This window comes from Passer domesticus, chromosome 33 (assembly GCF_036417665.1).
Source record: "Passer domesticus isolate bPasDom1 chromosome 33, bPasDom1.hap1, whole genome shotgun sequence".
Classification (NCBI taxonomy): domain Eukaryota; kingdom Metazoa; phylum Chordata; class Aves; order Passeriformes; family Passeridae; genus Passer; species Passer domesticus.
In genome coordinates, this window is record NC_087506.1 from 2,600,039 (window position 1) to 2,670,755 (window position 70,717).

The 70,717-nt window shown below is 49.3% G+C and overlaps 1 protein-coding gene and 2 long non-coding RNA genes across 3 annotated transcripts; all 3 read right to left on the reverse strand.

Moving 5' to 3' along the window:
• Positions 1 to 36,580: 36,580 nt before the first annotated feature.
• LOC135288586 (uncharacterized) lies at positions 36,581 to 40,857 on the reverse strand. Its single transcript, XR_010351642.1, has 4 exons — positions 40,738 to 40,857; positions 39,655 to 39,758; positions 38,085 to 38,289; positions 36,581 to 36,912 (listed from the first exon to the last, which is right to left on the reverse strand). It is a non-coding gene; the product is annotated as an uncharacterized LOC135288586 (long non-coding RNA).
• A 688-nt stretch (positions 40,858 to 41,545) lies between these two features.
• On the reverse strand, positions 41,546 to 46,523 carry LOC135288474 (TOG array regulator of axonemal microtubules protein 2-like). The gene is made up of 4 exons (XM_064401863.1): positions 46,336 to 46,523; positions 44,659 to 44,764; positions 43,685 to 43,920; positions 41,546 to 42,167 (listed from the first exon to the last, which is right to left on the reverse strand). Exons 1-4 carry the CDS (start codon positions 46,521 to 46,523, stop codon positions 42,011 to 42,013), a joined length of 687 nt encoding a protein of 228 aa, XP_064257933.1. The 3' UTR covers positions 41,546 to 42,010.
• Positions 46,524 to 53,076: 6,553 nt separating this feature from the next.
• On the reverse strand, positions 53,077 to 55,177 carry LOC135288587 (uncharacterized). Its single transcript, XR_010351643.1, has 3 exons — positions 55,129 to 55,177; positions 54,715 to 54,926; positions 53,077 to 53,167 (listed from the first exon to the last, which is right to left on the reverse strand). It is a non-coding gene; the product is annotated as an uncharacterized LOC135288587 (long non-coding RNA).
• Positions 55,178 to 70,717: the final 15,540 nt, after the last annotated feature.

Below are 70,717 nucleotides of genomic sequence, written 5' to 3' on the forward strand. Positions count from 1 at the left end.
GTAAAACTTATTATTTAGTATAAACAGAACAAGACAACTGGGGATAAAAGCATCATATAGTCAACCCAGGACAGCCATACAACGCTGTTTCCCTCTGAGACTGTGTCTCCACTTCTTGCATTCTTAGAGATGAACCTTGGAACACACACTCAATTTTCTGACTACTTCTACTCCAATTAATAGCATTCCATCCCCAAAGGAAAAAGGTAACAGTGTTGAGCACATTCCCTTCCTTATCTTCACATAAGGAAAGAATAAACGATGTTGCATTGACAGATTTAACACATGGACACACACACGATATTATACCAGACTTAATAAACTCTCTAAACCAGCTCCCAATCCAAATTCCAGCCACATTTAATCAATGCCAGTTAGCACACCACTCCCGAACTCTGGGACTCTAACCCACCAAGGGGACGCTCGCCCCTGACCCGGGACCGTGTAGGTGGGACTCCCTGTGCCACCTGTGCAAGGCACCCATCAGACTTGAACCCACATGGTGTGAATGAGCTGTGTAGGCGGGGGCCTCTGTGTATGACAAACGAGTGAGTATTGCTTTATACCACGGGTAACAAAGGAACAGACAGAACAAATGCGAGCGGTTAGTGATAAAGAGTTTTTCCATATGACATACTTCACATCCTTGTCTGTCCCAGCATGGATCCAGGGTCTGTGGAGGCACCAGTTTCTTGCCTGTGGAATGTTCTACCTCCCCCAAGAGGAAAGAGGCAGTTGGAGGAAGAGCTTGCCAGGCTGCTCTCCATCCTTTAGCAGCAGCCCTGGGTGAGTGGAGAAGTCCCAGCCAAGCGCAAATGTGCCAAGGGAACAGCCGTGCACAGGAAGGCTCGGTGGGAAGGATGATCCAGGAACCATGGGCCTGGCAGCCTGAGCTTGCTCCCGGGAAAGGCCTTGGAGCAGATCCTCCTGAGGGCCATCCCACGGCACGTGCAGGGAACCAGGGGGTCTGCTGGAGGCTGGGAAAGCTCTGCGGAGGGACAGGGACAGCTGGGGGTCCTGGCGGGGTGTTGAGGGCTCCTGTGCGGGTGTTTGGGGGGATTGGTGTTGGGGGCCAGGTTGGGGAGGAGTTGTCTGGAAGGGGAGAGGTCTAGGCTGGAATTGGAGTCAGTTTGAAGACAGCATCTGTGGTTTGGTGGAGCATTGGTTATGGAGGGCAGAAAGAATACCTGTGACTATTTCTGTTCATGGTCCTGATTATCCTGCAGGGAAGAAGAGGACTTGCATTCTTTTAGAGCTTCTATTCCTTAAGGGAATGAGGATGTTACCATCCGTTCATTGAAAACCATTTGAAAGCAAAGAATGGCCTTCTGTTCACCTCTGGGTAGAGTGATGTTTGTGAAGTGACTCCCAATGCATGACATCAAGGCACATGAGTTGCTGCTTTGAGAGGGGAAGGCAATTTCCAACTCTCATGTTCTCAGGCCATCACAATTGATTGGGGGAGTTTGCAACTTTTTTGGAACTACTTGAGTTGAGAAATGGAAAGTAAAGCTTTCCTGAAGTGAGGAGTCTTTAATGCCAGATTCTTCTGTGTCATCACGGTAAAGAGGCTTTTGTGCTGCAGGAAATTACTTTAATGAGAAAACACTTCCAGCATGTAGTACGAGCTTCTGACAGACACCAAGTGTTGCAGCAGTGCTCCAGGCGCTGCTGACAACAGCCCCTGCAGGGAGGAGCACAGCCCCCAGTGCACGTGGGCTTTGGCTCCCTGTGGCACACAAGCCCCCCGGGGCACAGGTCTCTGGGGCAGGAGAGGGGCAGCAGCGCTGCCAGGGCTCGGGGGGTGGCAGCTCTGCTTGGGCGGGGACTCTGCCACACCTGCTGATGGCAGCGCTGCCCGGGCCCCAGGGCTCAGAGCAGCATTGGTGCCCTGGCCCACACGTTCCCTGTGCCTGTCACAGCCGCGGGTTTAGGATGGCCAGCAGCCAGGACGTGTCCCAAGGAGGCCGTGCCAGCTTCCGTGGAAGGCCCCGTGCCCTTGCCAGCGTGGCTGCCTCGGCAGCCCTGGGGGCTCCTTCTGCTGCCCTGAGCCCGCAGAGCAGGGCAGCGTTTGCTGATGGGCTGAGCCCTTCCTAAAGATCCTGTCGGGCTGCCTTAGACACTTGGGGCCAGGGATTCCTTCCAACCGGGGCCACTTTGGGTGGGCTGGGGGCGGCCCCAGGGCAGGTGGCAGTGTGTGCAAGGTTCCTTTGTGACACGTTGCAGCACGGTCACGGTGGCATGGAATGGAGGAGTGTGTCCTTTGTGACACGTGGTGACATAGGAGCTGGGGGTGACAAGAACACTCCACAGCGCTCGGAGCAGGCGACGGGACAGGACGGGACAGAGCGGTGCTGTGAGGAGCCCCCGCACAGCACACTCGTTCCTGTCTGACCTGGAGCTTTTCTGAGGCGTTGTTCCTGCAGCTGACCTCAAGGCCAGACTCAGGACCTGGTGACCTGTGGCCTTCCGAGGCTTCTGTTTGGCAGTGCCCTCGAGGGCAGAGCGTGGGACTTGGTGCTCCGGAGCTTTTCCAAGGCATCTGTCCTGCTACTAGCTCCAGTCACTGACATGGAGCAGAGACCCCCAAGAGACCCTAGGATGGCCTGGGTGGAGGAGGAGGAAGAAGGCTCTGGAGCTGACCCAGGAGAGGAGACAGAAGAGGTGGTGCCATTCCATCCACCACAGGAGGGTGAGTGGCAGAGTTGGGCCATAGGACTGGAGCCTGCAGCCAGCTTGGCCCCATCCTGTGGCATATCCCATCCCATCCCATCCCATCCCATCCCATCCCATCCCATCCCATCCCATCCCATCCCATCCCATCCCATCCCATCCCCTGGGGAAATGCCCATGGACAGGACAGAAGAGGGCCCAGGCAGACACCCCGCAGTGGCCGTGCTCCATCCCCCTGGGGCACCCCGGGGCTGTCCCTGCCTGGGGAGCGCAGGGCTGGGCTGTGTTCTCCGGCCTCTCCCGCAGCCCCTCAGCTCTGGCTGTGCTCGCTCTTTGCCAGATGCAGCCGTGGAGCGCACACAAGAGCAGCAATCCAGCCGTGGCCGCTTCCGCAGAACAGCGCAGGTACCTGCAGCCATGCCCACCTGGGCTGGGCCTGCTGTCCCTGCTCAGCCGAGCACCGTGTGTGGAGCACTCCATGGAACATCCCTGGCTTCTTGCCCTTCTCCTGCAGCTCGTTTGCAAATTCATCAAGAGGATTCGGCAGGAAGAGACCATCACCAGGGGCGCTGCGTACAGACCATACTCGCCCATCTTCCAAAGCAAGACCAGTGCTGCCCTGCTGTATATGCTTGTAGAGGAAGATTGTTACCATCCAAAGCAAGTAAGCAGCCTGTGGCCAGCGTTTCATCCTCCCAGGAACTCCTTGGCCTCCCCAGCCACACCTGCTGGTCCTTGTGAGCCTTTGAGGCCATCACAGTGTGGTGGGATGGGAAGAACATCTCTGGGGAAGCTGGGGACATTGCTCCCTCTGGCAGCTTTCCAAGTCTCCCTGTGCCTTCTCCAGGTGCCCGCCATGGTGAGGTACATCCACCAGTGGCTCCTGGCCAATGATTCCGCTGAGCACAGGCTGGACATGGCCCTGCTGGATCTCACTGAAGCACTGACAAATGACGCAGTCATGACGCTCCTGCGTGTGGCCCCGTCCTGTGACAGGTAAGGGCCCAGCTGCCCAGAGGGCTCAGGGCTCCCCAGCCCATCATCCTGCACAGCCTGGCCCAGGTGTCTGAGCAGCAGAGACTTCCAGGGCCCTCTGGCTGCTCCCTTTCCCAGCCCTGGCATGTCAGCCCCCGAGCCTGCTGCCGTGCTCCCTCCCTGCCCCTCAGGTCTCTGTCCCCACAGGGCTGGGCTGCCTGGCTGCTGCTGGCCAGGGGCAGAGGGCAGAGGCAGAACTGGCAGCCAGCTCAGCTCCCAGTAGTACTGTGTCTGACACCCCCCTGAGACAAAGCTCTAACCCTGCAGAGCTGCCGCGGCCATGTGGAAAACCATCATGGGCTCAAGCAGGACTGCGGAGCTGGCACAGCTGGTGCTCCTGGATGTGCTGGGGAGCTGGCCGGAGCACAGCACGTGCACCTCCGATGGGGACAAAACGGGTGTCTTTGCCCTGGCTGTGAGTTTCTGCAAGTGGCCTTTGCTGGCCCCAAGGCTGCCTCTCCAGCAGCTCTCCATCCTCCTTCCCCCACTGCATCTCCCTGCCTCAGGCACTGGCCTGAAACCTGGCCCAGGGGCAGCTTCAGGGCCACCAGGCCCCGTGCTCCCCCTGCGTCTCTCCGGGCCTCTCCCTGCCACGCTCGGGCCCTGCCGCACGGACACCTCGGCACTGAGCGCTCTCTCTGGGCCTTTGTCCTTTGCAGGCAACTCTGGTGATGTGGAAGGTCCTCCACGTGCCCTGTATCCCACGTATAATGAAGGTGTATTTCCCACACCTGTTTGTGCACCTGCTCTTCCAAGTGTTCTTCAGCACTCTGGATATGCCAGAAGAGGTGGATACCTTCTGGAAGGGATGCCAGGAAGAACACGGCCTTGCCACCAGCCCCAACAGGTGCTCCCATCCTAGAGCTCCTGTCCCTGCCACGTGGCCTGGGAAGGAGCCAGTGCTCCCAGTGTGACCTGGGCTTTGCTCTGCACACAGGTTTGCAGTGCGGACCCTCAAGTCCCTGCTCTGCCTTCTCCGCTGTGAGGATGTGGTGGTGGCAATGGAACGCAAGGGTGCCTGGGACACGCTGCTCTGTGCTGACACCCACCACTATGCCGTGGGTCTGCTGGCCAGGTGAGACCCCCTTCTCCCCATTGCTCCAGCCACTTGTGCTCTGTGCCCAAGGTGCCCCACACAGTCCCTGTGGCTGTGGGCCAGAGGCCCTTGTCACTGAGGGATGGCCAAGCAGACTGGAAAAGGCTGGGAGAGGAGGCTGCTCTGGAGCAACCAACTCCCAAATGGCCCAGGGCCCCTTGCTGGGAGGGTGGTGAGGAAAGATGTGAACTGTGTGTGTCACTCCTGGCAGAGGTTTGCCCCACTGGCTCAGGGTCTTGTTTCCTTTTTCCTCTTGTCAGAGAAATTCGCCTGTCATCCATACACTTTTGTTGTGGGATTGCATTCTACCTGCTAGGCCTGCTCAGCAAAGAGATGCCATACTGGGATTTCCCTGCCCTGGTGTTCATTGTGGAGGTGAGCCTGAAGGCCAGCACTGCCTGGCTGAGCTGCCTCCCAGCTCTCGGCCCTCTCGTAGCCGCAGCTGCCTGGGACGGTGCCCGTGCCCTGTGGTGCTGCCTGGGCCCAGCCCTGTGCGGTTCTGGGCTGCTGCTGGCCAGGTGCCCTGTCACTGCCCTGTGCCTTTCAGGTCCTCGAGTGCCTGGACTTGAGGGAATGCAGCGACAGTGTTCTGGAGATCATGACAAAGAACCTGCGGAGCGAGGACGGGGAGAGGCGTCACTTGGCACTCCGAGGCCTCGTGGTGCTGGGCAAGAATCCCTTGATGGTGAGAAGGGGGCAGTGGCTGAAGCCCTGCCAGCAGTGTGGGGCTGGAAAACGCTGTCACTTGGGCTTGGCTGGGCTTTGGGCCCGGGGCAGCTGCTCCCAGCTCTCCTGCCTCCCGCTTCAGCTGCCCGAGTGCTTCGGGACGGACTTTGGCCTCTAGGCCCTGCTGCAGCCGGGTGGCCTTTCACAAACTTGTGTTCCACACAGGCCGAAAAAATGTGGAGCCTGACTGAAAGTCTTGTGGAGCTCCTGGAGGAAAATGATAGTGACGTGATCAGGATGACCATTCTCCTACTCAGATATTTATTCCTGGATAATGGTACCCCAATACCCAGCTCCCTTGCCCTGCAGCTGGCTGAGGCGCTCCTGCCACTCTTTGACCGCGTAAGGCTCTGTGCCCACAGCCATGGCCACTGGCTGCTGCCCGGGCACTTGGTGCCCTGTGGAGATGCAGGCCTGTGCCCTGCTGGACCCGAAGCAGCTGATGCTGAGCTCTTTTGTTCTTGCTTTCATACAGGATGATAGCCAGGTGCAGCTGAGCTCCATGATGGTCTTTCAAGAGATGCTGGAGTTATTAACGGAAGATGGAAAACATGCCCTGAAGTCACCCGTGCACCACAGCCTGCTGCCACTCTACTTCCACTGCCATGATGAGAATCAGATTGTTGCTGAGGTGAGGACTTGTGGCCGGCTGCTGTCTCCCTGGCAGGGGGCTGGGCTGCCTCCTGTCCTGGCGCCTTGCAGGCTGCAGCCTCCCCCAGGCTGTGGCACTGGGATGCTCCTGTGGCCTGGGCTGTGGGGCCATCTCCACGTTTCTGCTGCTCTCCAGTGTTCTCGGGAAACGCTGCTTTGTGCAGCCAAGTTCCTGAAGAGGAGGGATATAAAAAAGCTGGTGAAGGAGGAAAAACTGTGGAAGTTCAGCAAGTGCCTGGTAAGGACGACCGAGAATCCCCAACCTCAGCCTGGAGAAGGCCCCTGAGCGCGGTGCTCAGTGTGTGGGGCTGGCAGCTGTGCCCCTGCCCGCTGCTGCACCCAGAGGCCGCGCGGGCTCTTCTCCAGGCTGCTGTGGGCCCGAGCCGGGTGCCCATGGAGCCCCGGCGCGGCGGGGCTGCGGGGCGGCCCCGCGGCTCCCCGGGCAGCAGCCGGCCCTCTGCCCCCTGCGGAGCCCGGCGCCGGCGGCTGCTGGCCGCGCCTCAGGGCTGTGCGGGCAGGGGAGGCCGGGGCTGGGCGCAGGGAGCGCCCGCCACAGGGGCTGAGCCCGCGCCGAGCCTTCCCTGCTGCCGCTCTCTGCAGCTGGCAGAGGACACGAGCCGAGCGGCCGAGCAGCTGCGCCGGGCCCTGCGCTACCTGGAGAGCCCCCAGGAGCCCCTGCGAGAGGCGGCCATCAGGTTCATGGGTGAGCCACGAGGCCGGGCTCCCTCCCCGGCCCGCCGCAGCTCGGCCCCAGCCCCGCCCGCTGCCCCGGCAGCGCCATCCGGGCCCGGCGCCGTGGAGCCCCGCCTGGCCCGGGCGCTGCTGCCGCCCTCTGGCAGCCGTGCCCTTGGGCGGCAGCGTGCGGCAAGGGCCCGGGCTGAGCCCTGCCGGGCCAGCAGGGCGTGTGGCCGCAGCGCTGGCAGCGCCGCTGGCAGGGAGCTGTGCCGCTGCCGCCCTGACAGGCTCTGTGTTCACAGGGGTGGCCGGGCGGCTCCTGAGGGGGCAGCCAGGAGAGCTCCTGATGATCTACACTGGTGAGTGAGGGCAGCGGGCTGACACCAGTGGTTGGCGGGTGAAGACCTGCAAGCCCTGCCCCAGCTGTGGAGGGCTCTGCTCCCGGTGCAGAGGGAAGCTGGTCTGGGCAGAGCACACACAGATTTCAGGGCCACGTGGAGGATCCATAGCCAGCAGCTTCAGGCTGATCCCCTTGGTCCCTGCTCCCTCCTGGCCATGGCAAGAGCCGGCTGGGATGGCCCTGACAGGGGACTCTGCTCGCATCCCCACAGGTCCAGGTTCTGACCGTGACTCTGTTCCTTTCTCTTGCAGCCCTTGAAGAAACGGCCAGTGACATCAGCCTTGGTGTTGGAAGCCTGGCCATTGAAACCTTGTGCATCCTGAGGTCAGCAGAGCGGGCTCCAATCTCCAGGTTCCAGAGGCTGCAAGATCAGCTGCGCAGGGTGTGGAAGGCTCGGCCGCGTCTCTCGCGTCTCCGCAGGCTGAGCTGCTGGAGCTCAGTGGAGAGCTAATCCCAGAGGCTCTTTTTGCTGGGACCCCCTGAGTAATGGGGAATTTTTTTTTTCTTCTAAAATGTTCTCCTTTTTGTTTGCTTTTACTTTATAAATATAGAATGCGTTATAATACACAGGCTCCAGGATGTTTCTTTTGCTGCCCTGCATCCACAGGGCATAGATGAGGAGGGGGAAAATGGTGCTTGCACTCAGCCAGCTGCCCAGGCGTGCAGTGCTGCAGGGACAATGGCCAGAAGCCCCTTGGCCTGTGGTGGTTCTGCTGAAGCCTTTTTGCTGCCGGCAGAGCGGGTGGGCAGGGCCGGCGCTGCAGGGATCCCTGCTGGAGCGGTGCCTGGAGATGGCCACAAGGCCTGTGGCAGGCAGGAAGCGCCATCCGTGTCCTCCTGGCCGTGTGCTGCTGGCTGCATTGCTGAGGGCTCCCAGGTGCCTCTGGCTGGGGCTCCTCTGGAGCTCCTGTGGGGCTGCGGCGCTGCTGCCGGGCAGCTTGGCCGGGCTGGGGGAGAGCCTGAGGGGCTGGAGCACTGGGAAGCCCTGAGCAATTGGGTGTCAGAGGCCATGAGCAGCCCCCTGGCAGCCGCCTTGTTCCTGACAGCCGGCTGCTCTGGCGCTTCCTCAGTGGGCGTTTGGAGGGAACCCCTGGCATCAGGTGTGGAACCCTGGTCCCGGCCTTTCAGGGCTGTGAGGCCAGGAGTTGTGGGGCTGGGCGTGTGCCCTCCCTGTGCTCGAGACTGGAGCCCGCGGCCCCTCAGCCTTAGGCACTGAGCTCCAGTGCCTGCTTGCCGAGTCTTGTTCCTGTTGCCGTGGGGGAGGCCGAGCTCTCTGGCTTTAGGCAGGATTGAGCCAGAAGAGCAGCAACTGTGAGCCCAGAGGGGCTGAAGAAAGGCAAATAGAACAATTTTGGTGCTGACACCTGGGAAGGCTCTCCAAGTCCCGGGGAGGTGGATAGCCCTCGGGAAAGGAGCTCCCCACCACCAGACTTTTAAGTGGTCCTGAGACTAGACCAGTCTCCCTTGGAAAAGAGAGCCTTAATTCCAATAACGCATAAGCAAATTAGTTATTATGAGCGCGCAAATGAGGCTCCTATCAGAGTGGCGGCTTAGAGGAGAAAGGGAGTAGCCATATAAAACTTCTTTGTGCATCAAGACCCTCGTGAGGAAAGGAGGCTGTGAGTATCACGAGGTTTTGAGTCTGGGGGGCTGCTGTGTGCATGTGTGAGTGTGTGTGGAGTATCTGAGACGGGGGCTGGGCAGCCTTGGACCCCCAAAGTGAGTGGGAGCTGCCGGTACCGCGTTTGCGAGATCTCCGCCAGGAGACCGGCCGAGAAAGGAAGACAGCAAGAAGTGAACAAGGGAGGCCCCTGGGAGGGATTGACCAAGGAAGGAAGGGAGTCCCTGGTCCAAGAACCTGTGGGAAGGTCCGTGAGCAGGAGAGAGTGACTCAGTAAGGAGACTAAGAAGAAGAGTGATTGAATTAATTCAATTTGCTTTGAAGAGTTGATAGCTAGAGGTTTAGTATGTGATGAAATTGTGAGAAGAGGTAACCAGAAAAGTGTAAAATAAATGAAGAAAGGAAGGTAGAAATAGATTGAGAAAGAAGGAGAAAATTAAAAAAGAGAAGTGGAAATAGATTGAGAAAGAGAGAAAAATAAATAGGTGTAGAACAAGTAGTTTGAGAAGGTAGTGTGACAGAGGAGTAAGTGAGGCAGTTGAACCACGGGGTGAGTGTGAGAAACCAAGATTCTCCTGCTACTGGAGTTTGGTGCCGCAAGGGATAAGTCAGGGAAAAAGTAAGTGCCTAAACCCAGGGGCTGCGGATTGTGTGAAAAATTCGCAGGAATTTGGAGGATCTGAGGACAGTGAAGGAAATTCTCAAGAAGAGAGCATTCCTCAAGACAGCCCGCTGGGGATGATGATACAGTTTTAAGATGAATGAGAATCCCAAAGGGGAAAAAGTCAGCAGAAAATGATTAAGTATTGTATGTTTGAATAGACAAAGGAAATGATCCAGAAAAATAATTTCTATTGGCCTAAGTTTAGATTATTTGAGGATTGGATTTGCCAGGCTCTAAATATATATGTGAATTCCAAAGAGCCTGTTAATCAGGAAGAGAGTGAGTATGCTGCCTTACAGATCCCTGAGGGGAGAAGTGGGTTTGTTGTTCAGAAGCAAGAAGGTAAGGGTTACCCATTGTATCCTTTATTAAGCAAAGAGCAAGCGGTCAAAAGGAACAGGCAGGAGCCGTGAGACCCATTGAATCATCTCCCACCCCCCTATGGACAACCTAAGCAGCTAGCTCAGCATCAAGTCCCTGAGGGTCCCCCTGTGAATCCAAAGGCACCTCTTATTCAAGAGGAACCAGTGGCACACAGCACCAGAGGCAGGGGGAGGCAAGGGGTGGAGAATGATGGAGATGAGGGGGAAGAAAGGGAAAATCGATTATTACCCACTTAGAGGGGTTCCAATGGCAAATGCAGGACAGGGACCACCTATTAGTTATGTGAGTGCTCCCATGAATACAGGGGATGTCAGGGAGTCTAAGAAGGAGATGGGCAAGATGCAGAGGACCCCGTTGGTATGGCAAAATAGTTGGATGAGGTTTTGGCACCAAACTCATATACCCGGGTGGAGTTGCAGTCTATCCTAGGAATTTTGTTTACCAGAGAAGAAAGAGAGATGATCTGACAGGCAGGGATGCGGATTTGGGACAGAGAACATCAGGGACCAGAGCGGGGTGATCAGAAATGGCCTGTGCAGGATCCAAATTGGAATAATCAGGATGTGGGGCATAAGCAGAATATGAGTGATCTTCGGTGGACAATTATTCGAGGAATTTGGGAGGCAGTGCCCAGGGGGCAAAATATGGGAAAAGCTTTGAGTGAGCATCAAAGAAAGGATGAGTTCCCGGCAGCATGGTTAGAGAGATGAAAGGAGGACTTGCAATTATATTCAGGTATAGATGCTGATTCTGCAGCTGGGCAGGTTCTTTTCAAACCTCGGTTTGTGGCGAAATCTTGGGGAGACATCAGAAAGAAGCTGGAGAAACGAGAAGATTGGCGGGACAGGGGGCTTAGGAGTTCCTGAGAGAAGCACAAAAGGTGTATGTAAAGAGGGATGAAGAGAAGCAGAGGGCAGATGCAAGAGCCTTGGTGGCAGCAGTTAAAGAAATGCAGGCAGCTTTGAATAGAGAAAAACCCTCAGGAAAGAACAAACAGCAGACGTCAGGTCCTCTTTTTAGAAACCCAGGACCCACGTGCTTTTTCTGCCACAAGAAGGGACACTTCCAAAATTCTTGCCCTGCCTTTATGGGTACAGGACCCACCTGTTTTTATTGTCATAACAAGGGACACCTACAAAAAAGTTGTAGGAAAAAGCAGCAAGATGAGGAAAATTTTCAGGAAGATTAGGGTGGTCAGGGGCTCTATTTAATGAAGGGGACTGAAACACAACCAGAAGAGCCCTTGATAAAGTTAAAAATAGGTCCCCATAGTGAAGAAATTATATTTTTAGTGGACACGGGAGATTCTAGGTCAACAGTAAGGAAATTACCACAGGGATGTAAGATAAGTCAGGAGAAAATTCCAGTAATTGGAGTTAAGGGAGAGGCTTTTGCAGTTCCTGTATTTAAAGGGGTGCAAACAAGAGACAGATGAGAGATTTGGAGTGAGTGACTTATTGTTGCTCCCGGAGGCTGAGAATAATTTGTTGGGCAGAGATTTAACAATAGCCTTGGGAATACAGATAAACCCCTGTGAAGGAAAACTCAAAATCTATTCTTTAAATGAAGAGGATAATCTGGAAATTAATAATACCTTTTGGCATTCAGGTGAAGTAGGGAGGTTGAACATTCCGCCCATTCAAGTTGAAATACAAAATCCAGAAATACCAATCTGAGTGAAGCAATAAACAATATCACTGGAGGGCCGGAGGGGATTAAAACAAGTAACTGAAAATTTAATACGGCAAGGAATATTAGAACCTTGCATGCCACCCCATAATACTCCCATTTTACCGGTAAATAAATCTGACAGGAGCTACAGACTGGTTCAAGATTTAAGGGCAATAAATCAAAGAACTATTCCTCCTTTTCCCATAGTAGCTAACCCATATCCTTTGTTGAGTCAATTGCCCCCTAATTACACCTGGTACAGTGTAGTGGATTTGAAAGATGCCTTTTGGACTTGCCCTTTGGATGAGGGCAGTAGAGATTATTTTGCCTTTGAGTGGGAAGATCCGGATACAGGTAGAAGGGAACAGCTTGGGTGGATGGTGCTACCGCAAGGTTTCACGGAGTCACCCAATCTTTTTGGGAGAGCATTAGAAACTCTCTTGAAATCTTTTGAGTTGCCCAAAGGTATCTTCTTAGTCAGTCTTGGGCTGGTCCTGGCAGGACGGTCTCCTAGGAGTCCCACAGATCCAGGCTCTGACCATGGCTCTGTTCCTCTCCCTTCCAGACCTTCAAGCCCTGAGGAGAGATGACAGCCCTTCCCAGGCATACATGTTAGTTCAACAGATAGTCAGTGGGAGAGCTGCAGAACGGGCACAGAAGAACCAGAGTTTGTAGAAGACCTGCAAATGCCATGGAAGATGAGACTGCCTTGAGACCAGAAGAGACCAGCTGGAGCTCCAGGCACAGCTGATGATTGGCACAGCTGAGCCTGTGGGAAACTTGCATGGCTTCAGCCCTCTCCTTGCTTATAGATAGCTCCCTCCCTCCAGCCCTCAGACTCTGCCCATCCCTTCTTTTTCCCTCCATTCTCCTTCCCTGTTCACGGCTCTTTCCCTCTAGTCCTCAGATCCCGCCCTTCCCCTTTTCCCCACTCAGCTCACTCCTTTGCTTCGCCTTCCATGAATAAACAGTTTGGCTCCTTCACTTTGCCTGCATCCCTGTGGAGCTGCAGCAGAACAAATCCGGGGCCCTGGGACACACAGGCCCCTGCTGCCGTTCTCTGCCACGCCGTGTTTTGTGCACAGACCCAGAGGAACGAGGGCAGCTCAGGCTGGCACGGTCCCTGTGCTGAAGGTGCAGTTCCACAACCCTGTGCAGGTACAGATCCTGCTGAGCACACGGAAGGCCAGCAGTGGCACAAGGAGCCTGTGTGTCAGGAGCCACATCGTGTCTAAGGCCCTGCCACATTTGATCTGCTGCTGTGCACGTCAGCAAGATAATGAAGAACAGACAGTGAAGGAAACCTTATGGTTGAACTGGTGGGAATGTGACCCTTGAGAGAAACAATGGATTGGTCAATTGATGGGAAGTTAACCTGTGAAAGAGGAACAGCACACAGTGGAGCTGTGGTTGGCATGGAGGTGCTATCAGAAGCCATTGTGGCCTCATCTGATGCACTGGCCAAGCGTGAGATGACGTCCTAAGTGTAAAAACTGCAGAGGAGGAGATGTCAGGCCTGGTTCTGGTGTGGAGGGATGAAAAGGCCAAAATGCACGCCCTGTTGATGCAGGGGATGCCCTGAAGGTGGGTGGCCTGCCTGCCCCTCCCACTGGAGCACCATGCTGAGATACCCTGAGAGGAGCCCAGTGCTCCTTGCTCCTCTCTGCTGACACGTGAGCCTTTGTCTGGTTTCGGGGTGGCCCTGGCTGTGTGAGGGGGGCTACGTGGGCACGAGACAGCCGGTGCTGTCCCGCTGGGTCCCAGCAGTGCCTGGCAGCTGTCCTGCATCCACGTCAGGATGCTGGCCAAGAGCGGCCCTGGAAGCTGAGGCACAGGTCAGGGCCCATGGTGTTCCCTCAGGATACAGCAGACCCGAGGGGTCTCCCTAATTCAAAGAGATCTGCAGACAAATGCACTGTCCACCAAAAGCCCTTTTCTTGAGCTGACGGGAGGGCAGGGGTCTGCACCCCACCAAAATGCTTCTCTGCCATGTATAAATTTCAGTGGGTTAATGTAGGAATTGCATCAAAAATACCATCCATCTTTACCCTGCTGAGGTGATTGCATAGGCAGGGGGTTAGAAATACATTCTGTCAGATTCCTGTCCTTGAAGCTGATGTCCAGGCGCTGGCCAGAGCGGTCTCCATGCCCTAAAGCAGCACTTCTTCCTCATGGCTTCCCTGCACAGGGCTCATTGCCTACTTGCCCTTCCTTCTTCTGCTAGAATGTGTCTAAAGCTTTTTTCAAGTCCCTCTCCTGTCAAGTTAGGCCCGCCAGGTTTTTCTTATGCTAACTGGTGCTAAGTACTTCCCTGGGTCTGTGCTAAGTACTTGTTTGCTTATGTGAATTGCTTGTGCTTGTGTCAAACAAAGGCCTTGTTTCATCCTCCCCTTCTCTTTATCCTGATGCAAATTCTTTTGCAAGATTCCCTCCACAGTCCACAGGACATATGTACTGTTATGCTGCTCTTTTAATTTTCTACCACATCCATAGGTTCATGATGGTTTAGAGGAGGGTTAATTTTTTTAAAAATTAGAACGGGTTTGCTGAGGAAGCTAAAAATCTGAGGAGCTGTTGGTGATTCCAGATTTGACCATCACAAGAAGACATCTGACTCATGATGTTCTCTATCTTTCCCTATTTTGGTGATGATTTTGGTAACTTCTTTGATACCAATTTCAGTGTCCATAAGGCTCTGTGAGATGCATTTTTGACTTCTGCCATTAGCAATTTTATATTAGGCTGGTACAGCATTTGTTTTAGTACATCAATGTTCCTTCCAGTTTGGAATTTGGGTGCTTCATGATACACATCGTACACATTCTGCATAATCTCAAGAGAAGTTATTGTGTGGTGCAGCTCAAGTCATATCCACTTTTAGTTGTGAATTACAAATAGAGAAGGTAGTACCATTAGCAGTTTCATTTAATGAATCTGTTGTCATAGTTGTGCAAGCAGATCTCACACAGGCCAAAACTGGAATTACACAGTATTTTGTTGCATTCTTAATGGTTAATGTAAAAGACTGCAGGGTTCTGTTCATTCTATGTGAAACTGACCAATTGCCACCAAGTGTGGAAGTCTTTTTCAAACTCCTTTGTGGTTTCATTTTTAGGCATGATTTAGTTAATTCTCTTGGTAATTTCCCCCAGCTCTCCTTTTTTAAGTTTTCCTGAGATTACAGACTGTAGCCACAGCTGAGCTGGTCTACATTGAAATGCTAAAGAAATGTTACCCTGTAGTTTTCCCATAAAGCCAACAACTGCTGGAAACAATCCTGCTGTGCATTGTTGGCCAGGGTGGTTAATAGGTTAGGTGCCAGGCTGTGGGTTTGGGCAAGTGTTAGCAGGGCTGATCTGAGAGGAGTTTGTGTCTGTCCAATATAAGAACTCACAGTGCTTCATTTATTAAGACTTCTTGATCAATAGAATTTCATATTCCCAGTTCAGACCCAAACCATCCCCTTAAGCCTTTTTTAGACCTATGATTTGGTATCTGGGATTGCATCCATGACTCCCAGCCTTTTAGGCTTTGCTGTATGAATGGGTAGTATTGCTGTTTAATTTTGGTTCTATTAGCCTCTATCTTTACATCCAGCATTTTCAGAGAGTACCTTGGATTTAGAAGCAACAATTGTTCATTTATTTTTCTTACCACAGAGTGAGAGACTATATTATTTCACACATGGGTCCTGTGCTATGCCATTGTTTGCTCATGTAAAGTTGTTTGTTTTAATTTTAAATGTCTGTTGTGTGACCCTTTCTGTTTCGCTCCTTGTCGAGTACCCAAGGCATGGTAACAGGTTTCTTCAGATACATTGCCTGCCTTTAGGCAAGCATTTCAGAAACCTTCAGAAACCTTACACTGGCCCCTGGTAGTATTACAAATTACACTTACTTTACTAAATTTCCCAGTACAAATGGCTGAGTATTCTGAGTACCTCAGCCCACAAGAGGATGTAGTTGTGCTGTCAGGAGTCCATTCATATCTGGGTTGCCATCACGCGGTCATGACATTGGGCATGATATACCCCAACAGGATGATTGTGCTCCCGGCTTCCCCTCCAACTGGACTGGTGACTATTTCAGATGGCCTGGAATATGCCAAGAATGAAATTCAGTTCTCAAAAGCAGATCCTCTATGAGACCTGTTCCATGTACTAAGCATACCAACAGGACGATTTATTATTCTAGTGGCACAAGAGCTGCCTGCTGGAAACAATATGTGTTGGGTTGCATTCCTGGCAGGCTCAATTCCTGTATCTCTGTGTGATGATGGTCCTCCCACCCCACCTGTGCACTGCAGAAGAAGGGAACTATCTTGTGCTAGGTTATAGTCTCCCATTTTAATTTGCATAGCACAAAAATCCTGATAGGAATCACATTAAAATGGATTCACACGCTGCTTGTTAGAAAGGTCACGGATGCGCATGGTCACTATAGTAATCTCGTCTAAAAGAGGTTTGTGAGTTTCAAATTTACATGCCATAGAGGTCCTGCTTTCAGGTGGGACAAGAAAGGCTGGCATGGAGTCAGGTTTTCCTCAATCTTCAACTGCTCAGTCATTAATCCTTAAAATAGCATAAAGTGTTTTTACCTTATTATTCCCTTTTAGCCAATTAGGTCCCAAATATTTTTGAATGTTCCATCTAGCAGGATCTCGCAGGCCAAGGAGATCATGATGGTAGTGACAGTCACCTACTGTGGCCTGGATTCCGATCAGAAATATCGGGAAGATGATGATGGTGTGAAGCGCATCTTGGTTTCTTCTGTTCTTTCTGAGGTCCACTTGTGTACTCCTCTTGCCTTTTGCAGAAGTCTTTTAATTCTGGAACAGTGTAGCCAAGAGGTGAACGCTTCAAGCTTTAAAGGCTGTATAAGTGATTAAAAGTACCAAATAGAGTCCTTTCCATTTTGGGATAAGAGGCTTTCCCCCAGGGGATTTGATGTATACCTGGTCCCCAGGCTGGATTTGTGGAGAGGAGCATCCTCTTGCTCCTCTGCTCAAAATGTGTTGATTTATTTGATGCAGTGTCCTGGTTTAGGGCAAGTTTGGGAGATAACCCCCAAAGGGGCTTCTCTGCAAAAGCAGATTCAATTGCCCCTCCCCCCTCCAACCGGTTCGGGAGAAAATATCTCCTTGCAGAAAAGTGGAAAGAAACCTGTTTATTAAACAATAGAAACCAAACAATATTAAACAATAAAACTTCTCACTGATCCAAGGAAAGCAAACTCAGAACAGTCCCCTCCCTGGGTTGCAGCTCGGCTCACTCAGTCTTTGATCAGTCTCTCTGGTGCTGGAAATGCTGCTGCCCAGGCCCGGCCAGGGGCCACAGGTGGAGCTGCCGGTGCTCTTCTGGGTGTTCAGTGCAGAGCAGGCTTGAACAGGTCCAAGAAAAAAGGAAAAAATCACAATCCGGAGAACTTCTTTGCCTCAGCTAGCTAAAACTAACTAAAAGCAAGAAAAAGGGAAAAAGGAGCTCTGTCCGGCTGTCTGTCCATCCGCAGACAACACAGTCCAGGAGCAGGAATGTGGAGGAGTGAGAGCAGTCTGAAAACAAACTGCGCGCTTCTTCCCTCCCCTCCTCACTGTCTGGAAGAGAGTCTTAAAGGTGTAAAACTTATTATTCAGTATAAACAGAACAAGACGATTGGGGATAAAAGCATCATATAGTCAACCCAGGACATTCCACCCCTTATCCCCATATCGTCACCTTACTACTAAATCTAATATATATATTCTAACTCTACACACACACACATTATACATCTAATATACAGCTATACACAGACAATGGTGGCAACATTCAGCAAACAGTGATATTTATACATGGTTCTCACCCAACAATCAGATCTCCCTGAGGTACACATCGTGTTCTTCCATCTTTTTGCATTATCCACCATGTGCAACCTGGTCCCTGAGCAAAAACAACCCCGCGAATGGGTTTGTCTGTACTCGAGGCAGGATTGATCCAAACTGTCTTCCCTAACAAACCCCTGACATGTACCACTGGGACTTTGTCTCCATCTACTCTGTGCAAAGGCTCAGATTGGGCAGGGCCCACTCAGTTAGTAGAGCCTCGGGTATTAACTAATCAGGTGGCCTTTGCCAGATGCTGCTCCCAATTTTTGAAAGATCCCCTACCTAAGGCTTTTAAGGTGCTTTTTAGCAGCCCATTGTACCTTTCCACTTTGCCCGAAGCTGGTGCATGGTAGGGGATATGGTATACCCACTCAATGCCATATTCTCTGGTCCAAGTGCTGAAAAGGCTGTTCTTGAAATGAGTCCCGCTGTCTGACTCAATCCTCTCAGGGGTACCATGTCTCCACAGGACTTGCTTTTCCAGGCACAGGATGGTGTTACGGGCAGTAGCATGAGGCACAGGGTAGGCCTCCAACCACCCTGTGGTGGCTTCTACCATTGTGAGCACGTAGCGCTTGCCTTGGCGTGTCTGGGGCAGTGTGATGCAGTCAATCTGCCAGGCCTCGCCATACTTGTACTTGGACCACCGCCCACCATACCATAGGGGCTTCACCCTCTTGGCCTGTTTGATGGCAGCACACATCTCACAGTCGTGGATAACCTGAGAAATACTGTCCATGGTTAAATCCACCCCTCGGTCTCGTGCCCACTTATAGGTGGCATCTCTACCCTGATGACCTGAGGCATCATGGGCCCATCGAGCTAGGAATAACTCTCCCTTGTGCTCCCAGTCTAGGTCTATCTTGGACACCCCTATCTTTGCAGCCTGGTCTACCTGCTCATTGTTTTGGTGCTCCTCATTGGCTCTACTCTTGGGGACATGGGCATCTACATGGCGGACCTTCACAGGTAGCCTCCCTACCCTGGTAGCGATGTCTTTCCACTCTTCAACAGCCCAAATTGGTTTTCCTCTACGCTGCCAATTAGCCTCTTTCCACCTCTCCAGCCATCCCCACAGAGCACTGGCTACTATCTATGAATTAGTGTAGAGGTAGAGCTTTGGCCACCTCTCTCTTTCAGCAATGTCTAAGGCCAGTTGAACAGCTTTGAGTTCAGCAAGTTGGCCTGATCTACTTTTTCTTTCAGTTGTCTCTGCAACTTGTTGTGTGGGGCTCCATACGGCTGCTTTCTACTTCTGATTCATTCTTACCATGAGACAGGAACTATCAGTAAAAAGAGCATATTGTGTTTCTTCCACTGGCAATTGGTTATATGGAGGAGCTTTTTCAGTACGTGTCACTTCTTGTTCTTCTTCATCAGTGAGACTGAAGTTTTTACCTTCTGGCTAGTTTGTAATTATGTCCAGAATCCCAGGGTTGTCCAGCTTTTTAATACAGGCACGCTGTGTTATGAGAGCAATCTACTTATTCCATGTAGCACTGGTGGTATGGTGGGTAGAGGGAACTTTTGCTTTGAACATCCACCCCAGTACTGGTAGTCGGGGTGCCAGGAGGAATTGTGCTTCAGTGCTTATTACTTTTGAGGCAGCTTGGACTCCTTCATAGGCTGCTAAAAATTCTTTTTTTGTTGGAGTATAGTTGGCTTCAGACCCTCTGTAGCTTCGACTCCAAAATCTTAGTGGTTGTCCTCGAGTCTCCCTAGGCACCTTCTGCCACAGGCTCCAGGACAAACCATGGTTCCCGGCTGCAGAGTAGAGCACATTCTTCACATCTGGTTTTGTCTTGACTGGGCTAAGGGCTACCACATGAGCGATCTCCTGCTTAATCTGGACGAAGGTTTGCTGCTGTTCAGGGCCCCAGTGGAAAGTGTTCATCTTACAGGTGACTAGATAGAGAGGGCTCACAATCTGACTGTACTCAGGAATGTGCATTCTCCGAAAACCAATGGCGCCTAGGAAAGCTTGTGTTTCCTTCTTGTTGGATGGTGGAGACATTGCTGTGATCTTGTTGATGACATCAGTGGGAATCTGACGCCGTCCGTCTTGCCACTTCACTCCCAGAAACTGGATTTCTTGAGCAGGTCCCTTGACTTTGCTCTTCTTGATGGCAAAGCCAGCTTTTAAGAGAATCTGGATGATTTTCTCTCCTTTCTCAAACACTTCTGCTGCTGTCTTCCCCCATACAATGATGTCATCAATATATTGCCGATGTTCTGGAGCTTCACCCTTTTCTAGTGTACTCTGGATCAGTCCATGGCAGATGGTAGGACGGTGCTTCCACCCCTGGGGCAGCCGGTTCTAAATGTACTGCACACTTCTCTAGGTGAAGGCAAACTGAGGCCTGCATTCTGCTGCCAGCGGAATGGAGAAAAACGCATTGGCAATATCAATAGTGGCATACCACTTTGCTGCCTTAGACTCAAGCTCGTACTGGAGCTCTAATATGTCTGGCACAGCAGCGCTCAGTGGTGGAGTCACTTCATTCAATGCACGGTAGTCCACTGTCAGTCTCCATTCTCCTTCAGATTTACACACAGGCCAGATGGGGCTGTTGAAGGGTGAGTGGGTTTTGCTGACTACCCCTTGGCTCTCCAGCTTTCAGATCATCTTATGGATAGGAATCATAGCATCTTGAGTGGTTTTATACTGTCGACGATGCACTGTGGAAGTGGCAATCGGTACCTGTTGCTCTTTTCTCTTCAGAGGCTCTATTGTAGATGGATTCTCAGATAGTCTAGGCAAGGTATTCAATTGCTGGACGCCCTCTGTCACTACAGCTACTATCTTAAATGCCTACTTCAGTCTTTTTGGGTCTTTGAAATACCTACTTCGGAGATAATTTATGCCCAAAATACATGGGGCTTCTGGGCCAGTCACAATAGGATGTTTCTTCTACTCATTTCTAGTCAAGCTCACATCAGCTTCTACTAAAGTGAAGTCTTGTGATCTCCCTGTTACACCAGCGATAGAAACGGATTCTGTCCTTACATGTCTTGATGGAATTAAGGTACACTGTGCACTAGTGTGGACTAAAGCTTTATACTCTTGTGGTTCTGATGTGCTAGGCTAACGAATCTACACTGTCCAGAAAACACGATTATCCTCAGCCTCTACCTGGTTAGAGGCAGGGCTATTCTAAGCTTGGTTATCTTTCTTTTCTTGGGCATATATCTTAGAGGTTCCTTCAAAGGGATCGGACATGTCATCATCATTATTATACCTGGCAGTTCGATATAAGAACTGGAGTTGCTTTTCTTGTGGTGGAACATCTTCTCTGAGCTCTGTCTTCTTTCAATTCATGCACCTTTCGGGCCAGAGCAGCGGTGGATTTTCCATCCCACAGACTCGAGTTTTTTTTATAATCGCGCAGGAAAAACCACAGCTCAGCTGGTGGGGTGTACTTTCTCTCTCTGTCTGGGGAACGTCTGCGTTGGGTACCAGAACTTTTGATCTGTACTGCTGAGATTTGGAGAAGGTCTTCTTTAATCTCCTCACTGAGCTTCTTATGATTCTCCTCTATCTTATCCTCTAATCTCTGCAGACGTGTTTCCACTGCTGCGATTCTGGCATGTGTTGGGCCATGTACAGCATCTGCATAAGCTCGGAGCTTCTTTGCCATGTTAAGCACAGTCTCATCCCTGTCATCCCACTTCATGATAGCTAGAGCAGAAGCATATTCATGTGGCCCAAGTCGTACCAGTTTTCGCCACATCACAGATGTGCATGGTACCAAGTCTGGATTCCTAGTTGTTATGTCATCTGAGAAGATAATCTCAGCCACTGCCATTTCTTTCAGGCGTTGAATCCCTTGTTCTATGGTCTTCCACTGTGTTTGCTGCATGTAGAGATCATTGGCACACAGGTATCTTTGCGCTACACTGTCCAAGACCCGTGCCCAGAGGCTGTGAGGGTTAGCTCCCCTCATCATGCCTTGGTCGATGACAGGATCATGTGACAGAGATCCCAAATGCCTCGCTTCCGTGCCGTCCAGAATTGTAGCCTCGCCTGCAGCATCCCAAAGACGGACTAACCAGCTAATTATGGATTCATCAGATGGTCGGGTGTAATCCTTCCTTAGGCCACGCAGGTCCTTCAGGGAGAAGGACTCAATATTGGCTTCTGATCTTGTGCCAGTTGCTCTGACTCCTGATTTTATGTCAGGAAATGTTGAGGGTCCTTCTCCTGCATCATCATCATCATCATCCACTGGTCGATCGGTCTTGTCTGTGCACTTCCCTCTTCTAGTGCTAGTAGCAACAGCCATTGCTTGAGGCTTATTGTCTGGTTTAACTGCTGGCTTAGGCTCACTATGTGGTTTAGCTGCTGGCTTTGAGCCTGGGGTGTTGGCTGCAGCCTGAGTGACTGCGATAGCTCTTGATGTATCTCCCTGCCCTCTTTCTTCTGTCTGCTGCCCTAGAGTATCTAGCAGTGTGTGATAAGCATATGCTCGGGCTTAGCTCACTGCAATGATCTTTTTCTCCTTAGGGTCATTATGATATTTCTCTTTCAGATATTTCTTCACCGTAGCTGGGTTCTGAATTTGTTCATGGGGAAAGTCCCAGACTATAGGGTCAGAGAATTCTTTCAGGATTTGGCCCATATTTTCCCATTCTCCACCCCACTCAGGATTCTCCACATGTGGGTCTACTTCTGGGTCAGGGGTCTCATCAGCCCTTCTAGACATCTCAGCCCTCATTCTAGAGAAGCTGCAGACCATATAGAGGAAGCCTACTAGATTAAATACCAGAAAGATGGTGTCTTTAACATTCAGGGGAAACTGAACATTCTCCAAAAGTGACGTAACAGATTCAAAGGAGAAGAAGGAAAGGAAAAGCTGGAAAGCCTCATTCCCCGCTCCTCCTCTAACTAGCTGGGTGTAATTACTAATAAATTCTCAAAACATACTGTTAGAACTGGGATGCAGGGTAGGACAAAGAAACCATAAACCGCACATATCATAAACAGACGCCAGTATCTTTGTAAACGCCCTATAAATCATTATCACCAAGGCCAGCACAATAGCTAATCTAATCCGTGTCTTTTTACTGCAAAAACTACATGATAGGGACAATAATTTTAGTGACCAGAAAGGTATTGAAACCTCAAAAAGGTCTAGAGACCAGAGCCACATAAAGGCCTCCCCAAGAGACATTACAAATTCAAACAACATGGCTACTGGGTACTTTAACTTACTACACAGCAAGCATAACCAACCCGCGATCAATAAAGGGGTTTTTCTACTTTCTCAAGCCCTACATTGGGCGCCACTACCTGTATTTGTCCTGGTTTAGGGCAAGTTTGGGAGATAACTCTTAAAGGGGCTTCTCTACAAAAGCAGATTCAATTGCCTTTCTTTTTTCTAACTGGTTCGGGAGAAAATATTTCTTTGGAGAAAAAGTGGAAAGAAACCTGTTTATTAAACAATGGAACCCAAACAATATTAAACAATAAAACTTCTCACTGCTCCAAAAAAAAAAAAGCAAACTCAGAACAGTCCCCTCCCCGAGTTGCAGCTCGGCTCACTCAGTCTTTGATCAGTCTCTCTGGTGCTGGAAACGCCGCGGCCCAGGCCCGGCCAGGGGGGCCACAGGTGGAGCGGTTGGTGTTCTTTTGGGTGTTCAGTCTAGAGCAGGCTTGAACCGGTCTAAGAGAAAAGGAAAAAAAAATACAGTCTAGGGAACTTCTTTGCCTCAGCTAGCTAAAACTAACTAAAAGTAAAAAAAAAAAAAAAAGGAAAAAGGAGTTCTGTCTGGTTGTTTGTACATCTGCAGAAAACACAGTTCAGGAGCAGGAATGTGGAGGAGTGAGAGCAGTCTGAAAACAAACTGTGCGCTTCTTCCCTCCCCTCTTCACTGTCTGGGAGAGTCTTAAAGGTGTAAAACTTATTATTTGGTATAAACAGAACAAGATGATTGGGGATAAAAGCATTATATAGTCAACTCAGGACATGTAGTTAAAAACATTTTGTGGATTTTAATTGTAATTTTTTTTTGTTTTGCTTACATTTTCATGGTTTTTACGCTTTTGTAAAAAAGCCATGGGAGAAGCCTTTTTAATGAATAAAGGTAGTGGAGTTGTGAAGGCCAGTGGGCCAACAGGGAAAAGTCTACAACTGTCCCCTGGATGGAAAACCCCTCAAGCAATAACCACTCTTGTCAAGGTGAGAAGAAAGGCTTCTTCCAGCATGCCTTGCTGTGATATGCAGATTCAATGTATCCCATTGGCCCTTCCCACTCTCTCCACCCCTGTGCCCTCATCCCATTGGCCCTGGTGTACTGTCCCGCCCCTCAAGAACCCTATATAAAGCTGTGCTTTCCCTGCCTGCGTGGCTCCTAGTCCCCAGACTTTCCTGAAGAAGAAGCTCAATGAAGGCTCTCCTTGGAACCCCACACAAAGACCCCATCTCTCTTTCTGCGTCGCCTGGATCTCAGAAGAGCAGAAATCACCCTGCATGAGCGCAGTCGTGCCTTGTGCTCCTGAGGAGTCTTTTCCAAGACACTTCTTTGGGAAGGTACTCTAGACAGCCACCTGCCACGACAAGTGGTGCCCAACGTGAGGCAGCAATGCTAAGGGCCCTGAGGCCCTGATGATCATTGATTGCCAGGGTACCAGACACGCTCCCCTTGGTAAGAAAGGAGAAGAGCTGAGCATCAGAGGCAGCAGAGAGCGGGTCAAGACCAACAGCCCCGTAAGTCTTTTTTTTTAAAGTGCTGTCAAGCTAGGACAATTTTATAACAAAGACCCGGGTCTCATCCCCAAGAGCTTTCAGGCCAAGATTGCAGGAACCCCCAGTTCTAGTGTTGCGTGGGGGAAAGTTTACAGGGACAAAGATAAAGATGGGAACAATAATTACAAAGGAAGAACAGGACATTTATAAACATTTTAATTTATTTTTAGATTCTTATGGGACAGAGTTTTCTAAATGGGATCTGAAAAGAATTGTTTGGTGACTTTACAACACTTTTCCTGGTGCATCTGCAAGACTCCATATTTACCATCAACTTTTGGGACCTAGTCTGTGTGAAGAACACTCACTATGGCACCTGAATTGCTGCCCATATCCTCTGCCATCCAAGAGACCTTACACCATCATGCAGCACATGGAGGCCTCCTGCCTTTGGTCATGTCTCCCATAAAACCCCTTCTAGCTTCTGTGAAGCTCCCCTTATTCTGCCCCTCTGATTTTCCCATACCCTCCCCAGTCCCTGATCTGGAGTAGTGTTGGCCATGCCATCCCAGACCCTCCTTTTCAAGATGGTAATGGTCACACCACCTTGAAACTGTTTTCCAGCTCTTCACCTTCTCTTCCTGGCTCTGATCTCGCCTCTGGCTCTGCCTCTTCTCCTGAATGCACCACCTCTGGAGGCTCTGACCGTTCCATCATAGGGCACGCCTCTTCTAGGGAAGATGGAACCAGAGACCCCGCTCCGGAAACCATTCTTTTTTTTACTCTGCCAAAATGGTGGCGCCCATAACCCCCCTACTGGACCCCCAGACAACTTGCTACAGTTACCCAACATACAACATCAGGGCTTCTACTCCCTCTCCTGAGAGGGTCTCCCCCTTAGTTGCCTCCACCAGCACCATACAGCCCCTCTGAAGCCAGGCTGATCCATCAGACAGTTTGGGACGTGTTCCAGTGTCGAGAGCCTCCTTGGAATGCGGCCATTGCCATCCGGACTCCCCAAAGAAACTTCATATTCAATGAATTTGTGCCTGCGCCAGTGACCACCGCCATGGATTGCAGTGGCAGGCATCTCCAGCATGCTGTGGCAAACTGCATTCAACAAAGTTTGACACCTAGAGCTCCCAAGTGCCGCCAGCAGAGGAGAAATCATCACCAAGCCTGCTCCAGACAGCAAATTAATGTAAATGTACAAGTTTTCTATAGAAATCATAACACTTCCCCTTTTATTCCTCCTTCCTGGTAAATATATTTTCAGTTGTATTTAGATAATTTTAAGTTTAACCAAGTTCTAGATCACCTTGAAGATATGTTTGTTTGATTAACCTTTTACAGCTCCCGAGTCTTCATTAAAAAGGAGTAACTTGATTTAATAGTATTAATTGAAGTGATGTAAGCTATTCAATACCAGTATTATTATTTTGTTGCTTAATGTTGATTTAGTTTTTACAGACTGTTATTATCTCTTTTAATTTTAATATATGCAAAAATGTAAATAGTTCTCAACTAAAGTTACAAGAAGTTAATATGACAGAAACAATCCTAACTCCCATTATTCATGTTAAATCTTTAAATGCCTCTATTTTAATTAATTGGAAAAATCGAGTTTCCAGAATGCACTCTTTATACCCTGTCTATTGTCCTTTCTGCAAGGAACCCCGCAGAAAGACAATATCATATTGTAAAAGTATGTGTCAGTCATAGGTTAAGAAGGAAGTGAGTTTTTTTGGGAAGCTGTGATTAAAGCAATCAGTGCTTAGATTTGAATATTGGCACTTAGCTTGGCCACTGAAGGTATGGAGTGCCTTTGAGAACACCAGGGGTGAAAAGAGCAGAGAACTCCTAAGAGAACTTTCTTGGTCCCAGTCCGTGGAGCAAGTCAGACCTTCCCTACCCAGCCAGGGCTGGGTGGGGGAGGCGAAGCCTTGCGGCTGGGTGAAGTAGGCCGGAGCTTCAGGCAAAGGAGGGGAGGTGAAGGCCTTGTGAGATGGAAAAGTGGAACAGCCCTGAAAAGCATTGAGCCACCCCCTACTCCCCAGGAGAGAGAGAGAGCCAGTGCCTGTGCTGCCTTAAAATTCAATATCACAGCCTGACAGCACAGCTGGCCAGAAGGAGAAGTAAGGGATGTGGCACAAAAAAAGTGCCCAGCAGCCGTGGGAGTTCTGGGCAGACAGAGGGGAAAATTTTAATCCCTTTGTAGAATAAGAACCTTACAAACACTGATCCTCCTGCATCTGAATGAAGAGGGAGAGATGAAGCAGTGGGCAAGTGTGATGAAAGTGAGTACAAGTGAGAAATATTACAAGAGGTGAGAAGAATCCTCAGTGTGAAGAAATAATAGAGTTGCCTTGAGCTGGACTCTTTCTTATATGGCCATGGAGAGACCTATATTTTCCCTGTGACACAGAAAAATGCACTTAGGGGGAGGCAATGACTTGAAGCCAAAGAGAGTACAGTGAAGCAGTGGCAAGAACAGAGACAGCTGAGGAGGGTGTGAGATGCTCTCTGTCTTCAGAGAAGAAGATCTCTGTTTACGAGGCCCCTCGGCCCCAGGGGGTGAAATTTGGGAAGGACTGGTGTCCCGAAGTTAAGAGACTGCTGCTTTTGTTAGAACTAGGTGGGGCATCCTTAAAAGAAGAACCCTGAAGGCAGTTCTGGTCCATGTGCAGTAGTGAGAGCACTGGACATGGAGGGAAGAAGTCATGAGAGCAGATGTTCTCCGAGCAGTGCCACGAGTGACACGGAAACACAAGAAGTTTCAATTGTGTTTCCGGGGGAAGCCTATGATGCAAGGGGAGACTCCTCTCTCCCTGATAGACTTGAGAGTTGATTATTTGAAAGGTGATGATAGACTCAAAAAGTTGATTATCTGAGAGATGATGATAATGTAAAAATCTGTGGTGTCATTTCATGCCATGAATGAAAGGAGAGGGAAGGAGGAGGAATGTATTGGGAAAGTTTTCATTCTTAGTTTTGTATATCTGTTCCTTTTTAAATGCTGTAAGTTAATAAAGTTTGTCTTCTTTATTCCTAAATTGAAACCTGATTTGCTCTGTTCCTGATCACATTGCACAGAAGCCACTCAAGAAAGTGTATTTTCATGGAAGTACTGGCACTGTGCCAGCCTCAAACCATAACAGTGTCTAATTTGATGTTTGATTTTTTACTGGTTGAAAAAGTTTTTTACAAATGATGTGATTTATTTTGTGTTTTTATAAATGGTGTGTTTTATTTTGCACCTGATGTGTTAAATTACAGTTCTCGTTAGTAGAAAAGTAAGAGAAGTTTTAATGAGAGTGAAAAGCAAGTGAAAATAAGGTGTGTGTAAGCTGTCTGATTGTAAGACAAGGAGTGATAGTATAGAATACTTGAAAGACTGTTAAAGGGAAGAGAAAGAGGAAAAAAAGGAAAAAGAAAAGAGAGACAGTGAGAGTGAGAAAAAAGGACTAGTTTACTAAGATTAACGGCATTAAGTTGAGAACCAAGAAATGAAAGAAAAGACTTTCCTTAAGTGTTACTTTGATTATTACGTTAAACTTATTTTCTTACCTATACCTTTCGATCTTTACATATCTCAAAATTAATTTCTTGTGTGTACCCCTTTCATGTTTAATCTTTCCATTAAGATTCTTTATTGTCTGAAGTTTAGCTAAAATTATCAGTTCTATAATTGTCATTGTCTTGTTAATAGTGTTTTACTGTTCATTATTATGCCCCCGGGAATCCCTTTATGAGTTGTCCTAATGCCTCTAGAAGTTACCCCATAAGTATGAAGGAATTTAAGTTGAAGAGTATTCTGGGGCCATAACTTAAAGATTGTTCTCCTGTTTCTAAAAGAAATAAAAGAGGGGGAGTTGTTTTGTGCCCCCGCCCCAGGTGGCAGGGATTCTACCCAGACAGACAGCATCGGTTGAGGGGTGTGATTTAAAGAAGATTCCACCCCTCCACCCTGTGGGGCATGTCCCTGGAAGTCCGGAAAAAGGCATTCCACTCCATCTTGTCAAAGAAGGAATGGCTCCAGAATGTTCTTCCTTTCCTGTACCCCCATTGGTTTCAATTCTACTGCAATGTCCTCACCTTAGTTTTTTCCATTGGTTGTCCTCCTCGATTCACCCATTTGCAGTCCCCTGCTCCTTCTGCTATTGGACCCTGACCCTAAATGCCACCCCTAGCCTGTCATATAAAACCCATGACTACCCCCTTGTTTCTTGTCTTGGTCGCTGGCACAATAAAGGATTGAGGCTTTTGCTAAAGCAAGAAGCATCCTGTTGCCTGCCTTTCCCTGTTGGTCATTGGTGCCTGCCTGAGGTCTGAGACTCCAGGGCCCAGGGCAGTTGTTGCAGCACAGGCCCCATGCCACTCAATTTGGAATTTTAGGAGGTGGCAGGCCATGGGGGGCCACAGGACCCTGGGCTGAATGCAGGTCCCTGGACACGAACGCCAGCTGTTTTTCATGGGAAACAAAACTGACCAGGCCAGTTTGCTGATGTCCTTTCCAGGAGGTGCTTCCCACTGCCAGGGCAGCATGAGCTTTAGGTGGTACCAGGTTGCCTCTGGGAGACATCCTGCGCCGTCTGGGATTTCAGGAGGCAGCAGACTAGTTGGGGCCACAGGCCCCTTGGCTGAATGCAGGCCATTTTCCATTGGAAACAAAACTCACCACCCCAGTTTCATGGTGTCACTTTGCAAGAGGCACTTGGCACTGCCAGGGGAGCCCGAGTTGGAGGTGCTGGCAGCTTGGGTCTGGGAGACATCCTGTGGCATTTGGGATTTTAGGAGGCAGCAGCCCACTTGGGGTCACAGGCCTCTGGACATGAATGCCAGTGGAGGAAAGATCTAATTTTAAAAGCATGGCCCAGGCAATGCTCCTTTGACAAGTTCTGCCCTGAGCTTTCCTTAGGAAGATCTGAAATGTTCAATGTCACCAGCAAAAGCTCCTGCAATGGCTGCTCGCCATCAGAGCAGGGCTGTCAGCTGTGAAACAAGTGCTGCCACAAGCATCAGCTTACCCAGAGCAGCAAATCAAGAGCTAGGAAGGAGCTGATCTGAAGGCCAAACCTCCTTAGCTCCTTCTAAAAGAGCTGGAACAGTTCCTCATTCCAGTGCGGTGGAATGCTGGGCACCACAGCTCTAGGTGAGAACTGGGCACAAGTTTTCTCTCACTGAGTGCTGTGATGGTTTCTGGAGGAGCTCTGGGCTCCTGTGCGTGCTGGCCACAATGAGGAGAGAAGGAATCAAGTGCACTGACACACCTTTGCCTTGAGCATAACCCAGCCTGGACCAAACACACTGAAAGGTTTCCCCCGTCTCAAAATGGCAGGTCCACTGTTTGACAACTCAGGTTGGTTTGGTGTCAAGGGATTTCCCTCAGAAATACTCAGTTTGTCTTCCTCTGTGCCTTTCCCTCAGCAGCCTTGGGGATGCTCCTATGTGAAGCCATCTGTCTCACAGAGTTTGAGACAACTTAAAACAGGATACTGTGCAATAAGTCGTCTCCTCTAAACTGTTGCAACAATCCCTTTCCAGCAATAGGAAATTATTACTAATAGATGAAAGTGGAAAAAAACCCCAACAGTTTATTAACAAACAGATCCCCCTATGACACGTGTTACAAGGTGGAGCCGGGATCTCTCTCGGGAAGAACAGGAGCTGTCATGGAGTAGTTCTAGCAGCTGATGAAAGCTCGGTGGCTTGTCTGGCATCGACTTTCTGCCAGTGGCAGAGCTCCATGGAACAGTCACAGCAGGTGAAGCAGCTGGGCTGGAGCCCCTCAGTGCCTTTTCTCCCTGGCGTGGCTCAGCTCACAGACTCTTGGGCTGGGAGCGGGGCTGCTCCGCTTCTGCCAGCACCATGTCCCTGGGCTTGGACAAACAGTTTTCTGCTAGGAGAGCCCTGCACTCTGTTCCACATATCTTTCATAAAGGCCCAAACCAACTCCAAACACTCAGTCTACAGCAGCTTTTCACAATGGGCTGCAGAAATCGAGGACTGCTGCAAGTGAGTGTTGGAAGGCTCTTGTCTTGCTCCTGCCAGCAGAATTCTCTGTGATTTTATGCAATTTTATTCAGATGCAACAGGAGAACTGAGGTTTTTTATTAAAATATTCCATAATGAGTAACAGGCCTCGGGAGCATGGGGTACAGAACTGACATGTGAAAGCATGAGCATATCCTCCAAAGTGGTCAGTTTAATTGTCCATTTTATTACTCTTCTATTTACTCTACACTAAGAAGGAAACGCAAGCTTTGCTTGGAGGCAAAGCAGGCATGGGATACACTAGGATCCCTCGCAGGCTCACCAGGGCTGGCAGTGACAAAGCAGGCAGACTGCTTCATTGAGAACCACTACAGAGCTACATCCCAATGCGCTTTTAAGTACTATGGTATTATTAAGAGCTCCTTTTCTGCATGAGATACAAAAAAGGAGGTCCCAAATGATCTTCATGCAAGCATGCAGTAAAGACCTGATCCTGCTATCCTAATGAGGCTTTGGCTTTTGGCAATTACACTCTTCCCATTCATCTTTTGATGCAGACACTTGTGGTTTTCCCCTACACCCTTGCAAGGCTGGCAGTTGCTGCTTCCCATTTCCTGTTCTTCCCTAGAGACAGTACAGTGGCTGCTTTGAAACAAAAAGCCCTGAGATCTGGATAGCTTGAAGGAGCATGAAATGCTAATTGAGTGTTCATGGTGGTCATACCCAGGTCTGCACTTCCCAGTGCTCTGAAGCAGCAGCAGGAGGACCGTGCATCATTCCTGTTGGTGGATGTTCATGTTTCTGGTGTGCAAGAGCAATGACTTGAGGAGGGACAAAAATGCCCCAATTCAAACAGTGGCTGTGCAAGGAGATGTGAAGTTTCACTGCCTTTTCTAGAACATTATAGAACGATCTAAGAGAATATTGTGGCATGGAGTAGGTCCCTAATTTTGTCTCCATAGAAATCCCCAAAGGCCACATTCACTCTGCTGGTGATGGCAACCCCACAAGCTCACAGGCTAGTTTTCCCTGCAACATGCCACCCTGCCCTGGCTTTACTAGGCCAGGACTAGACCCATAGCTAAGCAAACACATGCAGCCAGGTGACATAGAGTTTTTCTTTCAGAAAACCTAATTAACACATTCCCATGCCGTTTCTTCTGTAACATCAGTAGGTGGCAACCGTGAGAACTTTGCTGGCAAAAGGTTACATTTTGCACTGGGCCTAGAAGTGTTTTTCCCTAAGGCAAAGCAAATTGCAATGTGAAGTTCAAAAGCTTCAAATGCCTATGAAAGGAAACTGCGGAATAATTTCTGGAAAGGCAGCATTGTCAATGATCATGCAGCCCAGCAACAGCTGGAGCTGCATCCAGAATTGCTTCTTCCAGCTGTGCAGGAATTCATTTCAGTGGCAAACACTGTTCCATGATGAACAAATTGTCCCCTAGCTCGGGCTGAATGGCACCCAGGCTGCAGTACAGATTTGAGGAACCCTTGTCACTTGTTATTGGCCTCCCAGTGCACTCATCCTTCTGCAAACAAGGTGCAAACAACACAGCTTGGCTGCTGTCCTGGGTAAATATACATACAGACGGTTTTTCCAAATCAGTGCAGCTTTTCCCAGTGAAAGACACGAATTCTTCTTACCTATGAAATTGTGATTCAAGACACCTGTGAGCCAGATCTGTGTGAGATTGCAAAGGAGCAAAGCTTTGGGGTTTGGGCACATTTCTCTTTGTTTCTTTGCTCAGGCTTTTTCTGAGCACAGAACACGCCTAGGTAGAAAGCTTTTGACTATACAGGATCTTTTGGATCCATTGTCCCCCAAATAAGTCAACAGGTGGCCCTGTCATAATGCCAAGTAACAAAGAGCAGCACAAATTACACAAAGAAAACATGGCCAAAGAGGAAGAGGAGAGGCCCAGTGAGGAGGAAAGGATGTGGTGGGACCCTGGCTCATTGAGTGAGCTGCACTCCCATAATCTCTAGGCTAGCAGGACCTGGTCTCACATTCTTCTCCTGGTTTATTTAAATTTAATTTATTTATTTACTTTTTTTTTCATCATCAGTATAAAATATATACAATTAAAAATATGTAATCAAGATTTAAAGGTACAATCAAAACACATTTATTCAAAACTACATCTAAGGATCAGAACATATGTACATCTACTACAAAACCTAACATATAAATCCTACTCTTCAAACAATATTCATACAGGCAGCAGCTTCTTCCTGAACTTGGAGAAAAGAGAGCTCTTCTGTACAGCAGGCAAGGACTTTGTGGGTAAGGCACCATGGGAATTGTCCAGAAGAACCTTCTCAGTAAGACTGTAACCAGTCCGATCTGCAAAATGGAGACACAAAGTTTAACAGGGGCCACAATGCAAACCTAAAGCAGCTAAATTCCATATTTCATGGGACAGACTTCCTGCAAACTTCTAAAGAGCTGCACAGGGAAACATGCTCTTGCTGGCAGGCACTTGAGGCAGGACAAGGTAAAACCCTGGCCCACTTCCACAGGAGCACCCTGGCCTCTGGGCTGCCCTGGGACAGCAGGGAGCCCAGAGCCCTGTGCTCTCCAGCAATGGCTCAGCTGCACAAGCATGCTCCTGCTCCTCTCCCTGCCCCACAGCTGAGCAGCCCTCCAGCTCCACAGGCACTGGCAGCAGCACAGCTCATTGCAGGGCCACATGCAGGGCACAGCTGTTCCCTGGCAATGTGCACAGGCTCTCTGGGCTGCCACAAGACCCTTCCTCCCACCAGAGATTGGCCCAGCTCCCCCTCACCTCTGTGTGAGGCTGAGTCATGATCAGCCTTCACCTTGTCCTCGGTCTGGAGTTGCTTCAGGCCCCCCATGCCATGACTAGGAAGGGCGATGGAGAGAGAGGGGGCACGTGCACACCCTTCCTTAGCATTTGGTCTCTTTTGTCACAGCTAACAAGGCAGATCTGGAGGTGTCCAACTCAGCACGTTGTCATCTCTCTGGAGAACATCATGCCTTCACCAGCCCAACATTTTGGAGAGGTTTTCCCGCACATGTGGAGGCTGGCTGGCAGCACATCTCTTCAGCTTGGTGCCCATCACCTTGTGGAGGGCAGAGGCAAGCTTGGTGGCCACAGTGCGGACATTGGCGCTTCGCACCGGCAGCGCCTTGTTCTCCAGGAAGGACCAGAGCACGGGCAGGGCGTCGTGCTGGACCACTTCAGGGCTCCTGGCATAAACCCACTCCACAAGCACTGCCGGGAGAGAGACACAGCTTCGCAACTACCAGCCTTAATGCAAACAGGGATCTACCTCTGCTTTTGCTAACTTCTGGCTAAGATCAGCAAAATAGCAGAGAGCCCCATGATCCAGAAACGGGCAAAGCAGCTGATCATCCTGGAAACAGAACCACCAATCCCTCAGGACTAATTTCTCCAACCACAGCCTTGTCCCTGTGGCAGACTTTGTACCTTTACTAAATTATTGCACAATCACTTTCTGCATGAGCAATGAATGAAATGTCCAGTTGCTTTTTATTTCCATTAAGAAGTTGTCTAAACCCACACTGAAGATTTGGAAATGCACCATAGAGAAGAAATGGAGGGATTTCTAATAAAAGGGATGATTCCATTTTCATAACTTTGATGTCAAGTGCCACATGTTTAATCTGGCTCTTCCCTTTGCTCAGTGGCACGCTGCAAAGGGCAGGATTAGAACACACCTCAAAATTCCAGCCTACCAGAGATGGCTGCTGCTTGACAGTTGGATTGGAAACATCAGTGACTAGCTGGTGTCTTTGGCAGAATGCTTCTGGGGCTTCCAACAAGCAGCTGTTTCAAACCTCAGGGTGCCTTAGAGAATTATCCAGACCCCATTGCTGTGGCATTTGAGCATCTCCACATTTTAATGCCATTTCCCCTCCCAATCTTAATGGCATTTTTTCTTATAATGTCCACTGAAGTAGGGGCATAGAGAGAGCAAAATGCTACACAAGGGACTGAAATTCATCCAAAACACAAGTATTTTCTCATATTGTCTCTGAAAACTGCTCTCTGCTCATTTTCTGAACCAAACTATGTCAAACACAGACAAAAATTTACTACCAACAGGCTCCTTGCATGGCAGATTTGGCTGAAAGATCAAATCCTGAAAAGCTCTGGAGACCATTCTTATTTTCTGATCAGGCAAAATGTTATCTAGTAGCCATTTATTATTCTGTGGTGGAAGAGACTTCATTTTCTCTATGCATTTAATCCACTGGCAGTCATCAATATTAAAACAGCTCCTGAAAGTACCCAAACCCCAATTGTGCTAAGCAGGAAAAGGGTTATGATACCCATTTTAACATGGGAATTCATTTGAGTTTAAATGCAATTAAAGACATTGGTGACTATTGAAGGTAAGGAACAGCTGTCTCTTCCTACTGAATCTCAGAGAGAACATCTACTTTTTCTAAAGTAGTCCTAATTTATGTTTCATTCCTTTATTTGAAAAAGAGATCAAAAGATCTGTAAAACTAAATTCCCTGTTGCTGGAGATCTACTTTTTTCAAAGCTCTTTAAAGGGCCTTTGACATTCCCAATCGCTGAACATGCCCTTTTGAGATTCCCAATGAAGACACAAAGTGTATTAAACCTTGCATTCAAAGATGTTGGCCTAATTAGCAGTGGCTTTAGCCCCAGTTAAAGCAAGGCTATCAATAGTCTGTTCTACTATATATTGGGATTATAATTTTCCCATTCCTTGGCTATTGCTGACATAGCAAGCACCTCTGAGCAATCAATTATCAGCTGCATTTGTAACATTTGGGACAGTGCTGACACAGGCAGACAGTGTTTGCACACCCTGAAATGCTCAGTCCAGTGCCACTTTGGCAGCACAGGCAGGGAGCCTCAGCACTCTGCTTCTGCCCCTCTGCCCCCAAAGGCTGCCTTGCACTAAATCCCTGCCTCTAATACATCTGTTGAGTTTTGACCTAAGCTGTGACCCCAGGCTCTGCACAGTTCAGCCTCAAAGCTTTCCAAGAGAAAAACAAGAGTTCTGTGAGGACAAAACAAACTGATCCCCTGAAACAGCATTTGCCACCATTTTCCCGAAAAGATGACAGATGTCCCTGAGCTTCCAAGAGAGGAGCCAGCTGGGGTATTTTGAGTCCCTCCCTTTCCTGGAGCTGGGTTCTGAGATGCCCCAGTGGGAGCTCAGCCCCGAGGCCGAGCTCTGCCCCCATCTCAGGTGCTGCACAGCTCTGCAGCAGCCAGGGAAACCTGCCAAATACACCTGCCTTGGGCACTGGGCAGGAGGGACAAGCTCAGCACCTCCTGGTTTGGAGGAGCTACTCTGCTGTCTGTTCACAGGCATTGCCTGTAAATACTCCCTGGGAAGACCTCTTGGCTTACAAGGGGAGGCCATACCTGTGATACACTCCGTGACATCCAGCAGAGCTTGGCCACTCAGTTGATTCCACTGGTAGCTGAACTCCTTCAGCAGTGATACTTTATCTACAAGTGAAACACATGTTTCTGCTCACTTTTCTGAGACCATAGGAGAAAGGACAGTGCAGAGGGAAAGGGTAGGGGCAACCCCATTCTATAAAATAAAGTACATTTCTGCTGGTTTTTGAATCCTTTTCTTCTTTCCTTCCAGCCTGCTTGGCAGGGATTTAAATTGCAAAAGAAAAGCTCTCCTTTCACATTTGTAAATGCAAAGTTGTCTGCTGTATCAGGAGCTATGTTAAAACATTTCCCATCAGGGACATCAAGAGTTCAGTCACATGTACGCAGTGAAAAGATTTTGCATCCCAGAGCAAAAAGGAAGAACCCCATACTTGGGACACAGAAAGGCACCGAGTCAGGCAGTTCCTGAGTTCACAGAGCAGCTGAGGAGGAGAAAGTGGCAACTCCCCTTGAACACCTGCCTCTTCAACACTCCTATTTTCAGGCACATTTCCTCAGTGTGGCATTTTCAGAGCTGACATAAATCTGTGTGGCAAAGGAATTGAGAGCAGCCTTTGCCTATGTAGTTAACTGCTGTAGACATCTTGCCCCATGCAAAACAACATGTGGAACAGGGCATCATTGACAGCTGGGTTTATACCTGTTTGTTATAAAGAAATGAACTTGGGGAATCCTAAGTTCCCCTTTGAAAATACAAGACAAAGAAGAAAAGGGGAAAATAGGCAGCTAATGCCTATCATGTAGAGCATTCCCGGTGGCTGCTCTGCAGGAGCTCTGATGGGTCAGTCTCCCTTCATGCCAAGAGCATTTGGGAAGTCAAACGGGGCCCAAGCAAACTCCAAACCCCCTTTGCCTCTGAACTGTAGCAAAGCTGTAGTCTGGGACTTGCTCTTCAGACAGGCAGCACAGAGCCAAGGGCTCCTGAGACTTTTGGGAAATGCTGATCACGTTCAAGCCTGTTGGGGAACGGGTGCATAAGGACTGCACCTGCACAGCTTCTGGGGGATGCCAGCTGGAGCTTTCCACAGACAACAGCAGCTATCAAGGCACTCAGCACTCTCTTGTGTCGGAGAGACAGAGACACAGGTGAGGAGAGTCCATGCCAGGGCTCAGCCTTACCTAAATGAGCAATGGATTCTTCCAGCGCTTTCACAGCTGCGGCACGAACCCTGGGATCCTTGGAGTTCAGGTTCTTCGTTATTCCTTCCACCAAACCAATGATCACCGGGTTCAAGGCATCTTTCAGGACGCCTGTGATTTCTACCAGCACATCCAGCGCCTTCTGCTTCACTTTCTTGTGGCTGTCAGATATTCTCAGGACAAAATATTCAAAAATCTGTGAAGAGAACAAACAACATGAAAGCTGGATTCACATGTCCTTGTTTGAAGAGTGGATGTAGCAGTCAGCAATGTAAAAGATGAGAGTGATCCTTTCTGTCAGGTCAGCACTTGCTTGCACAATTTCACTCTTTTCCTGTGGGCCACTCACTGGAATGGTGGCGCAACCTCATGCTGCTAGAAAGATTTTCTTCTGTTTTTAAGATGTTTGATTGGGGAGAGCACAGTTCCTATGGTATTTCTCTTCATCTATAAATCATTAAATCCATTCAATTTATTCATGCTAAAGACTACCTTTGCTTTAGAAGTATGGAAGCAGATGTTTACAATGCCCGGTTTTCTATACAGTTGCCTCAAGTACTGAGGGCAATTAGGATTTTGCCAAAACTACGGCTGGAGGAGATCTAAGTTTTCTTTTGTTTGTCTTAGCGGCAGTATCTGGAGAAGTGCAGGGCTCTGATCAACTCTTCCAGGATGCAGAGCATTTCTCTAAGTAACAGGTAGACTTCTGGAATTTAATGAGCTGTACAGTTCTCATTAGAGCAGCTTCAGTCCCTTGACAGACACATCATCAGGCACCTTTTCTTGGAGAAAGGGGAAAAGCAGCTACTGGGAGGAGACGGCAGAGATGAGTCCTTAGCTGTTTTCCTCCTTTTCCAAGGAGAAAAAAAGACCCCCCAAGAAGGGTGAGCTCTGTTTTTACCAAGAGGAATAGGAACAAGGATGGAAATGAGAGCCAGAGTTGTGCCTGGGCAAGACTAGATGGAGTATATGGAAGTATTCTTAAAAAAACCTGGGTTTAAACCAACCCAGTCTGATCTTCTCTTCCCTAGGTAAACCCATTTTTGGTCTAGAGAATAATTGCCATGCTTTCAGTGGCTGGATTGCCTTTACTTAACCCAGCTGGGAGTAGGAGAGAGCAGCAGTCACACCAGCAGAAAATTCTGTCATCATCTGATGAACGGCATCAATAGGCACCTGCCAGACATATACAGCTGGACTGAAATAACTTGTCCTGAAGCCTGGACCTGAATTAAATTTGCCTGGGTAAGAGGGACCAGCATGTCCCAAACAGCCAGGATGGAATGCCAAGACACACTGAATTAACTTTACTGCTACAGGCTTAGGAAAGGAGCTAAAGGAAAGGAGCAATGAAGATACCCTACATACTTGGACAATGTTAGTGGAGATGAGCTGGGGGCTAGTTTTGCACAAGTCTTGGAGGAGTGACACTCCTTCCATGCGCGTCTGAAACCCCTTGGCCTCCAGGAGATTGTAAAGCTTCTGGAGCAGCTCCGTTTCTTCCTCAACCGGAGGTAACGTGACCTGGGCTTGTGCACGGTGTAGGAGGCATCCATCAGAGGTAGATTTCACTCTGGAAAATAAATCCAAATTAGGACCTGTCGGTGATAATATCTTCAGTTAATTGTGAGCAAAACATCTTCAGGAGCTTTCCTCATTATGTGATTTCAAGCTGGAAAATCATGAGGGTCTGAAAAACAACGTGGACCTCATGACAATTATTACGAGAGACAATCTGCAAGGAACATTCTTGCCAGTGCTCACTCAGGAAAACCAAGAGATGCATCTGATCTATCTTCAGATGGCTGCCAAGGCACACAGTTCACATTGCTTTGTGGAGAAAGAGAGACACTACTTCCAAGTTTAAATGCCTCCTCATATGGGACGTGTGTGTCTTATAACATGGAAACTCATCACTCCGGAGAAGTGTCTCTACAACCAGGCATGACAATCTGCAAAAATAGCTCAGATGCATCTGAACAGATGAACAGGGCCATATGTGAAGGATTCAGAAAATCAGTAACAGAGATAAAAACAGAAGCCAGACATCCCAGAACTATGCTCACATTTCATTTGCTTCCCTAGAGACTAGATCCACAGCTTAACAACCCCCCTGGGAACAATTCTCCTGGATCAACCTGTCTCTTCCATGACCATGGAAAGATGCTAGCTATGCTACTGAGGCATGTGGTCACTTTCCTGCCACTGCTGAGCGTGACAGAGCTAAATAAATCCCCTCTGTGATCAGAGGAGAACAGGTACAAGTAGCTCTGCAACTGCCGTGAAGAGACAGCAAGGACCAAATTCCTGTCTTAAATGCTGATTGCAGCACAGGACAAAAGAAACCAAACATGCTGTCTCCATCAAGCAAATCATATGAAGGACAGGAATATCAAGACAAAAAGTACATATTGAGACACCTGTTGCCTGAAGTTGATCAGGAATTGCATTGCTACTTACTACTCAAACTTGATACTGTTTCAGGGTAAGAAAACCATGATTCAGCCAGGCCAAACCACATGCATGAGAACTGCATCTTTGTGGAATGGCATCCTGCTTCTAGACTGGGACTTCTCATCAAAACACCCATGTGGAAAAGACTCCACTCAGATGAAAAAAAAGCCCTGGTTGAATTTCCTTGTCCAAGTCAGGCAGCAGAAACTTGGCCCTGTCACAGCCTCCATAACACTGCCCTTGTCACTGCACTGGATCATCTGAGCTGTAACCAATGGGGTCTTTTTGTCTCTCAATTGTGAAAACCCCTCCAGAGAAGTTGTGTTCAGCCTAATGCAGAAGTAGACTTTTTTTATCATAGAGCATTTGTAGGGAAAAAGAACAATCTGTGTCACTGGCCATCTCTGCCAGAAAGATTTTCCTGAGGAAGAGACATGTAAAGCTTGTCATGTGCTTTGTCACATCTGAATAAAGTGCTCAGTACCATTTGCTAGAAGACAATGTGGCCTGGGGCTTCTTGGAGCCATCGTTCCTCTTCTTCACCAGCTCCTTGACAGATGGGCGTTCAGCCTTCTGGTTTTCCATCCCCTACAAAGACATAGAGAAACCCCATCAATCTTTAGAGTATAAAATAGGAAATTCCCTGTTTAAAACACAAGTTAGAACCAGGATCACTGCTACCAAGGCTTAGGGAAACATTTCCTAACTTACAGATGGAAACAGGGATTCAGTGATGCCAACTCTTTGTTTTCAATAGCCCAAGGCAGGTTATGGGTGCTGCCAGACTGAGCAGCAGTCTAAAATCCCAAATTCATTAGTCTTGAGCATAAATGGGAATAATGCAAACTGGCAGGCAACGAGTGTTCGTAAACAACAGAAGCAACAGAAAAAAATGGACTCTCTGGGGATTGGCCCATTGTGTTGGAAGGATTTGGTTCAACACTCACTCTCCCTCTGCCTGAACAAAGGCATGCTCCCTTCTGTAATGTCGATTAAAAAAAATAAAATCCCCGCCCCCCCCCAAAAAAAAAAAAATCCACAAAAAAAAACAACAAAGGAATTTCCACAGGATGCTGCTGAATTCACCAAGATTTTTCCAGTTCCACAGAGCTTGACAGCAGGGCAGTATTCCCAAAAGACTGTAATTGTAGTAACTAGGATTGACTTGGCCATCTTTTGTAAATTTGGAAATTTTTAGTACTACTACTTCCAGTATCTTTTGCAAAGACTCTGTTCTTTTCAGAAGCACTATTCTCACTTAATTGCTTTACTGGGCAGAGGAGGGAGAGCATGGTGGGGCCTTACACTTAAATGTAAACCCATTTGCTCTCTTTCCCTTTCTTCTTTGTGAATGATATTGAAAATATTCCAAACCCCACCTTTTCCCTAATAACATCAATTTCTTTGTGGTCTGCAGATGAACAGGCTGAGGATTAACACCTCATTCCCAGGAGAAAAATTATTCAGTAGAAGAAGAATGAGATCAAGACAGATTGGGGATGTTTGATCTCACATTAGCAGTGGCAATACTTGTGTAAAGGAGTAATTTCTCCTGCCAAGCACTTACTTTCTTCTTCATTCTTGTCAGAATATCCTCCAGGTCACAGGTGGAAAGAGATCGTTCCAAAAGCATTTTAAATTTTTGATGATTGAGCAACATCTTCACCATCTCCTGTCCATAATGCCTAAGGAAGGAAGGGAGGAAAGGAAAGAAAAGTGAACAAAGAAAGGAAGAGTGTGAACAGAAGAGGCTTATACCTTAAATTCATCATGTGCAATCCTTGCACAAGAAGGCATTACCTACTCAGCAAAGAGGGAGATTTACCTCCACTTGACACTGCACAGTGCTGTCAGATGAACACAGGAGGCAAGAGGAGAATGTGGGGCAACAGAAAAATACCATTTCACTCTGAAAATGTGGGTGTGCTCCTCTGGGATCAAAGGATCCCAGGGAACAAGCAAAACACATCTGCTTTGTTGTCAGAGCCTATTAGCAGTGTCTTGCTGCCATTGCACAATAATTTGCCTTTCTTTAACTAGCAGGGAAGCCAGGACAAAACACCTCCTGCATCCTATTGATTATTCTATACTATATGTATGCACAGGGGCAGCTAGTTGCTCTGGTGTTCTTGGCAGCTATTAATGGGAATTTCATCATCAAAGTAAGAGGATTTTGGTGGTTTGGGTTGATTTTGCCACTAGGAAATCACAGTTTTCTTCAAGAAGAAATTTGGAGGTCATTGAGCCACAGATAAAAACATTCTAGAAATCTGCAGAAGGGGTTTTATAAAGAGTGAATACATTGTCTAAAGACCCCTGAAATATTTCTAGGAATGTATTAAGTTAATGAGAAACAGATGTTTGGGATCCTTCAGTGATGAATATTAGCCAACACTTTGGCTTTGTGTTGTGCACCTAAAGACAATGAAAACTGTTGGACTGGCTCATCTGAGCTCTTTTGATCTCAGTAAAGAATCCTTCAAGCCACAGGAAGTTGGCAATGCATCTTTTTGCTGGCCAACCTCAGGTTACCCAGTACAGTCATTTGCCCAGGCAAGCCAGAGCAGTGGTCACAGCACCAAGGCTGACAGAGCTCAAGAAGCATTTAGACAATGCTCTCAGCACATGGAGTAACTCTTGGGGTGCCCTGCACATGGCCAGGAGCTGGACTGGATGACCCTGATAGTTCCCTTCTAACTCAGCATATTCTGTGATTCTATGACCCTTATCCACACATTGAGGTCACTTATTATTGCCTTGAGTTTCCAATCTTTTGTGCTTTTTCCTTTATGGCCAGACAGGGAACGGTTTTCCTGTTTCAGGAAGTGAAATGAGGATCATTACCTTGTGTCCTGGTGACAGTCCTGAGCAAGCTTCCCTGCCACGTGTGCCAGCCTCTCAGCCCTGGCTGTGCCTGCCAGCTTTGTGACTCCAGTTCTCTCCATCAGGGACAGGAGGAGCTCGGCCCCACACTTCCGCACCTGGGCGTGGCGGCTCCTGGGAAGGAGAGAGCAAACCCTGGGGCACAGGGAGAAGGAGCAGCAGCAGCACAGGCCTTGGCCAGAGCCTGCTCCCTGTCCTTGCTGGGGGAAGGAGGCCTGCCTTCTCCCTGCAACTTTAGACACCGCTAGAAGGTTCTGAACTCAGGTAAACACAAAGCTAGCATTGTACAGAAGGACTGCCTGCAAGGCAGAGGGAGGAATTCAGTCTCCCTGCACTCTCTGATACTCAGCTCCTTTCACAGTATTTACTCTGAGAAAGATTAAGGAAATAGATTACATATGAATGATTTAGAAATTAAAGACAACTCATGCTGACCCATCAGAGGGCAGCCAGTACACAGAGCTGCAGCAGGATTGAGGCTCTTTCCACCCATGATCCCCAAATCTGCAGACCTCTGGGAAGAAACAAATGCAGGGAAAACATGTTGTGGGCCATGAAGTTGCAGAATATCCAGCAATGCAGCCTGTTTCTTCTGTGAGGCTTGGCAACGGATACATCTGAATGTTTTACCCTATTCCAAAGCTGAGGAAAGGAGGGACAGGCAGTTTAGCCAGGCCGTCCTGTTCTAGAGAGTGTCTCTTGGGAACTACCAGGCCCAGCACCAATATTTAAGGCAGCATGTGCTTCAACTGTTCCATGGCAGTCAGGCTGTGAAGGTGCCTTTAAAGTGATTCATCATCCCAAGGCTAACATGAAACATGAGTTTGAATAGAAAGTAGAGTTCTATGGCCAGTCATACAAGACTCCTTTTGGCAGGAGCTGCACCTGCTGTGCAGGCTGTGCCACACCCAGCAGATTGTCCTCCATGTGCTCCACGCCCCAGCAAGTACCCTCCTCCTTTCTCAAGCTAATGGCATCATGAGGAGACATGGTTTTCCCAGGGCCTCTGTGGTTAGTGCTGTGAAATACCAAACACCACTCACAGCTGCAATTGCAATTGTCCCTCTTGCCACAAAAGCACAAGGCTCTATCCTCAGCCTTTGCAGGCACTTTCACTTCCCCACCAGTCACCACAGCTAGGAAAATCTGACAGCCTGGGAGAACTCCAGGAAGCAGCAGGAAGCTGAGTCAGAGGAGCTTTCATTTGGGTATCAGGAAAAAGGTTTTTCACGCAGAGGGTGGTTGGGCACTGGAACAGGCTCCCAGGGCAGTGGTCACAGCACCAAGCCTGACAGAGTTGAAGAAACATTTGGACAACAATCTCAGGCACTTGGTGTGACCCTTGGGCTGTTCTGTGCAAGGCCAGGAGCTGGACTCAATGGTCCTGATGAGCCCCTTCCAACTCCCCATATTCTAAAGTTCTGGGATTCTGAGAACTAATAGGCTGCAGGAGGGCAGAAACAGGTGACAAGAAGAGAGAAATGACATTGACTGGTGAATGAAGTCACTGAGTTCACAGAAGATGCAGCATACAGGACCCTTCCCTCCCACCATTCCCATTCTCTGTCTCATCCCTTCTCCCTCCCACACACTAGAAGGTGAAGAATATCACTAAAAGAAGAACAACCTACTTGACTCCCATGTCCATGAGAGCAGTCATTGCTCGTGCAGGAGTCACATTCTCCACCATGATCCCCAGGGTCTGACTGGCTGCTTTCTGAACAAATTCTGGGGAGTTGGACACCATCTGCAGAAGGACCCGAGCAACCTCATCCACCTCAGAGTCCATGTTCTTCTTCAAGGTCACAAAGAGCTCTCCCAGAGTGACAATTGCAGAGTAGGACACCTTGGAACGGAGGTTGGCCACCTGGACAAGTCATGAGGGGAAACATAAGAATCACCTTGAAAAGAAAACCAGTTGCCTTCAACAGAAGTCCCAGAAAATGACAACACATCCCACTGTGTCCAGAGGAACATCAAAGTACAGTAAGAGCAGGAGAGCACAAGCACAGAAAGGCTTTTACTCTGGCACCAATTTCTGGTCTCACACCTGCTTACTGCAGGCCTAAAAAAATATATTTCATTCAAGTGTTCTACTTAACTCTTCTAAAATGTTCACAGCTTTGATTTTAAGCCCTTTGACTAAAAAACTGAAGCAAGGGCTGCTTTCAAATCATAAAAGCACAAATCATAAAGATAGAAGAGTCAGGTGCTCCTGTTCAAAAAACAACACCAGCAGCTGAAGCACTCAGCCAGGAAACAGAAAACACAGGCTCAGACCCAGAGACCAATTTGCAGTGTTGAATTACAGCTTGGGCAGAGACTGGGACTCTGGCAAATAACCTCATTAGTGTCTCAGTTTCTGCATTTGCACATTGCATTATAAAGGCACCACACTCAAAGACACGTGTCAGATACCCGACCTACCAGTAAATACAGCTACATGTACCCACAGATCCCACAGATAGCTGACAGAAATTAGAAATAGAAGGTCTAAAAGCAGAAATGAAGGCAGACCCTGAGCACACATGGAGATGAACAAGCACATACCTACTCTACACACCATGTATGAAGTATGTGGGACAATTCAGAACAATGTTCTCACCTCGCTGGTAACTGCCAAGCAAATGTCATGAAGTCTACACAGCAGGACCTCTGAATGGGACCCAGCCAGGTGTTTGATGTTGAAGAGTCCCTTCTCCTTCATCTCCCTGAAAGGCAGAAGATTGATTTTTTCTCTCCACCAAGGCAGCACCCTTTGAGATTATCAGGCTGGCAGCTCAGTCAAACAATGGGAGGTGCTTTTCAAGGAGTACTTAATTTAGTTGTGGAAAAGGTTGTCACAGGATGATGTGGCTGTCAAAAGCCTACAGAAATCCAAGAGGTGAATAGAGGGGTTTCAGAGTGGCCATTTAAGCAGACAGCCTTTCTGAAATCTCTGGCACATGATGCCCCCCTGGCACTGCTTCCTAGAAGCTGTAGACCAGACCAAGCTGCTGTTTCTTGTCACCTCCCTGTGCCTGTCCCTGAGACACAGTCCCACTGAGCTGTTATTGGGGCATTTTCCTTTTTTGTCAGCCCCAGCAGGCAGTTCAGCACTGAGAGTCTGCACTGGCACTCTGGAGCTGAGTTTCCCCTCTGCCATCTAGGCCTCTCTCTGTCACCCCCTCCACTCCACCTCACATATTCCCCAAAAAAAGCAGCAGGATGTCCCAGGAGATTCCACCCCTGAGCAAGAACTGTTGAAACTCTGGCTTTTCCCAAAAGCCCCTACCTAAAACAACCCCCACAACAGCAACATGTTATTTAAAAGGTGCAAACAACTCTGTCTCTCAGCACTTTGTGCAGGGCCTCAGCTACAGGAAGGAATGTGAGGCATCAGGGCTGCAGCACAGGGCTGGCGACTGATCCCACTGGCACCCCTGAGCATCATCTGGACCCCCTACACCTGCAGAAGCTCTCTGCACCTCACAGGGCACCCATGAGAAAGGACAAAACAAAGGTGACTGCACAAGGAGATGCATCGTGGCAGATTTTTCATGCTCATCCCAGTGTGTATGGAGTCCTTACCCCTGTGTGAATGAAGCATCTACCAGGGAGTGATCAAAAAGACATTAAAAAGAAAACCAATATCACCTAACATTTGTAGGGTTATCACCTCTGGGCCTCCTTCTGCCTGTGTATAATTTTGGGACACATGGTGAGTATTGACAAAACATCTCAGGCCCATATGAAGCAGTGAGAAGGAAAAAGTTGAATTCCAAAAGTGCAAGATTCCTAGAGGATTTCATTTCTTTTTCCTTCTCTTCTGCCATGAGCCCTTCAGGAGTAATGACAGGCTGAGGGACTGGACAGCACAAGTCCCTGGAGGAACTCCCTGGAGCTGCTTCTGGGACTCCCATGCAGGAGGTCACAGGGAGACGCTGTCACCTGCCATTGCTGTCAGCAGTGGGGGCAGAGAGGAATCTTACTCAGTCCCACTGGGCCAGTGGCCCAAGGCACCCAACTCTCTACACTCAAAACTTCTGCCATCCCCTCAAGGTTTCCTTTGCAGCTCCATGGAACAACAGGCAAAGCGAGGAAGCAGCACGGAGCTGCTGCAGCTGGAGCAGTGCTGCAGAGCAAGGCCAAGAAAAGGCTGCTCTCAAATCTTTATCCTCTCACTGCTCTGGAGTGCCCTTTGTCCACTCTGGGCTCTCGGGGGCTCAGAGGTACTAGCAAGACACGATTCTAACCTACGTTAATGCCAAGAGGGACACAGAGTGAACAAGGCCTTTCTTACCAGTCATCGCTGCCGAGCAAGGAGAGTGCCTCCAGCAAGGAGTGCTGTGGGTCTGGAGAGGCTCTGTCCTTCTGCCCATGCCCACGGAGCGGCTCCTCTCGGCGCTGGGCACCAGTGGCCGTCTGCGAGGTCACTGCAAGGAGAGGGTCGGCCATGGGCGCTGCAGCCCGGGCAAGGCACCCCGCCATGGAGCGGCCTGCAGCCCCATCTCCCAGCCAGGGTTCCCTGTGGTGCCAGCTGGCACTGGCTCAGAGACTTCCCTGCTCTCTGGCTCCTGGGGCTCCTTGCTTTCTCCCAGCCCCCCAGCTGGGCACAGCTCCAGGCTAAACCTGACAATTGCCCCGCAGCCCCAGCTCCCCAGGGCCACAGGTGCCACGGCCAGCGGCAGGTTCCTGCGGCCGCAGAGCTCCCGCTCCCTGCCAGACAGCGCTGACCAGCAGCACTCGCTACCCAGGAGGGAACCCCTCAGTGCCCCTCTTGTCTCAGCACCCTGATTTCCCCAGCCCTGAGGACAGGGGCCCTCTGCAGCTCCCTGAGGAGAGACCTGCAGCTGCCTGGAGACAGCACCAAGCCAAGCCTGAACAGGCCAGCCCTGCTGGGCCCGGCTCAATCCTCACGGAGCAGCTACCAGGGAACAGCCATACCTGACCCTTCCCACCTGACAGCGCCTCTGTTCCCACGGACTGCAAATATTCTAGACAGCAGGCAGCTGAGTGCACATACATTTTAGTATCCCTACTATTGGGAAGGGAGTACTTTATGGATGTTGTTCTTTCCAAACATCATCAATCTGTACTCTTTCAGAGGTGCACACTGCCTGTATTTCAAAGATGCTGAGGTGAAATTGGTCATCTAATGGATGTGTTTGCAAACTCAGTATGTTCTAAGCTTTCTCTTGTGGAAAAATGTAATTTCCAGACTAGACAGTTGATTAAAAAGGTTTCCAAATGCACTCTGAGGATAAAAATATGCAAATACAGATCCACATTGTTGGCAGACACACTCTCTTGTTGATCAGTTGACCTGGGTTTGCCTTAATTAAATTTTATGGTAAGGAAAAAAACTTACAGGGTATGAAGAAAATCAGATGATAAATGCATTTCTTAGGAAACCCATTTGTCATCAAAAGCACTGCCAATCAAAAATTTCATGTTGTGCACTAAAAAGCTCATTTTTTAATGTGTAGATGAAAACATTTCAGCTGTCTACAATGATGGAGTATAAATATTGCACAGAATCGAGATGAACTGCTCTAGACTCTATAGGGTTTTTGTGCTACCTTGCATATTCTCACCAAGTATGGAGGAACCATAACAAGAAAAATATTCAGACAGGAGCTAATCTGGGTGTCCCTGAGGTACCCCAGCCACTGACACCAGTGATGTCACTGCAGAAGTCTGTAGACATACACATCTGCATTCAGTATGAATGGAGAGACACCTCAGGCTAGTTCTGGTCAATTCTGGGCATGAAAGCAGCATCACTAGAAAAGAGCATTGAAGTATCACTCCTAGCTGCCATCTTCTTATCTCACCCTGCTTGGGATCACAGCACAGGCAGGCTGCCCACAAAGGAGAGACAGGAGCCACTAGGGACTGTCTGCTGTGTATTTCCTGCAGGCAGCAAACAGCCTGGGAGCAGCAGGCAGCCCCTCCTGGTGTCATCGGCTGCACATGGCTGCTGTATTTGCTGGGTGACACAGGAGGCACTGCTTGTTCCCTCTTGGCACTGCAGGCTGTGGGATGGCAGCAACGAGGAGCCTTCGGGCACTTCTGGGAGCAGCAGCAGCACGACTGCACCAAGCTGCTGACTGCCCTGCAGAGACAGCCCTTGCTGGGATAGCAGAAAAGCTGGCTGCAGAACTGGACAGCAGCACAGGCAGAGGGCCAGATGGTGAGTGAGCAACTGATGGTGGTGGTTCTCGCAGGTGCACGGTGAGCACACCCTGGCAGACTGCCCTGCAGCTCACCCTGCAGTCACAGCTGCCTCCTGGCACCAGTGCTGTAGTTTGGACTATCAGGATGGGCAAAAGCCAGAGCTCAGGCCTTTACACTACTTGATTCAGCTCAACTTTCCAACAGAGCTCTAAGAACCACTGCTCCAGCACTACCAAGCTGGAGTAACTCAAAAGTAGATTTGCTGCTCATTCTCAGGACAGACTACGGACCCAAGATCCCAGCTGTGCTGGCTGAGGCAGGAGGCAGTTTGTACTCCTTGTGCAAGGGAAACCCTGTGTGGAAAAAGCTGCCATGGAGCAGGCTTACCTGAGGAGCTGCGTGGGAAGCTGCCATCCCCATGGATGATGGGCCTATTGGGCAGTAGGGACACATTGTCCTGCTTCTTCAAGACCTTCTTCTTCAAGGCACTACCAGGGTGTTTTCTCTGCACTCTAGAAGCTGTGCCATCAACAGGTGGTAGGCTAAAGTCTGCAGGGACCAAAGAGGAGCTTCTAAGTGCAAGGCACTAGATAAGGTAATGATGGAAAGGGTGAGAAAACTTGCCAGCCCTGGGGCTGAGTGCTGCCTCCTGAGGGCCCTGCTGCCGCCCTCGGGCAGCGCTCACAGCCCTGCAGGCAGAGCCTCAGCTGGGATTCAGTTGGGAACGCTGCTTGCTCCCGGGGCTACAGCAGAAGCACTGCCTGGGGGCTTCAGCACAGCTCTACAGCACCAGCTCCTCAGCAGGGAGTGGCAGGAGAAGGATCTCTGGTGTTTTCATGAGAAGGAGTTGCATTTTGTTTCTTCCAGGTTGCACCCTGGTTGAAAAGCATTCTTTTGGACTCACCTTGCCTGAAGACTGCTCTCCAGGAGAGAGTCTGAAGCTCTAGTGTGCTTTGCAAGACAGAATTTTCTACTCTGAAAGACTTTCGAGGTGAAGGGGGGAAACTGATATTCTGTTACTGACTCACTGAGGCCATGGGCAAGACACTTCATGCCCCTGTATTTTTCTTTCAGAAACAGAATTAAATCCCAAGCAAGCTTCCACTCAAATGCAAGTGGAACAGTCCCCCAGTCTGACTGCAACACTGCAAAGGGCAAGCAAGTGGTCAAAAAGGACCACCACAAGTGTAGCCACCACTTACTTGCTTCAGCTTCATCCCCGGGCTCAACTGTCTCCAGAATGGGCTGCAAGGATGTTTTCCTTTGCCTCCTTTTCTTCATCTCTCTCTCCAAATGCTCTGCATCCTTCCGCTCTAAGTTCTTTTGAGCCAACATGCACAATGCAGCACGGATCTAGGTGCAATGGAAATGCATCATAGACTGTAAGGAGAGACACACAAACCAGACACATCTCCTCAGGAGCACAGAGTCCAGAGTCCACAGAGTGCCACAGGTTTCAATGCAGCTCCATATCCATTCCAAAAGTTTCAGAGGAATGTCTCCCGTCCTCACCTTGGCAATTACAAACAGCCAGGTGGAACATTTCTGTGCCACAACCTTACACTGCTACAACTGCAGCCTATGTCAGGAAGCCCTGCTTGAAGCATGAAGGTCATAGGAGTGCTCCAAGACAGAGGAAGAGCTGACACGGCCAGTGAGCAGGCAGTTCGGTTCCTACAGGCCATGGCAGGAGAATAAAAACCATGCGCAATATCCAGCAAGGAGGGGTAATTAGCTGTTGCTTAACACTCATGGCCAGGAATTGCAGCTGTTTCTCACTTCCTGGCTTCTGAAGGACTCAGCTCTGAAGGACTCTGAAGGACTTGGTCTCTGACATCAGGAGACCAAAATGGGGAGTCATATGAAAACAAGCTGCAGAAACACTGCTGTTAATGAGCAGAAAACTTGAGAATGAGAGGGCTGTGACATACAGCCAGAAAGGTAACCAGGAAAAATCAAACTCTCCCATTTTCTTTTGCAGCCTTGCTTACACACAACATTAGAATCTTTGCTTCTCTGCTTCCGAGGATGCACTTTGCTTACATTCACTTGTGTGTAGCTTATTCTGTCATTCAGAACTTCTCTAAAACAGCCTTTGCACATAAAGAATGCTTCTGACATGACCTTAGCACCATCTCCAAACCAGGCACCTTGACACCACTGGAAAGAGCCAAGCAATTGCTCTCTAGTTGTCAAATATATTCCCAAGAGAATCCACATTGCCCAGGAGAGGATGATTATGATTTTCAGTGACATTTTGGGCCAAGCACTAAACCGCCACTGGAAAGGAATTCTGCTCATCCCTGTCCTTCTCCCTTACCTTTCCAAAACCTTCCCTCAGGTCTGTGTCACGCGTAAGACCAGGATCAGTGTGATGATCCATCTCCTTGGCCTGGCTCAGTGGGAGGCCTGGAAATGAAAGCAAAGGTTTGTGTAAATCTCTGGCAGATGTCAAGCCCCCAAAACCACAATGCTGGACAACAGGCAAGACAGGTTCCAGATTGCAGAGCCCTCAGAAGACACAGAGACTGTGACTGAGAGCAGCAAGGTACAATGCCTAGAGCCTCTCCCAAGGGATGGGCTACTGGCAGCAGACATGACATTACTCTGCTGGCCAGCAGACTGAAACCTGCTGCATGATGAAGGCCCCAGCCCCTGGATGCTGGAGAGCCTCTGTGTCTGACAGAGATGGGTAGAGATGGAGATTGCTCTTGACAGCAATTCTTATCTGCTCTTATTCATGCTGATATTAGTAAGCATCTTCTTTTGGTTACTAAAAGTCCCAGGTTCTAATACCTGGATGCATTTAGAGCAACATTTTCTTCTCTTTGTTGGAATATTTTAGAGGACATGCAAAGAAAAACTTAGCATTGCAGGAGTGTTACCCAAACATGAACTGTGTTCTTGGCACCAGATAATTCATTTTCCCCGAGGGTTTCCTTCTGAACTGTATGAGACTGGGCCAATTTTGGGCCAGCCTGATTAAAGGCTGATTTTCTAATTGCAAGAAGAACAATGGAGCTCATTCTGAAATACTCTCCAACAGAGCTGTTAGAGCTAAGAGAACTAATTCTTTACATGGCTTCACAGAGGGTAAATTCATACAGCAGCCAAGCAGTTTGAGAGGAATCCCTGTCCTAAAATGGGATTCCTTCACCCTGTAGAATGCTTCAGTCAGTAATAAAAGTGAGACAGCTAAGGATTAATGATATAGGTCATTTCTAGTCCAGAATGAGTCCAGAAAAAATGTCACCTTCCTTACTGAGCAATACTTCCCCCTAGCTGCATTAAGCATTCCAGCTGCACATCAGCAATTAAGGAGTCATTCCAAAGGGGCTGTACCCAGGATTTGCCAGAACTAACCCGGAGCAAAGGGACCAGGTCATCTGATCTCTTCTTCTGCATCAGCAGAATTATTTCTTCAAGTCTCATCTGTCCCATCATGACACAGCCAGAGATGGCAGAGGAACAACAACAGTGTCATTGGGGCTTTCAACTTGAAAGCATTGGCTGAGCCAGATGCACCAGAGAGTGCATTTTGTCTGGCCCAATTCCACTTGTCAGGGATCAGGCAAGGCAGGGAGGGAGGACAAGGCAGAAGGCATCTCCTCCCCCAGCCTCAGCCTGCAACACTGACACAGGCAGAGAGCCAGGGAAGAGATTTGTCATGATGAACCTGCCATAGGTGGCTTTGGGCTCGTGCTGTCACAGGATGACAAACTCAGACCCTGCATAGGATGCATCCATTTGGAAGGCTCCTTCTCCCTGACAGGAAAATTTATAAGTACATTCTGTCATAGGAGGTTTCTCTATTTCTGCCAATACAAAACCAGGCAATGTCCATTAATGTCCATCCCGTCTCAAAGGGTTCAGCTCAGAAAGTGCCCAAAGGAAAGGATTTCTGCTACAAAAGCAGGAGGAAGAAGTGGGAACATTTCTCATTTTGTGCTAAATGCCTTGTTTTCCTTACTAATTGTGACATTAGGAAGGCTGCAGGGAGCTAAAAGGCATGTGCAGAATGGAGAGGAATATTTCCTTTTCCTGCACTGCATTTCCAGGGCCACGAGGTACCACTCCAGCTCCTGCCACTCAACACTTCAGACTGCAGGAATTTTCACTGCACTGCCAGAGAATACTCCCAGTGACTGGACTCTGGGAGAGTCCACTGAGCGCGTCAAGCAATTGAAATGCATTTAAAGAAATTTTTAAAAGAATGCGTTTTAATCAAGCTTTGCAAATGTCACCTCTGAGTCAAGACCAAAATGGTCATTTTAGGACAGACATGCCCTGTACCTACCTGCATGTTCAGAGTTCTCCTCCTTGCTTCTGCTGCTGGATCTTGGCCTGCAGAAAATGGAGGACAATGAACATGTGAGGAGGTAGAAAGAGAAAGGAGGGAATGCCTGTACCATGAAAGGAGGAAAACCGCCATAAGATGGGCACTCTGATGAATGAGGAAATGCAGCACAGAAACACACCAGGATGCAAAGCTGATTCATTGTCCTTAAGCTTTCCATTGCAGGAGTCACAGAGAGCTGGCCAAGCTCTGTGTGAAACAATAGCCAAGTCCAGCAGAGGACTCATCTTGAGGTGCTTTGAAGCCCTGCCTCCTCTTCCCCACCACCACCTCTGCTCTTGGCACATTGGTGTTGGCTTTGACATTGTGCTGGGTCATCATAGATCGGCAAAATGCCTAAATACATGGGACACCTGGCTGTGCAAAATAACCACACTTTGGGATGGGAACACAGAGATGAACAGCACACTGCAGCAGCAGCAGACACCTTGGCTTACCTCATCTCCTGGGACTCCTGGAATTCCAGCTGCGGAGAGCTTTGCAGAGAGCCCACAGCACTGCCAAGAGAGGGACTTACTGCCTTGCCTATGGGGGGGATCAGAGGTGGTCCCAATAACCCCTTCTTCATATCCCCTCCACTGGAATACAGCAAGGAAGCCTGTAAAGAGTAGAACACAGTGCTCAGATCAAGCATGCAGCCTTGTCCCCATTCATGCCTCAAGACATTTAGATGTGCATTTAACTGTGACCTGGCAGGAAAAGACAAGGCAAACTGATGGAGCAGCTTGGCCTAGGATGGGGAATGTTGACCTAGGAAAGGGAAGTGGTGAGGGAGATCCCAGGGCACATATTTGGCACCTCTCCCCTTGAGCTCAATTTTCTACATTCCCAGCTGGAATTCACGTATTTGACATCAAAATTTTCTGAGGTGTCACTGCCTCCACCTGGAGTATAGGGTGTCATGGGAATGGGTTTAGATCACTATTCTCTCCCTGCCCCTTAGGTACCTCACAGCCAGTGCTGATCTCCAGTCATGTCCCCACAAAGCCATTCTGCAGGAGGCCAAAACCTGCTCTTCTCAAGCCCCTCATTTCTTCTGCTGCTGCCCTTCCCTCCTACACTTCCCCAGCAGCCTTTGAGCCCAGACGCTGCTGCTGAGCTCTCGGGATGCTCACTGCTCTCCAGCCCCCACACATCCACCATCTCAGCCTCACTGGCTTTCAGGATGTTGAGCAGAGCTCCTGGCCCTGCTGCTCTCTGCAAGGTCTCTGCCTGCCCAAGTTCCTCCAGGGCCCCCATGCCATGGCCAGGAATGCGAATGGAGGCAGCAGGGGCAGATGCACACCCTTTGTTTGTATCCCATCATTTTTGGACCACCTAAAGAACCAAATCAGGACCTGTTCAACTTCAGTGAGAGGGTCACTTCCTCTCACGGAGACACTGGGCCCTTTCTCAGCAAGGCTGAAATCAAGTATCCAAGCCTTTGATTGGACATTTTGTCTACCAAAACTCTTGTTCATCTGCCTCCTCTGCACCCCATGGCAAACCCAAAACAACTGCAGCTCCTGGCCCTGCTGCCAAGGCAATTGTGTGCCTGGGCTCTGGGCTGCTCTCCCCATGGCCACCTCCCACCCCTTCCCTCTGGACAAAGCCATGCCACAGCACACAGCTGCGCAGAAGCTGATGAAGTCTAGAAATAGCAGCAGAGACAACTGTGCAGAGGGCATGGCTGTACAAGTCAAAAGCTGAGACAACCTGGAACTGACTTTGCAGGACTGCCTGCTCCAGCAAAGACCTTTTTCCATCCCAACCAGACACAGCTGAGAAAAAACACCACCAAGACATAGACATGGCTCACAGATACCCATAGGTTACTAAATCTAGAAGGACAGCTTCTCCAGATTGGACAACTTTAGCTGCTCAACTTTAGCTGCTGCTGGTGTTTTCTCAGCCATGAGACAGAGGAGGAACCACAACAGAGCCCAGAAACCATTCAAAGACCTCTCCTGTTATTGACACATGCTGAGGATATGAAGTCTGCACTCCACAGCCACTGCAGAGACAGCCTGAAGCACAGTGTCCAGCTGAGCTCTTCTTTGGCTCAGCTGCTTCCCTGAGGTCACACCACAGGAAAAGATCTCCAATCTCTGCCTCCAACACATAAACTGAAAATCTACTGCACAGGACGTAGTTTGGTCTCCTTACCTTATAACATTTTTCTTCTGAACTCTGCTCCTGGTGTTTTCTACTGTCATTATCATAGCCAGTGCCAATGTCCTTGTTCTCTTTCTCCATGCTGTACATTTTATTATTGTTAGAAGAAGGAGAGCTGATTCTGATGGGAGGCAATGGCTTTGAGGGAAGGAGCGAAGAGGGACATGGCCGGAAAGACGTGGAGAAAATGAACCTAGTCATGCCTGCAAAGTGGAGGAATTTTCACTGCACCACCAGAGAACACTCCCAGTGACTGGGCTCTGGGAGAGTCCACTGAGCGCGTCAAGCAATTGAAATGCATTTAAAGAAATTTTTAAAAGAATGCGTTTTTATCAAGCTTTGCAAATGTCACCTCTGAGTCAAGACCACAATGGTCATTTTAGGACAGACATGCCCTGTACCTACCTGCATGTTCAGAGTTCTCCTCCTTGCTTCTGCTGCTGCATCCTGACCTGGAGAAAATGGAGGACAATGAACACGTGAGGAGGTAGAAAGAGAAGGGAGGGAATGGCTGTACCATGAAAGGATGTAAACATTCTTAGCGTGGGCACTCTGATGAATGAGGAAATGCAGCACAGAAACACACCAGGATGCAAAGCTGATTCATTGTCCTTAAGCTTTCCATTGCGGGAGTCACAGAGAGCTGGCCAAGCTCTCTGTGAAACAATAGCCAAGTCCAGCAGAGGACTCATCTTGAGGTGCTTTGAAGCCCTGCCTCCTCTTCCTCACCACCATCAGTCATTCCTCAACTGTCATCCTAACTCCCCAATTCTGCTGTCTCTCCTTTTGGAGCCAAGTGGCTCCTACAGCCACACTGAAGCAGCAAGAGCTGCTCAGCTGAGACACGAGACTGTATGGAGGGCAGCTACTTTTGTACAGGTGCCAAAGCTTGACTTTGCCTGCTCGTGCCTAAACCTGGTGACAGTCTCATGCTACATGTGGTCAGAGCACTGCTGTCTCCGAGAATGCTATGACACCTCCTGGCTCTTTCAAGAACAAAAAGGCTTTTTCCAACTCAGCTGCTAGGGGAGGATATTCAGATTGCACTTTAAAAGCCCTCCCAAAGATTTCCAATTCAAATGATACTTCTGTGTCTCCTTCTTTATTGTTATCACTCGGATAAGCTTGACAGCTACATTTTCTCTCACATATCCAAGCCAATATCTTTCCATCAGGTACGGTCCTATAACTCTTGTCTACCACCTTGCCCTCTTTGATCTGAAGCCCAGATCAAAATATTAAACATTGATCAGATTATACATCTATACCCCAAAACTTCTCTGGCATCTCATTTCACAGTGGAGGCCCAGGCACAGAGAAAATATTCCTGATGTTTACAGAAGCAGCACCTGAATTTGCAGACCCCTCTCCAGTAGCCAGTATTGGCCCATACGTAATCTCATGGGTGCAGAAGTTAGCAGTCAAGAATGACAGCATTCAAATATCTGCAGGACCCAGACCCAAGCAATTCACTTCCCAAAAAAGAGCACAACCATTACAAAGGGAATCAATAGCCAAGTCCAGCAGAGGACCAATCCTGAGGTTCTTTGAAGCCCTGCCTCCTCTTCCCCACCACCACCTCTGCTCTTGGCACATTGGTGCTGGCTTTGACATTGTGCTGGGTCATCATAGATGGGCAAAATGGGGAATACACAGAGGTTTGCCTAAATACATGGGACACCTGGCTGTGCAAAATAACCACACTTTGGGATGGGAACACAGAGATGAACAGCACACTGCAGCAGCAGCAGACACCTTGGCTTACCTCATCTCCTGGGACTCCTGGAATTCCAGCTGCAGAGAGCTTTGCAGAGAGCCCACAGCACTGCCAAGAGAGGGACTTACTGCCTTGCCTATGGGGGGGATCAGAGGTGGTCCCAATAACCCCTTCTTCATATCCCCTCCACTGGAACACAGCAAGGAAGCCTGCAAAGAGTAGAACACAGTGCTCAGATCAAGCATGCAGCCTTGTCCCCATTCATGCCTCAAGACATTCAGGAATGCATTTAACTGTGTCCTGGCAGGAAAAATCAAGGAAACTGATGGAGCAGCTTGGCCCAGGATGGGGAATGGAAAGGGAGATGATGAGGGAGAGACCATGGCACATATTTGGCACCTCTCCCATTGTGCTCACTCTTCTCCAAAAGTGGCTTCATTCCCAGCTGGCATTCACATATTTGACATCAAAATGTTCTGAGGTGTCACTGCCTCCACGGGCATTTTGGATGTCATGGGAGAGGCTTTATAACTCCCTGCCTCTAAGGTACCTCACAGCCAGTGCTGATCTCCAGTCATGTCCCCACAAAGCCATTCTGCAGGAGGCCAAAACCTGCTCTTCTCAAGCCCCTCATTTCTTCTGCTGCTGCCCTTCCCTCCTACACTTCCCCAGCAGCCTTTGAGCCCAGATGCTGCTGCTGAGCTCGCAGGATGCTCGCTGCTCTCCAGCCCCCACACATCCACCATCTCAGCCTCACTGGCATTTAGGATGTTCAGCAGAGCTCCCTGCCCTGCTGCTCTCTGCAAGGTCTCTGCCTGCCCAAGTTTCTCCAGGGCCCCCATGCCATGGCCAGGAATGCGAATGGAGGCAGCAGGGGCAGATGCACACCCTTTGTTTGTATCCCATCATTTCTGGGCCAGCTAAAGAACCAAATCAGGACCTGTTCAACTTCAGTGAGAGGGACAGTTCCAGCCAGGGAAAAGGTCTGAGAGCTCTGCTGACAGCACAGAAACTGGAAATTGACCACACTGCACTTAGCTTGGTCTCCTTACCTTATATCCTTGTCCCTCTGAACTCAGCTCCTCTTCTTTTCTCCTGCCCTCAGCATAGCCAATGCCATCTTTCCCATTCTCCTGCTCTCTGCTGCATATCAGGCTTGGCTTGGTAGAAGGAGAGCTCTTCTGGATGGGAGGCAATGGCTTGGAGGGAAAGAGCATAGAGGGACTGGCCAGGGAAAACCTCTTGGCAAGAGGGTAGCCAGACAGGCCTGCAAAGTGGAGACACAAAATATAAGAGAAACCAAAATGCAAACCCAAAGCATCTGAAGCTCCATATCTCGTGGGACACATTCCCTGCAAACTTCTAAAGAGCTGCACAGGGCTACATTCTCTTGCTGGCAGACACTTGAGGCAGGCCAAGGGAAAACCCTGACCTAGTTCCACAGGGATGCTACAGGAGCACCCTGGCCTCTGGGCTGCCCTGGGACAGCAGGGAGCCCAGAGCCCTGTGCTCTCCAGCAATGGCTCAGCTGCACATGCACCCTCCTGCTCCTCTCCCTGCCCCACAGCTGAGCAGCCCTCCAGCTCCACAGGCACTGGCAGCAGCACAGCTCATTGCAGGGGCACATGCAGGGCACAGCTGTTCCCTGGCAATGTGCACAGGCTCTCTGGGCTGCCACAAGACCCTTCCTCCCACCAGAGATTGGCCCAGCTCTACCCCCTCACCTCTGTGTGAGGCTGAGCCATGCTCACAAGGGAAGAAGTGAGTTAGGTGAATTCCCACCTTTATCATTAACATATCTAATGGGTGTGGCACTCAAGGGGAATAATTTTTCATTTTAGAGAAAATTTATTTGGGTTCATTTTTCATGGAACTAGCCTGCATTTAATTCCTATGAACAGTATGGAGCTGGCAAGTCTGAAGGGAAAAGGCGAAGGCTCCAATGATAAGAGGAGAAAATATTCCTTCTTCAGTCTGGCCTGTGAATCCACAGGAAAAACCCACACAGCTGTGACTGCTATTTCTGTAAACCACTAAGTCCTGTCAGCAACAGGCAGGCCTTATTGGTGTTTCTGTAGCACTGTAATACCATCCTCAGGGTTGGACCTGACCAGCAAGCAGAGGAAGAATGGGAAATTTATCTGTAGTGAGACCTGACATTGATGGCAAGGAAAGCAAGAGGACTTGCATCTCATGACCATGTCCAGTCTGTGCTCAGCTGTGGCCACAGTCCCTGTCCTGGCTGACAGTATGAGTGATTTGGCTGCTGTCAAAAAGGAGAAAGCAGAGTAAACTAATGACAGAATGTTGTGATGCCATGGGCATCCTTGTAGGATCATCTGTATCTGTCAGCCACCTACTCTGACCCAGAACTGAGCACCATGGAGCAGTTTTCCCTGAAATATGGTGGGATTGTTTTTCCATTTGGCTTCAGCCTTTCAGCTCCTTCCTATGCTCACCTTTTCCTTCAGAGGTTTTTCCTTTTCCAGTAAACTCCATCTTTGAACCCGTGCTTCTGCCTGGCAGAAGGATCTGGGTTTGAATTTGGGAGCACTCTCAGTGTAGCCAGCGACAGGAGCTTGGTGCCCAGCCTCAGAACAAGGCCGGGTGACTCCGATCGCCAGCGCTCGGCACAGAGAGGCAGAGCCAGACGCGTCTGCTGCCGCTGCGGCCGTGCCAGCCACAACCTTCACAGCCTTCACAGCCCCAGCGTGGGGCTGCCCCTTTGTGACACAGTAGCCCATGGGGCTGCCCCTTTGTGATGCAATAGCCCGTGGTTCTCTCATTTCCATGGCTGCAAAACCCCACCCCAACTCCATCCCTTTCCCTTCCCTTCCCAAGGGCAGCCAGCCTTAAGCCCAGCCTGGCCACGCCTCAGGGTTTCACACTGTCTAGGAAGTAAACCCTCTCCAAAGCTACTTTTCAAGTCCTTTATTTCTGGAATTCCCACTCAGTTCTGGGTTGCAGCTGGTTGGTGTGGGAATTGGTTAATTTCTCTTCACATCAAACAAAGTGCTGGGACACAAACAATGGCACCATGCTGTGGAAGTTAAAGCAGCTCTGCACTCCCCAGTAGATGAGCCCACAATTCAGCTGGCCGATAGCTTTAGGGAACAAATTGACCATCCAAACATTCCACTTTTGCTCTGCTTCATTGTTCCAGTGGTTTATTTCCTGCTTTCTTGATTGCAGAGAAACCCAAACCCAACATAAACATCATCTTCCTCAAAACATTTCTGACCCTGGCAGCTCCTGACAATTCAAAATTTTCTTCATAGAAATAGCACTTGGCAGGTCATTCTAAAATACTCTCCAACAGAGCAGATAAAACTAATCATCCTTGATTTGGCAGAACTAAGCCTAACCCACGGGACACGTGGGTCTGATCCCTTCTTCAGCATCTGCAAAATTATTCTTCAAGTCTCATCTCTCTTATCTATTCAAAGATCTCTGCATTAGATGCCCCCAGTGTTCAGTGGGCTGACATGATCAGTGTATCTGTAGGGTGTAGATTGGCCATGAAAAGTTCACCTTCATGGTGGCAGGAGTTTATTCCTGCTTTCTTTCCTGCAGACACACCCAAATCCAACATTACAACACCTGCCTCAAAGCAATTCTCATTTGGACTGTCCCTGAAAATTCAAACTATACTCAGAGAGTATCCCTGTTGCCAGGGACAGGCTCCAAGGCTGGGCTCTCACCTGCATGGAATGAAGAAGAGCTGCTGCCCTTGCCAGCGGCTCCGGGGTCTGGCAATCAGCGCTTTGAATGCAGCTTTTGTACACACACTGCCTCTCTGGGCCAAGCGGCATTCCTTGACATTGGCAGCACCTCTGCAGGCCAACATCCTCCAGGCACAGCTGCAGGAACGAGATTGCAGCAAGTTCTGGCTGAAGGAGTCTCCAGGCTGCAGCAGCCCTTCACCTGCAGCAGAATCATCTTGTGCTGCCATGGGAGAAAGCAAAGGGGGTGACAGGCTCTTTGCAGATGAGGGTCTCCTCCATGTGCTGCTGCTCGCTGGGCTGATACAGCTGCTGGTGCCCTCCCCTGTAGATGTACCAGGAGCCTGTCTGGAAAAATAACACTGCCAGTGCCAGTGCCAGCCACCCATCCCTGCCATGGCTCTGCCCGCAGGGCGTCCTGCCTACCAAACTGCTCCAGTCAGGTGATGTCAGACACCATCAAAATACATTCAAACTATGCATTTTACACATTCTTTCCAAATCGTGGCCATGCAGTCCACATGCTGGAGGCAGACTGCTCTTGGCAGAATGGGGGAAGCCCCAGCAGCTGCTCTCCCCATGGCTGGATGGCCATGGCAGCAGAGCCAAGTCTCTCACCGTGCCCACTGCTGTTGGGACCCAGTGCTTTGGACATGTTCTCACTGAACTCAGGCTTCTGCTACAGCAGTATTGTGCCTTCACACATTTGATAACAAAGAGTTGGAATGGCAAGGACTCCTTACAAGAGCTACCAAATAAAAGGGGAGGGAGGGGGTGAGTGAGTTAGAATAGTTTGCTCCTTTTTAATACAGGCATACCTGGATTGAAGCAGGGACACTGGGCTAATCGTACTGGGGACTGGTTTGTAAGCCTTGTCTCTAGCAATTCCCACCAGTCTGCAAGCATTTTTTAGTAGAAAGGGGTAGATAAGATTTTACCACACATCCATGAGCAAGTCGGAGCCAGAACTCCAAGTGCAAGACAAATACTCCCAAATCGGCCACCCATGGGGAAAGGAAGAAGAAATGCAGGTGAAACAAGTGCCACTGCAACTGAATTGCTTGCGTTCATCCCATGGTCCAACTTTTGTGGACAAAAGCTCTTCAATTCAAACACACAGCTTAAGACCAAGGAATTCAAATGTTTTGAGAGCATTTAAAGCCTGATTCCTATTACTTTCAAGGAAAGGTAGATGCTAAATTCCTTAAAAACTCAAATATGGGTCTAATTGGGACTGCATCCTCCAAATCAGGAATGGAGGTTTAGAATTGCAGAACTGTTTCCATTGGAAAAAACCTTTAAGATCATAGAGTCCTCCCAATAACCTGTGACCACTAACACAGCCAAGGCAACCACAAAAGCATATCCCAGGAAATGTTGTGAGATGAGACATCTTTCTTGTCTCCTTTGTCTCTCCAGGAGCCCCTTGGCAGGAAAAATGCCCACATGGGCTTTATCTGACTCCTTTCCAACCAGCCTTTCCCTCACTCCCAGGTCTCATTTGCTCTGTAGGCTTCACTAGCTCGCTCAACTCAGAGGAGCTCTCAGAGGAGAAAATGCTGCCTGGCGTGGGGCTGTCTGATCCCTGTCCCATCTTGATTCCATCTGCCCCATTCCCTCTCCCATCAAAGAGACCGAAGGATCCCCCACAACCCCACGGTACTGCAGCAGATCCCTGGCACGTTCCCTCCTCCGCTCCTTGGTGGCCCTGGGGAGGCTCCAGAGCCCTCCCTGTGTGCGGGACAGCTGCTGCAGCACCGCTGCGCCTGCGGGCCAGCAGCGCCCAAGGAGCAGCTGCGCAAGTTCAGAGTCTGAAACAGAATCCTCAGTGCACACAAATGACAACTGGCATTTCAGGGGCTGGCAGGAAAAACTAAATCCATCTGCTCGTTGCCCCTGCTAGCCATGGCCACGGTGATGCAACTGGAAGAATTGCCCCTGCCCAGGAAGCTCTCAGGTAGAAGAGAGGAGCAAAAGCCACGCATTTCTGAGCTGCTAGCTCCCAGTGCCTCAGGTTTTCCTTCCAATTTCTAAAGGGTTTGGACTATTTTTACTGTTTCAACCCTTGTTATGTGCTCCTGTGAACAAGTAAGCACTACAACCCCTCTCCCTCAAAGCCTTGAGGGACTGCCAAAGCAGAACTTGTTCATGCTCTTTTCTCCTGGTGATTTTATAATCCCATACAGACTCTGACAGCAAACCCGTGCTAGAGGAAAGATTGACCTTGGAATCATAGGGTACTTTCTGGGTGGGTGTTTTAATCTGCTTTTCCAGAGCCTTGGGCTGAGCAGGGTGAGGATCTGGGGGATTTCACAGAAGAACTGGCACAGGACATTGCCATGACACAGGGGCGGGGAAAATGTATTGGCCGTTTGCAGCAGAGAATAGAGAAAGGCACTGGCCCAGGCAGCTGCTGCCATGTGGGCACAAGCTCTTGCTGCCCAGGAGGGTCCCGTAGTGCAGGGGTTTGCAGATGGACACATAGCGGTCATAGCACATGATGGTCAGGAGGAAATACTCTGCTGACAGGAAGAAATACAAAAAAAAGAGCTGAGAAGCACATCCTTTGTAGGAGATGGTGCGGGTGTCCCAGAGGGAATTGTGCATGGCTTTGGGCACAGTGGTGCAGACGGAGCCCAGGTCGCTGAGGGCCAGGTTGAGCAGGAAGAAGAACATGGGCGTGTGCAGGTGGTGGCCGCAGGCTACGGCGCTGATGATGAGGCCATTGCCCAGGAGGGCAGCCAGGGAGATGCCCAGCAAGAGGCAGAAGTGCAGGAGCTGCAGCTGCCGTGTGTCTGCCAATGCCAGCAGGAGGAAGTGGCTGATGGAGCTGCTGTTGGACATTTTTTGGGGCTGCACATGGGGACCTGTTCATGGAGAAAGGACAGTGAAGATTTAGAGGAGATACCTGGAACCAAAATCAAAGGCATTTCCCAGACACCCTCCTCGGTAACACACAGACACACCATTTCGTGTTCAAGAATTCTGCTGGTTTTTTTGCTAAGATCCCCTGTATCTTTGCTGCTGTTCTTGGATATCAGAAACCCTCAGCATTTCTGCTGCCCTCAGGTGGAACAGAGCAAGTTCTGTTAGGTTAAGTGATGAGTGAAGAGTAAGGGGAGATGGTCTCTCCTTCTGACCTATTGAGATTTTCTCTGGGCTTTAGCCTTTCTCAGGTGGAGGGTGATCACCTTCCCATGCTTCCCCTAAAATGTCACCAGGTACTGCTGAGAGGAGATGGATCCACCACAGCCCAGCTCCGTATCTGTAGCCAAGGACTCACAATGCTCGTTTCATGAACCCAGCAGCATTTTCAGTGTCAGAACACCTCTGCATTTCCTCATTAAACTTATAACTCAGAGATGCTCTAGGACAGTTTTGCACCCTGGGTTGAAGCTCCCAGCTTGGACTGCAATGTCAGGGAGACTTCCAAGTGTCTTTATGCTGGCACTGGATGAAGGGAGATGCAGCTCCTTGCCTGGCTGCACTGACAGCATTGCCCAGAGCCGGGCACTGGGCACAGCGTCACCCTGAGCCAGGTGTGCCCCCTCCCAGAGCCCCCAGGGCTGGGCAGCTGCTCCCAGCCCTGTGCTCTGCAGAGGGAACTGGGCCCGGGGCTGCAGAGCTGCCCCACGGCTCTGCTGCAGCTCTGCCTGCACAGGAGGGGCTTCACGCCTTGGAGCCCCAGCCCTGAGGGCAGAGGCTTGGCTGGGGGACAGGAGGGAGGGGGCTTGTTCAGAGGGAGGGGCTGCACTGCAGGGGATCCTGAGGGCATCTCTAAACTCTCCTTGCCACAGCATTGCTGGCTTTTGTTTCCTCCCATTGCCTGATCATCTCTGCTTCCTGGAGATTTTCCTCCTGCCAGTGTTTCCCTGTGCCTGATCTCTCCCTGTCAGCAACCACAGATCCCAAATCTCTATGCACTCTCCCTGGCCCTACAGAACCCTGCCTGTTTGCAGGGCACTGGCTGGGGGCAGGTTCTGTTTGCAGCTTGGAGAAAGGACAGCTCAGACTGAGCCTGATGGCTCGAGCAAAGGTGATGCTGGTGCTGTCCATGGGCAGAGTGGCTGAAAGCACATTAGGGATCTCCCGTGAACCTAGTGATCACTCAAAGAAACAGTTCAGATGTCTCAGACAATTTTCAAATTTCATAATTAATAATTCATAATCATCCTATATTGTTCATTCTCCCTCCCTGCCATTATCCAGTAGTAGGAAACTGAATACAAAGTCTTACGAAAATTTCTGCTTTTTTACAAAAACCCTTATTTTTGAAATATTCCATGACTGATCAGAAGATCTCAGCATGTCAGAGTTTCATGAGCATTTCACCTCCCCTGCACCAAAAATACTCAGAGTTGTACTCACAGAGTCTGCAGGCATTGGGATGTTCCAGCTTTAGGAGATGGCTCCAGGAGCTGCAGCTGCATTGTCCTACAGCCAGAGGTTCCTGTGCCAAGGGCTGGCAGTGATTCTGCCCCAGGCACTTCTCAGCACCTTCCCAGCCCTGACTGATTGAAGCTCTCTGTGCCTCTGGGCTGTGCCTGGGGAGGCTGCAGGCAGTGCCCCAGCCCTGCTGGGCTGGCAGAAGAGCTGTTCATCAAGAGAAATGTGCTTTTGAAGCTCTTCTTGGTTACCAGGAGCTGCCTCTGTGCCAGGAGCCCGGCCCAGCTCAGCAGCACAGACACAGCACAAGGACTTTAATGAGCCTCTGGGGCTTTGTGCTCAGGCCCTGAACATCAGTCCCTGAGAGGCAGCTGAAGAAACCTCTCCAGAACTCCATGTCAGAATCCAACTCCAAAGTTTCTTGGACTTTTAATGGGTCCCACTGAGGGACACGACTGAGAAAGTGTCCCCAGGCCCCAGGCAGAGCAGAGAACTGGAGGCCGTGATGACAGGTGGGGACAAAGAGAAGCCAAGTCTTGGTGCCCTGGGGCACAGCAGGGTCTGTGCCACCAAGGGCTGGGAGGAGACACCTTGTCCTGAGGCCCTGGGGCCTCCTAGCACAGCCCCAGCCAGGCTGGGCACCGTCAGCCCCTTGTCCTGCCCTCAGCATCTCCCCCTAGCCCACATCCCAGTGGCCTCAAGGATCTGCTGGAAGGAGTCCCTGGGGAGCCTTGTTTAGGAATGGCCCTGGGGGCTCCTGAATGCTCCCAGGGACTGCAGGTTTTTCCAAGGACTTTGGGTTTTGCTTTTGCCTTGGAGTCTCTGAGAGCTTTGTGCAATCATGGCCTCCAATTATCTGCTTTAAGGAGTCCCTTGAGAGCTTTGTACTGACATTCAGAGGGGCTCATTAATGCTTTGAGACACTCAAGGTGTTTAATGTCCTTTGGATTCTCCTTTCCACACTGAGTCTCTAAGAGGCTTTTGTGCTATGCTGGCCACCAATTCTCTCCTCCAACTAGTCCATGAGGAGCCTGTGTTGGAGAGGGACCTCACTGGGACCCATTAATGCCTTGAGACACTTTGGGTGTTTCCTCTGACTTGGACTCCTCGAAAGGTTTGTGCAATGTCCTCTTAGGCCATGAAGTTCCAGGGCTCAGCTCTAAATGCACCACAGGGCTCATTAGGATCAAGCAAGTCCTGCCAAACCATGGCTCTGCCTTGATTTCCCTCCGCTCTAGTGCAGGTCATTAGGAGGGTTTCCTTTTTCAGTTATGGAGAAATATTTCAAAGAGCTTCTAGGAAGTATGTATTCCTATTTTAAAGGGTGTCTTTTATTGCTGTTCTTATTACACAAGAGATGATTGCAGCATTCAGTGACTGATATTGATCCAGCAGGGACTCTCCTAAGGAGCTCTGGCCTGCTCAGAGAAGCTGTGCCTTGAGCTCTGACCCAGTGTGGACAACCTTGCTCCACATTCCCCAAGCCCATTTTGTCTCTCCTCACTCAACGGGGACCTGCTTTGCTCAGAGAACTGGCTGTACACAGCCAAAGAGGGTACAGTTTCTTTTATATTTTGAAGCAATCTAAAACTCCTGAGTTGCCCCATTGAAAACAGACATCCTCCTCAAGTGTGTGCCAAGCCCAAGCTGCCACCAAGGAGGTTCCCCTTCCCTAAGGCAGAACCCTGGAAGGAATGTTTTAGACACACAGGAAGTTCTGCAATAAACACAAATCCAGAGTTTGCTCAGGGCAGAATTAGACCAACTCCTGACGGACAGACCAGCTTTGAACTCCTTGCAGCTGAAAGCTCTGAGCTGGGAGGTGTGGGAGAGACCCAAGAGTGAGGGAAGGGAAATGCAGAGCACCCAGCCAGTGCTTCTGTGCAGACAGGCTGTGGGGAAGGGCACTGCAGAGCTGCCCTGGCCCAGCTGTGAGGGTGGATCATCATCCCAGTCTGCACTGGGCCATTACAAGACACTGTTGGATGGACACTGCACCGACCCCAGCACGCCAGCCCATTGCTCAGGGCTGCTGTCACTGCCCAGAGCCAGAGGGGATCCCTTGCTGGGGGCTTGTGCCATGGCCACCTGCCCTGTGCCGCGCTGGCCGCTCAGGCACCAGGAACCAGCAGCAAAGGGCACTGCCAGGGCTAAAGGCCAGCTCAGCCAGACAGAAAGGGGCAGTGCTGGCACTGTTTCCATGGCAGCCCTCACTGGGGGTGACACCTGGGTCACCTGTCCTGGCCCCTGCCATGGAAAGCCCTGGCAGGGACTGAGGGCACAGACACTGGCACTGAGACACTGCTGGGCCGGGTGCTGAGCACAGGGCTGAGCACGCAGAGATGGTTTTGTTCTTGCTGAGCTGCAACAGAGCCAAGGCCTGTCCTGCCCCTCCTCCAGCCACGCTGGGCAGGGGCTGGGGCTGTGGGGGATCTTGGCAGGGGACACAGCCAGGACAGGTGACCCCAACTGACCCCGGGGATACCCCAGACCACAGGACATCATGCTCAGTGTATGAAGTGCGGGGAACAAGGAGGAAGGGAGGAATTTTGGAGTGAGGGTTTTTGCCTTCCCAGGTAACTCTTAGGCAACAGGGAACCCTGTTTCACCAGCAGGCAGGGTCAGTACCAAAGACACAGACACCAACTTCAGGAATCCTGTAATTTATATAATGCACAGCTGCAAAGAATTACAAAAGGATAATCTCAGCAAAGCACATGATCATTAGCAAAGAATTACAAAAGAAGCTCAGCAATCCATCCAGTCATTACTACCAAAGATTGCCTGCAGTGATTAAAGAAAGATCCATCACCAGTTACCCTCAGACGTTACCATCACCCAGATCCACACATCAGCTGGGGCAGACAAGGACTGCAGAGCCACTCCCAGACACTGGGAATTCCTGCAGGTGCCTCCACCTTTGCAGGCAAGGAGCCTCCAAGCCCGCTGTGAGAGGACACAGCTTTTACACTGTCAAACAAACAAGCTGACATCACTGCTAGGGTGGGAACACCTGGTTTCATTCTCCTGTTTGGTTTCTCCCAAAGCCTGGCCAGGGCTCAAGGAGGAATCAAGGGAGTTGACTTTGATCCTTCACCCCCAAACAAGGCCAGATGGGGGCCTGTCTGGTTTCTAAATACAGAAAGAGAAATCCATGTTTTATCAAGGAACACATCCACTGATCATGTTGTTAATAATGCTTTGTTAGTGAGTGGATACAAATATAACATTTAGTTGGAAGGTTCCTGTTCAGGCCTTGCTACTTGGATGGGTCCTGAGACCTACAATTAACTACAAGCTTCATAACCATTATTTCAATAGCACAGTTTAGATTTAGATATTAGGTATAAAGGCATCTCCCCTTGTGCTTCAATTAAGTGCTGTTAAATTTCATTACTCAGAGCTATTCACGTTCCTTTTCAAACATGCCTAAAGAGTTGCTGTTATTCTGTTATTTATCAAATGTCTCTCTTTTCTTGAGACTGTCTCTTTTAAGACAAGTCTCAATACTTCACTTCCCAGCATAAAGTGTCACAACAACTTGAACATGGAATGTTAGAGTGCACACCAAGTGCACACACTGCAATGATGACAGACACTGCCACAAATGCATTTCACAGCAGCCTCCAATTTGGCAGCCATGAAGCCAATCCCACCAAGAAGAATTTTCTTCTTTCTGCCACTCTTCTCCTGCTCCTTCTGTCAAGGTGATTGCTGACTGTTGGCCTTCAAACCCATCCCTGACAGCAGTGCAACATTCCTGTCCCATGACAGCCCAGGCTCCTCCTTGGCCAGCAAGCAGATAATCCAAGGCCATGCGGTTCTGCAGAGTCCCCATTTGTGTTTGTTGGAGCCCATAGAATGTGCTACTGGACATTTTAACAGCATCATTTGCTACTTCATCTAATAATCCATCCAGTCAACTCCACAGGACGGGGCAGCACACATGGGGCACAGGATGAACCAGAATCTTTAGCTTTCTGAAACCCAAGGCACTCCACAGGGAAAATGTTCTCTGGGCTCCAACTCTTCCTTGTGGTTGTTGCTGAAGGACCCTAAATGGTGGCCCTGCAGCCAGGAGTGGGGTAACACTGACACTGACCAGCTCCAGCAGCCCAAGTTCTACTGACATTGGGAGTGATGGTGAAGCACAGAAATCCTCTCACACTGTGGCCTCTGTAACTAGAACAGGCTTCAGTTTCTCCTGAAGGGAAATCTTAGTGAATCCTGTCAAACGGATCATTGTATTCCTGTGTTTTCTTGAACTGTCCCTTCACTGACAGTTACGAGTCAGAGCCCACGGACTGAGTTCTGGCCACCCCACAGGGTGGGCCCTCCAAGGGAACCCCATTCCTCCCAACTTCAGCTGAGAACAAACCCAGCAATTAGTGACATGGAGTACTTTGGCTACCCTGATCTTGAAATTTTCAGAACTAGTCATTAAATTTTGATGACTAATCCCTTGGTGAAACACTGGAGGTGTTTGTGGCAAACAAAGATTCTGGCTGACTATCAAGGTACAACCTCCAGACATCAATAGTACTTTAGTGACACTGGTCTTTGTTCTTTTCGCTCAATCTCATTTGAGTAAGGAACAAAAATTGTGTTGTCCATGGAGATGGAGCCTTTTTAATTCCAGAACAATGTCCCTGAGGTCCTTTGCTGTTCAGCTTTAGCACAGTGTCTGTGGCTAACAAGGCTTGGTGGGGCCCTTTCCCCTTTGGCTGGAAGGGGGCTGGGTCCCAGTCCCTGAGGGCACCCAGGCTCCTGGATGGAATTTGTCTGGAAGTCCCTCAGTGCCACAGCAGCATTCACATCGAGCCCCGTGGATCAGAGCATTTTCCAAAGGGGCCATTGGGGCAAACAGGGAGATTTGGTCTGGCAGGATGTGTAAAACAGTATCCTGTAATATCTACTTGTTCTCACACAGAATACTTGGCTGCAAGGACATATTCCCATTGTTCCTGCCCAGGTTTCAGGATTCTGTCTTTCCTAGGAGCTGCTCCTTCAGCTGCCTCAGGAGGGCCTTTTGGCCTCCGGGCCCACACTCTGGCTCCATTGTTAGGACTGCTGCATCCAAACCCTTTATCTCCACAAATGGTAATGACTGGAGGTGGATCTCCATTTTTCACAATCGTGCTTAAATGTGCAATATCAATAACTGTGCTACCCTGTCATGGGGTTGAATAATCCAATCTTATTGACAATTGTTTAACAGAATTACTGTAATTTCTCCTTTTTATTCAGCACCAATTCCTCCTTTCCTCCTGCCATGACATGAACATTTTGCAAGACCAAGCTCCAAGCGAGCAGTTACCAAACCAAAGTGTCCTGGAGGAATCAGAATTCCTGTCTCACCATTGATAGGTTTCATTTGCTTTGGATTTATGCTAATTAATTCCAAGGCATGAAGGTCCAGCCCTGCAGCCTCTGGGCTGGCCCTGCCAGGGGCCATCACACCCACAACAATTTCCCAGGCAGTCCAAGCCTCACTGCCCATGGTTATAGTTGCAAATTGGGTGCAGCTGTGCACAGCCAGGGGTTTCCATTTCCCCAGTGGGCCATTGTTAAGGGTATGGAGCACATCTGGGAGATGGGTTCTCCATGGGGACAGGTTCCCATCTTCTCCTTTTTTCAACTGCTCTTTTAACAACCCCTTAACCCGTTCAAGAAATCCTGCAGCTTGAGGATAGTCTGGTTCATGAAAAACCCTGCAGGCTTAATCACGGTATTTTTCACAGTAACAGACAAAGCACTCTGAATCACAGTATCAGCAAACCCTGTAAAAATAGACAATTTTAGCCCCTCCTCCTTTTTTCATTGTATACAATCTCACAAAGTTTACCTCTGACATTAGGGTCCTGGCCAATCCTTTTCTGTAGAGTGTTTAATGTTACATCCCTGAGCAGCCAAAGCTACCAAATTAGTATTGCCAGCACTATTTCACATTATTACTATTTTATACGTAGATATAGATATTGATATAGAAATGTAGATATAGCTAGATAGGTATAGACATACATATAAAATAGATATACGTCAATATATATATAAAGGCCTTATTATACTATAAATATGTACATAGTTATTTATGATATTAATATTTCACTTGCACAAATGCATGGGAGCTCAAGATTAAAACCTTCTTCTGTTGCTCCATGTGGGAGCA

Bases quoted from the DNA above. Each gene is read 5' to 3' on its own strand.
- LOC135288474 (XM_064401863.1), bottom strand. From the start codon at position 46,523: ATGGCGGGGTGCCTTGCCCGGGCTGCAGCGCCCATGGCCGACCCTCTC. The intron at 44,765-46,335 runs GTAAGAAAGGCC...TCTGCCTTTCAG, and splicing joins TTGCTCGGCAGCGATGACTG to GGAGATGAAGGAGAAGGGAC. The intron at 43,921-44,658 runs GTGAGAACATTG...TGACTTGTCCAG, and splicing joins GCTTGGCAGTTACCAGCGAG to GTGGCCAACCTCCGTTCCAA.